The following is a 72089-nucleotide window of genomic DNA, read 5'->3' on the forward strand; positions in this document are numbered from 1 at the left end:
AGTCGTATGGTTGAATACGACCAGCATGAAGTTGCTCACCATGGTGACTAGTCCGTCTCACGTGATGATCGGACACGGGTTAGTCAACATGGATCATGTATCACTTAGATGACTAGAGGGATGTTGATTTAAGTGGGAGTTCATACTTAATTTGATTAAATGAACTTAATTGTCATGAACTTAGTCTAAAAGTTGTCTTTATATATATTGTAGATGGCCAACGTCAACCTCAATTTCAACGCATTCCTAGAGAAAAACAAGCTGAAAGATGATGGTAGCAACTATGCGGACTCGGTTCGCAACTTGAAGCTCATCCTTGAAGCAGCTAAAAAAGCTTATGTCCTTGATGCGCCGCTAGGTGAGCCTCCCACTCCCGCAGCAGCCCAGGAAATTCTGAACGTCTGGCAAACGCGGAGTGATGACTACTCTCTGGTTAGGTGTGGCATGTTATACAGTTTAGAAACGGGGCTCCAAAGGCGTTTTGAGCAACACGGAGCATATGAGATGTTCCAGGAGCTGAAGCTAATTTTTCAAGCTCATGCCCCTGTCGAGAGATATGAAGTCTCCGACAAGTTCTTTAGCTATAAGATGGAGGAGAACAGTTCTGTCAGTGAGCACATACTCAAAATGTCTGGGTTACACGGTCGTTTGACTTCACTTGGAGTCGAACTTCCAGATGATGCTATAATCGACAGAATCCTCCAGTCTCTCCCACCAAGCCACAAAGGCTTTGTGCTTAACTACAACATGCAAGGGATGGAAAAGACCATTCCCGAGTTGTACTCGATGCTCAAGTCTGCAGAAGTAGAAATCAAGAAAGAGCATCAAGTGTTGATGGTCAACAAGACCACTATTTCAAGAAAGGCAAGGGTAAGAAGAACTTCAAGAAAGACGGCAAAGTTGTTGCCGTGCTCAGTAAGCCACATGCCGGGAAGAAGAAAAAGAATAGACCCAAGCCTGAGACTGAGTGCTTCTATTGCAAGGGAAAAGGTCACTGGAACTAGAACTGCCCCCAAATACTTAGCGGACAAGAAGGCCGGCAACGTTAAAGGTATATGTGATATACATTATATTGATGTGTACCTTACCAGCGCTCGTAGTAGCTCCTGGGTATTTGATACCGGTGTTGTTGCTCACATTTGCAACTCAAAGCACGAACTGCGGAATAAGCGGAGACTGGCCAAGGACGAGGTGACGATGCGCGTGGGGAATGGTTCCAAAGTCGATGTGATCGCCGTCGGCACGCTACCTCTACATCTACCGTCGGGATTAGTTTTAAACCTTAATAATTGTTATTTAGTACCAGCTTTGAGCATGAATATTGTATCAGGGTCTTGCTTAATGCGAGACGTTTAAGTCAGAGAATAATGGTTGTCCTATTTATATGGGTGATATGTTTTATGGTCATGCTCCGCTGGTGAATGGTTTATTCTTGATGAATCTCGATCCTGATGTTACGCATATTCATAGTGTGAGTACCAAAAGATGTAAAGTTGATAATGATAGTCCCACATACTTGTGGCACTGCCGCCTTGGTCATATCGGCGTTAAGCGCATGAGAAGCTCCACACCGATGGACTATTAGAGTCTCTTGACTTTGAATCATTTGACGCATGCGAACCGTGCCTCATGGGCAATATGACTAAGACTCCATTCTCAGGAATAATGGAGAGAGCAACCGACTTATTGGAAATAATACATACTGATGTGTGTGGTCCAATGAACGTTGAAGCTCGCGGTGGCTATCGTTATGTTCTCACTCTCACCGATGATTTGAGTAGGTATGGGTATATCTACTTAATGAAGCACAAATCTGAGACGTTCGAAAAGTTCAAGGAATTTCAGAGTGAGGTTGAGAATCAACGTGACAGAAAAATTAAATGTGCGATCTGATCGTGGAGGGGAATATTTGAGTCACGAGTTTGGCACACACCTAAGGAAGTGTGGAATCGTTTCACAACTGACGCCGCCTGGCACACCGCAACGCAACGGAGTGTCTGAACGTCGTAACCGCACTTTATTAGATATGGTACGATCTATGATGTCTCTTACCGACCTACCGCTATCATTTTGGGGATACGCATTAGAAACTACAGCATTCACTTTAAATAGGGCACCGTCTAAATCCGTTGAGACGACACCGTATGAACTATGGTTTGGCAAGAAACCTAAGTTGTCGTTTCTTAAAGTTTGGGCCTGCGATGCTTATGTGAAGAAACTTCAACCAGAAAAGCTCGAACCCAAAGCGGAGAAATGCGTGTTCATAGGATACCCTAAGGAAACTATTGGGTATACCTTCTATCTTAGATCCGAAGGTAAAACCTTTGTTGCCAAGAACGGATCCTTTCTAGAGAAAGAGTTCCTCTCGAAAGAAGTGAGTGGGAGGAAGGTAGAACTTGATGAGGTAATTACCCCCCCTCTCGAACAGGATAGTAGCGCAGCGCGGGAAGTTGTTCCTGTGGCGCCTACACCAACTGAAGAGGAAGTTAATGATGATGATCATGAAGCTTCGGATCAAGTTACTACTGAACCGCGAAGATCCGCAAGGGCACGCTCCGCACCAGAGTGGTACGGCAACCCTGTGATGGAAATCATGTTGTTAGACAACGGTGAACCTTCGAACTATGAAGAAGCGATGGCGGGCCCGGATTCCAACAAATGGCTTGAGGCTACGAAATCCGAGATAGGATCCATGTATTAGAACAAAGTATGGACTTTGGTGGACTTACGCGATGATCGGCGAGGCATAGAAAATAAATGGATCTTCAAGAAGAAGACTGATGTAAACGGTAATGTAACCATTTACAAAGCTCGACTTGTCGCAAAGGGTTTTCGACAAATTCAAGGAGTTGACTACGAAGAGACTTTCTCTCCCGTAGCGAAGCTGAAATAAGTCTGAATCATGTTAGCAATTGCCGTCTTTTATGATTATGAAATTTGGCAAATGGACATCAAAACAGCGTTCCTGAACGGGAACCTTAAGGAAGAGTTGTATATGATGCAACCAGAAGGTTTTGTCGACCCTAAGGGTGCTAACAAAGTGTGCAAGCTCCAGCGCTCCATCTATGGGCTCGTGCAAGCATCTCGGAGTTGGAACATTCACTTTAATGAGGTGATTAAAATGTTTGGGTTCATACAAGTTTACGGAGAAGCCTGTCTGTACAAGAAAGTGAGTGGGAGCTCTGTAGCTTTCCTCATACTGTATGTGGATGACATATTATTGATGGGGAATAATATAGAGATGTTGGAGAGCATAAAGGCCTATTTGAACAAAAGTTTTTCAATGAAGGACGTTGGAGAAGCTGCATACATATTAGGCATCAAGATCTATAGAGATAGATCAAGACGCCTCATAGGTCTTTCGCAAAGTACATACCTTGACAAGATATTGAAGAAGTTCAATATGGAAAACTCAAAGAAAGGGTTCTTGCCAGTTTTGCAAGGTGTGAGGTTGAGTAAGACTCAGTCGCCGACCACGGCAGCAGATAGAGAGAAGATGAGTCATGTCCCCTACGCATGAGCCGTGGGCTCTCTAATGTATGCCATGCTGTGTACCAGACCTGATATAAAACTTGCCATGAGCTTGGTAGGGAGGTACCAAAGTGATCCCGGTATGGAACACTGGACAGCGGTCAAGAATATCCTTAAGTACCTGAAAAGGACTAAGGAAAGGTTTCTCGTTTATGGAGGTGACGAAGAGCTCGTCGTAAAGGGTTACGTCGACGCTAGCTTCAACACAGATCCGGATGACTCTAAGTCACAGACCGGATACGTATATGTGTTGAATGGTGGGGCAGTGAGTTGGTGCAGCAGCAAGCAAGAAGTCGTGGCAGCATCTACATGTGAAGCGGAGTACATAGCTGCTTCAGAAGCAGCTCATGAAGGAATTTGGATGAAGGAGCTGATCACCGACCTTGGAGTGGTTCCAAGCGCGCCGGGTCCAATGACCCTCTTCTGTGATAACACTGGGGCCATTGCCATAGCCAAGGAGCCCAGGTTTCACCGGAAGATGAAGCACATCAAACGCCGCTACAACTCCATCCAGGACCATGCCCAGAGTGGAGTGATAGATATTTGTAAAGTACACACGGATCTGAATATTGCAGACCCGTTGACTAAACCTCTTCCACGAGCAAAACATGATCAATAGCATAATGTTATGGGTGTTCGATACATCACAATGTAACTAGATTATTCACTCTAGTGCAAATGGGAGACTGTTGGAAATATGCCCTAGAGGCAATAATAAAATGGTTATTATCATATTTCCTTGTTCTTGATGATCGTCTATTGTTCATGCTATAATTGTATTAACAGGAAACAGTAATACATGTGTGAATAAATAGATCACAATGTGTCCCTAGCAATCCTCTAGTTGGCTAGCTCGTTAGTCAATAGATGATCATGGTTTCCTGATCATGGGCATTAGATGTCATTGATAACGGGATCACATCATTGGGAGAATGATGTGATGGACAAGACCCAATCCTAAGCATAGCACTAGATCGTATTGTTCGTATGCTAAAGCTTTTCTAATGTCAAGTATATTTTCCTTCGACCGTGAGATTGTGCAACTCCCGGATACCTTAGGAGTGCTTTGGGTGTATCAAACGTCACAACGTAACTGGGTGACTATAAAGGTGCACTACGGGTACCTCCGAAAGTGTGTGTTGGGTTGGTACGAATCGAGATCGGGATTTGTCACTCCGTGTGACGGAGAGGTATCTCTGGGCCCACTCGGTAGAACATCATCATGAGCTCAATGTGACTAAGGAGTTAGTCACACGATGACGTGCTACGGAACGAGTAAAGAGACTTACCGGTAACGAGATTGAACAAGGTATAGGTATACCGACGATCGAATCTCGGGGAAGTTCTATACCGACAGACAAAGGGAATCGTATACGGGATTAATTGAATCCTTGACATCGTGGTTCATCCGATGAGATCATCGTGGAGCAAGTGGGAGCCACCATGGGTATCCATACCCCGCTGATGGTTATTGGCCGGAGAGGCGTCTCGGTCATTTCTGCCTGTCTCCCGAACCCGTAGGGTCTACACACTTAAGATTCGATGACGCTAGGGTTATAGGGAATTGTTATGCGAGGTTACCGAAAGTTGTTCGGAGTCCCGGATGAGATCCTGGACGTCATGAGGAGCTCCGGAATGGTCCGGAGGTAAAGATTGATATATAGTACGGATGGTTTCGGATACCGGAAGTGTTTCGGGCATCACCGGTAACGTACCGGGACCACCACAGGTGGCCCGGGGGGTCCACCGAAGGGCGGCAACGACCCGGGAGGTAAGGTGGGCCAAGTGGGGAAGGGAACCAGCCGCTAGGTGGGCTGGTGTGCCTCCCCACTCAGCCCAATGCGTGGGGGAGAGAAAAGGGGGGCAAACCCTAAGCCAGGTGGGCCTAAGGCCCACCAGGTGGTGCGCCACCCCCTCCCCACCCTAGCCGCCCCCCCCCCCCTTTCCCATCTGGTGGCCGCCGGCCCCTAGGGAGGGAACCCTAGGGGTGACGCATCCCCTCCCCCTCCTCCTATAAATAGAGAGGGGTTTTAGCCCTTGAGAGACAGACTTTTGCCTCTCTCTCGGCGCAGCCCTGCCCTTCTTCCTCGTCTTGTGTGCCGGTGCTTGGCGAAGCCGTGCCGAGAGACCTCGTCTCTCCATCGATACCACGCCGTCGTGCTGCTGGAGTTCTTCCCCAACCTCTCCCTCCTCCTTGCTGGATCAAGGTGCGGGAGACGTCACCGGGCTGCACGTGTGTTGAACGCGGAGGTGCCGTAGTTCGGCAGTAGATCGGAATCGCTGCGAGTACGACTCCATCAACCGTGTTCTAGCAACGCTTCCGCTTAGCAATCTTCAAAGGTATAAAGATGCTCTTATCCCTCTCTCGTTGCTGGTCTCTCCATAGGAAGATCTGAATATGCGTAGAAAATTTTGAATTTATGCTACGTTAACCAACACTTTTGACCATTGGAGATCAGACTTTTGCATCTCTCTCGGCGCAGCTCTGCCCTTCTTCCTCCTCCTCTCTGCCGGTGCTTGGCGAAGCCCTGCCGGGAGACCTCGTCTCTCCATTGACACCACGCCGGCGTGCTTCTGGAGTTCTTCACCAACCTCTCCCTCCTCCTTGCTGGATCAAGGTGCGGGAGACGTCACCGGGCCGCACGTGTGTTGATCGCAGAGGTGCCGTAGTTCGGCACTAGATCGGAATCGCTGCGAGTATGACTCCATCAACCGCGTTCTAGCAACACTTCTGCTTAGCGCTCTTAAAAGGTATGAAGATGCCCTTACCCCTCTCTCGTTGCTCGTCTCTCCATAGGAAGATCTGAATATGTGTAGGAAAATTTTGAATTTATGCTGCGTTTCCCAACAGTGGTATCAGAGCCAGGTTTTCTATGCGTAGGTTCTATGCACGAGTAGAACACAAAAGTTGGGGGTGATGATTTGTCAATTTTCTTGCCGCTGCTAGTATTATTCTTTTCCGGCGGTATTGTGGGATGAAGCGGCCCGGACCGACTTTACACGTACGCTTACGTGAGACTGGTTCCACCGACAGACATGCACACCGTGCATAAAGGTGGCTAGCGGGTGTCTGTCTCTCCTACTCTAGTCGGATTGGATTTGATGAAAAGGGTCCTTATGAAGGGTAAATAGCTTTGGCATATCATCGTTGTGGCTGTCACGTAGGTAAGAAGGCGTTCTTGATAGAAACCCAAATCAGCCACGTAAAACTTGCAAAAACAATTAGAGGACGTCTAACTTGTTTTTGCAGGGTTTGACATGTGATGTGATATGGCCAAAGTTGTGATGTTGCATGTATGATGTATGAGATGATCATGTTATTGTAATAGGTTTCACGACTTGCATGTCGATGAGTATGACAACCGGCAGGAGCCATAGGAGTTGTCTTAATTTATTGTATGAGATGCAATGCCATGTGCTTACTACTTTTACTTCATTGCTAACGGTTAGCTATAGTAGTAGTGATAATAGTAGTTGGCGTGACGACTTCACGGAGACACGATGATGGAGATCATGGTGTCACGTCGGTGACGTTGATGATCATGCGATGCCTGAAGATGGAGATCGAAAGGGCGAAGATGATAATGGCCATATCATGTCACTATATGATTGCATTGTGATGTTTATCATGTTTTTCATCTTATTGCTTAGAATGGCGGTAGCATAATAAGATGATCCCTCTTAAAATTTCGAGAACGTATTCCCCTAAGTGTGCACCGTTGCGAAGGTTCGTTGTCTCGAAGCACCACGTGATGATCGGGTGTGATAGATTCTAACGTTCGCATGCAACGGGTGTAAGCTAGAATTACACACGCGAAACACCTAGGTTGACTCGACGAGCTTAGCATGTATAGACATGACCTCGAATACAAGAGACTGAAAGGTTGAACATGAGTCATATGGTTGAATACGATCAGCATGAAGTTGCTCACCATGGTGACTAGTCCGTCTCACGTGATGATCGGACACGGGTTAGTCAACATGGATCATGTATCACTTAGATGACTAGAGGGATGTCGATTTAAGTGGGAGTTCATACTTAATTTGATTAAATGAACTTAATTTTCATGAACTTAGTCTAAAAGTTGTCTTTATAAATATTGTAGATGGCCAACGTTAACCTCAATTTCAACGCATTCCTAGAGAAAAACAAGCTGAAAGATGATGGTAGCAACTATGCGGACTGAGTTCGCAACTTGAAGCTTATCCTTGAAGCAGCTAAAAAGGCTTATGTCCTTGATGCACCGCTAGGTGACCCTCCCGCTCCCGCAGCAGCCCAGGACATTCTGAACGTCTGGAAACGCGGAGTGATGACTACTCTCTGGTTAGGTGTGGCATGTTATACAGTTTAGAAACGGGGCTCCAAAGGCGTTTTGAGCAATACGGAGCATATGAGATGTTCCAGGAGCTGAAGCTAGTTTTTCAAGGTCATGCCCGTGTCGAGAGATATGAAGTCTCCGACAAGTTCTTTAGCTGTAAGATGGAGGAAAACAGTTCTGTCAGTGAGCACATACTCAAAATGTCTAGGTTACACGGTCGTCTGACTTCACTTGGAGTCGAACTTCCGGATGACGCTATAATTGATAGAATCCTCCAGTCTCTCCCACCAAGCTACAAAGGCTTTGTGCTTAACTACAACATGCAAGGGATGGAGAAGACCATTCCCGAGTTGTACTCAATGCTCAAGTCTGCAGAAGTAGAAATCAAGAAAGAGCATCAAGTGTTGATGGTCAACAAGACCACTAGTTTCAAGAAAGGCAAGGGTAAGAAGAACTTCAAGAAAGACGGCAAAGTTGTTGCCGCGCCCGGTAAGCCAGATGCCGGGAAGAAGAAAAAGAATGCACCGAAGCCTGAGACTGAGTGCTTCTATTGCAAGGGAAAAGGTCACTGGAAGCGGAACTGCCCCAAATACTTAGCGGACAAGAAGGCCGGCAACGTTAAAGGTATATGTGATATACATGTTATTGATGTGTACCTTACCATCGCTCGTAGTAGCTCCTGGGTATTTGATACCGGTGTTGTTGCTCACATTTGCAACTCAAAGCAGGAACTGCGGAATAAGCGGAGACTGGCCAAGGACGAGGTGACGATGCGCGTGGGGAATGGTTCCAAAGTCAATGTGATCGCCGTCGGCACGCTACCTCTACATCTACCGTCGGGATTAGTTTTAAACCTTAATAATTGTTATTTAGTACCATCTTTGAGCATGAACATTGTATCAGGGTCTTCCTTAATGCGAGACGGCTACTCATTTAAGTCAGAGAATAATGGTTGTTCTATTTATATGGGTGATATGTTTTATGGTCATGCTCCGCTGGTGAATGGTTTATTCTTGATGAATCTCGATCGTGATGTTACGCATATTCATAGTGTGAGTACCAAAAGATGTAAAGTTGATAATGATAGTCCCACATACTTGTGGCACTGCCGCCTTGGTCATATCGGCGTTAAGCGCATGAAGAAGCTCCACACTGATGGACTATTAGAGTCTCTTGACTTTGAATCATTTGACACATGTGAACCGTGCCTCATGGGAAATATGACTAAGACTCCATTCTCAGGAATAATTGAGAGAGCAACCGACTTATTGGAAATAATACATACTGATGTGTGTGGTCCAATGAACGTTGAAGCTCGTGGTGGCTATCGTTATGTTCTCACTCTCACCGATGATTTGAGTAGGTATGGGTATATCTACTTAATGAAGCACAAATCTGAGACGTTTGAAAAGTTCAAGGAATTTCAGAGTGAGGTTGAGAATCAACGTGACAGAAAAATTAAATGTCTGCGATCTCATCGTGGAGGAGAATATTTGAGTCACGAGTTTGGCACACACCTAAGGAAGTGTGGAATCGTTTCACAACTGACGTCGCCTGGCATACCGCAACGCAACGGAGTGTCTGAACATCGTACTCGCACTTTATTAGATATGGTACGATCTATGATGTCTCTTACCGACCTACCGCTATCATTTTGGGGATACGCATTAGAAACTGCAGCATTCACTTTAAATAGGGCACCGTCTAAATCCGTTGAGACGACACCGTATGAACTATGGTTTGGCAAGAAACCTAAGTTGTCGTTTCTTAAAGTTTGGGGCTGCGATGCTTATGTGAAGAAACTTCAACCAGAAAATCTCGAACCCAAAGCGGAGAAATGCGTATTCACAGGATACCCTAAGGAAACTATTGGGTATACTTCTATCTTAGATCCGAAGGTAAGACCTTTGTTGCCAAGAACGGATCCTTTCTAGAGGAAGAGTTTCTCTCAAAAGAAGTAAGTGGGAGGAAGGTAGAACTTGATGAGGTAATTACACCCCCTCTCGAACAGGATAGTAGCGCAGCGCGGGAAGTTGTTCCTGTGGCGCCTACTCCAACTGTAGAGGAAGTTAATGATGATGATCATGAAGCTTCAGATCAAGTTACTACTGAACCCCGAAGGTCCACAAGGGCACGCTCCGCACCAGAGTGGTACGGCAACCCTGTGATGGAAATCATGTTGTTAGACAACGGTGAACCTTCGAACTATGAAGAAGCGATGGCGGCCCGGATTCCAACAAATGGCTTGAGGCTATGAAATCCGAGATAGAATCCATGTATGAGAACAAGGTATGGACTTTGGTGGACTTGCCCAATGACCGGCGAGCCATAGAAAATAAATGGATCTTCAAGAAAAAGACTGATGCAAACAGTAATGTAACCGTTTACAAAGCTCGTCTTGTCGCAAAGGGTTTTCGACAAATTCAAGGAGTTGACTACGAAGAGACTTTCTCTCCCGTAGCGAAGCTGAAATCAGTCTGAATCATGTTAGCAATTGCCGTCTTTTATGATTATGAAATTTGGCAAATGGACATCAAAACAGCGTTCCTAAACGGGAACCTTAAGGAAGAGTTGTATATGATGCAACCAGAAGGTTTTGTCGACCCTAAGGGTGCTAACAAAGTGTGCAAGCTCCAGCGCTCCATCTATGGGCTGGTGCAAGCATCTCAAAGTTGGAACATTCGCTTTAATGAGGTGATTAAAGCGTTTGGGTACATACAGGTTTACGGAGAAGCATGTCTGTACAAGAAAGTGAGTGGGAGCTCTGTAGCTTTCCTCATACTGTATGTGGATGACATATTATTGATGGGGAATAATACAGAGATGTTGAGAGCATAAAGGCCTATTTGAACAAAAGTTTTTCAATGAAGGACGTTGGAGAAGCTGCATACATATTAGGCATCAAGATCTATAGAGATAGATCAAGACGCCTCATAGGTCTTTCGCAAAGTACATACCTTGACAAGATATTGAAGAAGTTCAATATGGAAACTCAAAGAAAGGGTTCTTGCCAGTTTTGCAAGGACTGAGATTGAGTAAGACTCAGTCGCCGACCACGGCAGCAGACAGAGAGAAGATGAGTTATGTCCCCTACGCATCAGCCATGGGCTCTCTAATGTATGCCATGTTGTGTACCAGACCTGATGTAAACCTTGCCATAAGATTGGTAGGGAGGTACCAAAGTGATCCCGGTATGGAACACTGGACAGCGGTCAAGAATCCTTAAGTACCTGAAAAGGACTAAGGAAATGTTTCTCGTTTATGGAGGTGACAAAGAGCTCGTCGTAAAGGGTTACATCGATGCTAGCTTCGACACAGATCCGGATGACTCTAAGTCACAGACCGGATACGTGTATGTGTTGAATGGTGGGGCAGTGAGCTGGTGCAGCAGCAAGCAAGAAGTCGTGGCAGCATCTACATGTGAAGCGGAGTACATAGCTGCTTCAGAAGCGGCTCATGAAGGAATTTGGATGAAGGAGCTCATCACCGACCTTGGAGTGGTTCCAAGCACGTCGGGTCCAATGACGCTCTTGTGTGATAACACTGGGGCCATTGCCATAGCCAAGGAGCCCAGGTTTCACCGGAAGACGAAGCACATCAAACGCCGCTACAACTCCATCCAGGACCAGGTCCAGAGTGGAGTGATAGATATTTGTAAAGTACACACAGATCTGAATATTGCAGACCCGTTGACTAAACCTCTTCCACGAGCAAAACATGATCAACACCATAATGCTATGGGTGTTCGATACATCACAATGTAACTAGATTATTGACTCTAGTGCAAGTGGGAGACTGTTGGAAATATGCCCTAGAGGCAGTAATAAAATGGTTATTATCATATTTCCTTGTTCATGATAATCGTCTATTGTTCATGCTATAATTTTATTAACAGGAAACAGTAATACATGTGTGAATAAATAGATCACAATGTGTCCCTAGCAAGCCTCTAGTTGGCTAGCTCGTTAGTCAATTGTCATGCCCAAGATGCGACCCTATCCTCAATTTGGCACGAAGGCCTCGTCAGGGATAGAAGCGCATCTCGTCGTGTCGCAAGAATGGATATCGTTACAAGTACATGTACTGAAAAGAAGAGATATACATAGAGAGTTGGCTTACACTCGCGACAAGCTACATCAAAGTCACATCAGTACATTACATATTCATCAAGAGTAAGAGCAGGGTCCGACTACGGACGAAAACAAACGAGAAAAGAAAGAACGACGTCCATCCTTGCTATCCCAGGCTGCTGGCCTGGAACCCATCCTAGATCGATGAAGAAGAAGAAGAGGCAACTCCAAGTGAACAATCAACGCGCTCGCGTCAAGTAACCTTTACTTGTACCTGCAACTGGTGTTGTAGTAATCTGTGAGCCGCAGGGGACTCAGCAATCTCATTTCCAAAGGTATCAAGACTAGCAAAGCTTAATGGGTGAGGTATGTTAAGTGGTGAGGTTGCAGCAGGGGCTAAGCATATATATGGTGGCTAACTTACGAGTACCAGAAATAAGAGGGGGGAGATCTACGCATAGCGGACGTGAACTACTGATGATCAATTGAATGATCCTGAACACCTACCTATGTCAGACATAACCCCACCATGTCCTCGATCGGAGAAGGAACTCACGAAAGAGACAGTCACGGTTACGCACACAGTTGGCAAGTTTTAATTAAGTTAACTTCAAGTTATCTAGAATCAGTGTTAAACAAAGTTTCCACGTTGCCACATAACCGCGGGCACGACTTTCCGAAAGATTTAACCCTGCAGGGGTGCTCCAACTAGTCCATCACAAATTACCACAAGCCGCATAGAAATCCTCAATCACGAAGCTCGCGATCTCGTCGGATTCCCTAGTGGAAAACCTCAACTTTGAGATTACCCAAAGCCTCACCGGAATCCCGATGCACAAGATATCTGGTCAAAGGTAAAACTAATCCAGCAAGGCCGCCCGACGTGTCGACGATCCCGATAGGAGTCGCATACCTCGTTCTCAGGACACGGCGGATGAGCTAGACGTCGGGATCGCTAAACCTCCGGGTGACCGGAGGGGCGCCGGACATCGCTCAGGTGGGACCAACACTCATGAGGAGCACTGGCCCGGGGGTTGATTAAATTAGTCTGCGGGTGCCGGCGGGTCCCTATGCATTATTATTAGGTTATTAGGCAAATGTAGTACCAAAGTTGGGCCTTGCCAGACCAGCTTTAATCTAAAACGAATTATCAAGGGGGTCCCCATAACAACCCCGATCGTGTTAGGAGCGCTCATTTATGGAACATAACACCGGTAGCCGAAACTAAGGGGGCAAAGGTGGAACAAAACACCAGGCTAGAAAGGCCGAGCCTTCCACCTTTTACCAAGTATATAGGTGCATTAAATTAAATAGAATTTAAATATGGTGATATAACAAGGAACCCATGTTTTCACATGGAAGCAACTGCACCTGCAACTAGCAACGCTAACACAGGGTTAAGCAAGCGGTAACATAGCCAATCAGTGGTTTGCTAGGTTGAACAGGTTGATGGTTTTCATGGCATTGTTGGGAGGCTGATATTCAACATGTGGTAGGCAACGAGACATAAACGACAGCATCGAAATAACTAGCATGGCAATGATAGTAATGGTATCTGGGGAAATGATCATCTTGCCTGAGATCCCGCTTGGAAGAAGAATGACTCCGTGAAGCAGACGAACCGATGTAGTCGAACGGTCCTCACATCTGGCACGCTTGCGGAACTCTATCGAGACAGAGGAAACCGGAAACAAGCATCAACACACGATATACACCACACAATGCAAGACACATATGATGCATGAACGGTCTAATGCAAGGCATGACAATCACAACAATCAAACACTACACATTAAGTGAAGCTCGACATGCAACGAGTTGCATATCGACGAAACTCCACGTTTAATTGTTTAGTTCACTCCCGTTTAGGAACACGGCTATATTAAATGTTGTTAACATGGCACGGGGTGAAGCACAAGCTAAACTACCTATGTAGGCATTTCAAATGAGGCCGGAAACAACTTATAGCATCTCCGAGATGACCCCACGCGTTAAATTTTAATTCTGTCCAGATTTGTCCTAACCACATTTTAAGTTTGTTAAACAGAAAAACAAAGTGGAGCACGTGATTCTTCTCGTCGTACTGGACCATTTACATATATGGCACATCTCCAACAGAGCTACGGACAAATAGTTACGACCTAAACCGTTTTCAACACGTCGACACGCAAACCAATGCAAACATGACACTAATCAGTTCTAATTATGCATGAGAGTTGGAAATTCTTGTTCTACGCGAAATCCTAGGTAAGTTACTTATTTATATCACTCCGATCCGATGCACGGTTTGAAATCTACGGGGGTTTGAAAACAATATGCAATTTCTCTGAAATCTAGCAAAATCCTAATGCAGCAAAAAAAATGACAGGGGAAACAATTATGAGGCAAAGCTCCGCGGGGACTTAAACCCACAATCTCCTGGTCGGTTAGAGCAGCGCTAGCCAACTCGGCTGTGCATGTGCGGGTGACATGAGTGCAGGGGAGAACAACATATACTAAAGAGGCAGCGGGACTCCTTCTACATGAACACACATGGCCAGGCACACGCGGACAGGACGGATCTGGTGAGTACTTACCTGCGGCTTCGATGCTGAACCTGGCGAGGCTTGATGGGACTCCGGCGAGCATCCAGTACGAGGGGGAAAGAGGGGATCTGAGCATGGGAATCCATCCCGATGACGAGGCAGCCTGGTGCGATCTGGAGCTTGTGGTGGCCATGGCGTGTTGCTACTGCACAGAGAGAACAAAAAGGAGGAAGAGAGAGATTTGAGAGAGGGAATATGTGAAACCGGATGAGGAGGAGAGAGCGATAGCTTGACCTTGGGCTCGGTGGTCAGCAACTTGAGATCGGGGGTGGCTGGCTGCTCGAGATTGAGTCCATCCACGGGCTGGCTGCTTGAGAGCGCACTGGATTGGACCAGCTACGGGCGCGCGTCTCCGCGGTCGCCAGACGCCTCCTTTGCTGTCTGGGGAGGATCTAGATCAAGCAGGGGTTGGTCAAGGAGGAAAAACAAGGAAGGAGATGGAACACGGGTGGCGGCGGCTGGGTGGTTAGATGGGACAATCCTCCTAGATTTTAGGGTTGGTTCTCTATTTATATAACTAGGTTAGGGCTAGGTTCATCTGGACCCTCCGATTTAGATCGGATGGTCGAGATAATTAGGTTAGGGAGTCCTATGGACAAACCGATGACGTTTTGCGGTAAAACGGGGTTGATCCGGACCCAACGGTCACGATCGCCCGGTTCGGGTTTCGGGAGGTTTTCGGACTGGGACGCGCGTAGGGTCGACGCACTGTGCAGAGGGGCTAGGCGAAGATGAGAGGGAAAACGGGCGACCCGACAACGTATTTGAAAACATCGACACACGACCGACGGTAGACCGAATACGGTGCCGCTACGGACGACCGTTCGGGTACCAGACGAACTCCGATCGCGACGAAATTCGACAGGCGGCCTAGCTATAACTGATCACGACCGCGTGCCAAGTTTCACCTCGATCAGAGAAATTTTTACACACACTTTTAAAACAGGGTTTCGACGGTGCCGCGGGCGCGTGCGTGTGCGGCCAGGCTCGGAACGAACAACGATGAACGCGAAGAGAAGCGACAACTAATAACGGATGCAAGTTTTGAAAACTGGCGGCAACGGAGATGCCGATGCAATGCAGATGATGCGCATGATGCGATGATGACACGACAAATAAAATAAGCCACACGACGAAAACAGAAAGAGAGGGGAATCTTCTGGAACGTCGGCATCGGGCTGTCACATCAATAGATGATCATGGTTTCCTGATCATGGGCATTAGATGTCATTGATAACGGGATCACATCATTGGGAGAATGATGTGATGGACAAGACCCAATCCTAAGCATAGCACTAGATCGTATTGTTCGTATGGTAAAGCTTTTCTAATGTCAAGTATCTTTTCCTTCGACCGTGAGATTGTGCAACTCCCGGATACCGTAGGAGTGCTTTGGGTGTATCAAACGTCACAACGTAACTGCGTGACTATAAAGGTGCACTACGGGTACCTCCGAAAGTGTGTGTTGGGTTGGTACGAATCAAGATCGGGATTTGTCACTTCGTGTGACGGAGAGGTATCTCTGGGCCCACTCGGTAGAACATCATCATGAGCTCAATGTGACTAAGGAGTTAGTCACACGATGACGTGCTACGGAACGAGTAAAGAGACTTACCGGTAACGAGATTGAACAAGGTATTGGTATACCGACGATCGAATCTCAGGCAAGTTCTATACCGACAGACAAAGGGAATTGTATACGGGATTGATTGAATCCTTGACATCGTGGTTCATCCAATGAGATCATCGTGGAGCAAGTGGGATCCACCATGGGCATCCAGACCCCGCTGATGGTTATTGGCCAAAGAGGCGTCTCGGTCATGACTGCCTGTCTCCCGAACCCGTAGGGTCTACACACTTAAGGTTCGGTGACGCTAGGGTTATAGGGAATTTTTATACGAGGTTACCGAAAGTTGTTCGGAGTCCTGGATAAGATCCCGGACATCACGAGGAGCTCCGGAATGGTCCGGAGGTAAAGCTTGATATATAGGACGGATGGTTTTGGACACCGAAAGTGTTTCGGGCATCACCAGTAACGTACCGGGACCACCGGGACCACCGGAGTTGGCCCCGGGGGTCCACCGAAGGGGGGCAACGACCCCGGGAGGTAAGGTGGGCCAAGCGGGGAAGGGAACCAGCCCCTAGGCGGGCTGGTACGCCTCCCCACTCAGCCCAATGCGTGGAGGAGAGAAAAGGGGGGGGGCAAACCCTAAGCCAGGTGAGCCTAAGGACCACCAGGGGTGCGCCACACCCCTTCCCCCCCCCCCCTTGGCCGCCGCACCAGCCCCATCTAGGGCTGCCCCCCCCCCAGGAGTGGGAAACCCTCAAGGGGGCGCAGCCCCTCCCTTCCCCTATATATATTAGGCACTTTTGGCCATTGGAGATCAGACTTTTGCCTCTCTCTCGGTGCAGCCCTGCCCTTCTTCCTCCTCCTCTTTGTCGATGCTTGGCGAAGCCCTGCCGGGAGACCTCGTCTCTCCACTGAAACCACGCCGTCGTGCTGCTGGAGTTCTTCCCCAACCTCTCCCTCCTCCTTGCTGGATCAAGGTGCGGGAGACGTCACCGGGCTGCACGTGTGTTGAACGCGGAGGTGCCGTAGTTCGGCACTAGATCGGAATCGCTGCGAGTACGACTCCATCAACCGCATTCTAGCACCACTTCCGCTTAGCGATCTTCAAAGGTATGAAGATGCTCTTACCCCTCTCTCGTTGCTGGTCTCTCCATAGGAAGATCTGAATATGCGTAGGAAAATTTTGAATTTATGCTGCGTTTCCCAACAAAGTGTGTATCACTTTCCACTGCCGAAGCTGAGTACATTGCTACTGGCTCTTGTTGTGCTCAACTGTTGTGGATGAAGCAAACCCTCAAGGACTACGACATCAACATGAAGAATGTGCCCCTCTACTACGACAATGAGAGTGAAATCAAGATAGCATACAACCCAGTACAACACTCGAAGACCAGGCACATCCAAATTCGTCATCATTTTCTTCGTGATCATGTACTCAAGGGCAACATCGTCATCAACCACGTGAAGACTGAAGGACAGCTAGCGGATATCTTCACTAAGTCCTTGGATGAGAAGAGATTTTGCAAGTTGCAGTGTGAGCTAAATATCTTAGAATCTTTGAATGTTCTGTGAAAAAGGCACACATCCTAACACTTATGCAAAATTGATAACTTAGATGTGCAACACACGAAGAAAGGTTTTTCTTCAATCAATGAAGAATAACACTCTAAGTGTGAAGAAATTAATAAATAATTTGATTTTCACGGCCCTACGACAATTATACACGGTGCCTGAAATCATCATTCTTATACGGTGGGTCACGCCACCACCCAAGTTGAAAATCTTCAAAGTTGAAATTCTTCAAAAATGAGACTTTTTGCAAAATCCTCAAAATTGCAAATTCCTCAAAAAATTCAAATTCTTCAAAAAAATTTGTGATGATCTTCAATGACTATATATTAAGTAATGAGCTTTCAATGTCCTCAACAGCATTCACTTATTGCTAAGTCTTCAAGCTGGTTTTTCTTCTAAGTGAATGTGATTGGACCCGTCTCCCCTCTATGCTAAGCCCAACCCAAACTATTCTCAATTCTTCATATGTGTTCTATTCGACACTTGTTGAAAGTCTTCACTGAGTTCTCGTCAGTTGAATACTTCGCGAACAAAATCCTCATAATTTCAAAAACGCAAATTTTTCGGGCGCTACCGCTCTAACCACACCCACTACCCATGATAGGATAAGCACGATCTCCACTAAATCCACCGCTTCGTATGTGGGTGATGCGTGTCAAGCGGAGAGGAAGAGTCATGGGTGTGTGTGTCCAAAATTCTCGCTCCGGACCGTTCTCACCTGAGCTATAAATAGCCCCCTTACCCCTTTAGTAAAAACTCTTCTCTCGCTCTCGTCTTCTCAACTCGAGCTCCAACCTAGCGCTGCCGCTAGAAATCTTCGTCGTCGTACTCCCATCGACCGCGGATCATCTTCCTTCGCTGTCGCCATAGTTATCTTCAGTCGCAAGGTTAGGGCACTGGAGGTCTGAACCGACAAGCTTCAGCCCTACACTTCTCAGTTCGTCGTGTTCTTCACACAAGGTAATTAAAATTGAATTTTACTGCCCCTATTGATCTTCATATTTACATTGGAGCAGTGAAAACTGTTATTCCTCAGAAAACTCTTCAAATGAGCACATCCATGTCCAGAACACTTTATGAATTTCCCTAAGTCACTACATTCTTCACTAGATTCCTTAATTGTGCAAATTTTGGAATCTACACAACTCTGGAACCCAAGACCAGAATGATTAGCGAAATTCTTCAGACACAATATTGGTCAAAATCCTCAACTTGAGTCATTTTAAAAATTCCTCAACTCTGAGAACGCATATGACCTCTCCGAATTCTTCGCACCTATACTCTGTTCACAGGTACAAAATGTCAGCTGATGAATCACTAGGTTCTCGTCAACTTAACTCATTTGCAGCGTTTCTTGAAGAAAATCTTCCCTTGTCATCAGATTCATCAAGAGTTCAAATTCCTCAACCGAAGAAAATGTGTGAGAAACAGAACAAAGGTGGCAAGAAGCCATAGACCAAGACGGCATTCGAAATACGTGAAGGAATATATGTTGACTATTGCACGCCTGATGAGGCAATTCATGGAAACCAAAGTGAAGCACAAGATTAGGCTTCGAAGAATTGAACGCTGATGGGAAAAGGAGTGGAAAGCATACAAATTCGTCACTCCTAAGTATGCCAGGAAGTTTGCCCTCAAGTCTCCTTGCAACAGACCCCCACTGGGAGATCAACAAAGTGCTCATCCCTCAAGCATGGTAACTATTGAATATTATCCTGAGGACAAAGCCAAGTATTTGGCAAAACTGAGGAAAGTCTCAAAACAAGCAGCAACGACCTCACACGAAGAATCTGTAAATGAAGCTGATGTTGCCTCCTCCTGTGCTCCTGAGGCTTCTGACACTGAATCTGCTCCACAAGAGGCTGAGATGACGACAAATGAGAAGTTAAAGTCCTCAAAACTCGGCCTGGGCATTCGGTATAAACCGAAAATTTGGTTAATAAATTTTGGTATTTTTTTAATTTCGGTTTGACAAAATGCTAACCGAATATGGCTGAAAAAATAGGAAACCGAAACTTCGGTGAACCGATAATTCGGTTCGCTGACCGGTTTCCACAGTATATACCGAGATATAGGTTTAATGACATGCACACCTGAGTTCTCTTGCAACCTAACGTTTTATATAACTGAGCGTCATGTGCTACTTCACATAGCCAGCCGAGGTGGGACTAAACCCACGACGGCAATCACGACACCACGTCCACGTCTTACTGGATTCCCAGCATACATGAAGATTAAGTGGGCCGGACAGTACCATCTATAAAGCCCAAAAAAGAGATGCGTGCATGCAGATTATTGCCGAGGCCCACCCTTGGCGTGCATTTGTTGGTACGCAATCGTGGTCGTGACTCACAACGATGTTTGTTGTGCGGAGGACTCGTGTTCTTCCTTACGTATTTAGGTTGACTCGTCTTATTTGGTAGTTGTTCGGTTAACCGAGATGGAAATCGAACCAACCCAATTCTGTTCGGTTAATTAACGTGAAACCCGATTTTTCCTGTGGCACTAGATAAAACTAAAAATTCGGTTTCGGCATTGGTTCGGTTTTTGGTTCGTTGGTTTTTATGCCCACCCCTACTCAAAACAACAAAATTCTTATCCAGCACCAAGTGTTGCAGGAAAATCTTCAATTCCTGCAAAGTCCTCAACCGCAACAAAGTCTTCACCACGAACACAATCCCAGTCAAGTCAGCAACCAACAAGGACCCCAATTCCCTCAAAACCATCTGCCTCTGGTTCTGCACACAATTCTTGAGGAGGGATTCTGAAGATAAAGAAGACTGCTGGGAGAGGGACAAGGCCAAGCCCAAATAAAGTTGTCCTGAATGTTCCTTCTTCATCAGAAGAAGATGAAGAATATGATGATGATGCACTTGCAACCATCATCAGAAACAAACAAGAAAAGGGTTGCACAAGCAAAAGGTACAACCATTCCCCTCGCACTTGATCCAAAGGTGGTACTGGATTTCATTGACCTCTGGTATGAAGATCCAAACACACCAATTGATGACTTGAAGCTTCCACCTGGACCTAGTCACACGGTGGCCACTTTCATCAATGAAGAAAAATGGAAGGCTCGGCAAGCCAAATAAGAAAAAAGAGCAAAGTCTCAAAGGAGAAGTATTTGCAACAAAATCTTCTGACTATGACGCCAGAGCAACTTGTCTCCACTCAAGCTGAGATTAAATTCCTCGGTGAGAAACTCACAAGCTACAGTGCTGAAAGGAAAGGAGCAAAAATGTGATTCGTCACACAAGCTACTGAAGTCATATCAGATTACAACGAAAGGGTTTCAGTCCCACCGCAACCATCAATTCCTTAGACCAGCACGACTGAATTGCCTCAAGACTCTACTAATGACCCTAATGCTGATGAACCTATCGGTCCAGCTAACGCATATGCTATGCCTGAGGAAAATGCTCCTTCACCAAAGTCTTCAAAGGTGAAGAAAATCACTCTTCCTTCTGCATCAGAAGCAAAGAAACCAAAGCTGCTGAAAAAGAAGCTAAAAAGAGAAAGGCATCAATTGCTTCAGAGTCCTCAGCAGCAAAACGCATGAGGACTTTGGAGAGTTCCTCAACAGCTCCAATTGATGCCACACCAATCAACACCGCACCATCATATGTGATTGTGCCATATGGTGAGAAATATACCATCCCAGAAGGGGATCAAGAAATTAAAGAAAATAACTCTGCTGCTTCAACACCCATGGATGAGGAAATTCAAGCTGATCAAATTCCTTAAGATCAAATTCCTCAAGCCTCAACTCCTCCTCCTGAGAACACAGAGGTGTCTACTAAAGAAAAAGCTGGAGATATGGACATTGGCTTCACCACACCAGTGATGCATGATGAATTTTGGGCAAAAGCTCACCCAAATTCGCCATTGGCCACTCCAATTCCTCAAATGCATGTATACCCAGCAGCCACTGAAGTTCTGACTGGATCTGAGGCAAAGAGCACTTCGACGAAGTCTGTCTCGGCACAAGCATCAGCTGCATCAGCTGATGAACCTGAAAAGGTTGAAGAAACTGATGTGCCAGAAACTGATACATCGGCTCAGCTGTGAGAGCCCGATGCCGACGCCCCAGAAGATTCCCCTTTATTTCCGTTTCCATCGTGTGGTTATTTTATTTTGTGGCATCATCATGTAGTTTGCATCATCGCATCATGCATGGCATCATGTCAACTGTGTTTTGTCGGTGTTGTTGTTGCTCCTTGTTGTGGGTGCTAGTGCCTTGTTTGTGGCGTTGTTCGTTGGCGTGATGAGAGTGGGTGCAACAGAGCCGCTTCAAACCCTCTTGCACCACGGACCTAAAACCTTCTCTCCCCTCTTATTTCATTTTTGTGGTTTTGCTAAAGTTCAGTTTTAACCCCCTTCAAAAGATTCGTCTTCTTTTGAAAGGTCTTTTTATTAAATGTGGGGGCAACCCCTTGGTTTTTTCTTTTTTTTCTCCTCTTGTTTTATTTTAAAACCGTCTCATTTTATTTTCTCCTTTAAAGAGCTTTTATTTTATTCTTTAAATAAAAGAGGTTTTATTTATTCTTAAAAAAAGGTTTCATTTTTATTTCTTTAAAAAAAATCCCAAACTATTTCTTATAGTTGGGTTTTGTTTGAAATGAGTCAAAAGTGTTTCTTTTATTTTGTTAGTTCCTTTTTTTGTGAGTGGTGTTTTCTGTTCTTTTTTTAAAGAAAATAAAGGCAAATAGGGGGAGGGAGCAGGCCCAGCCGAGCTGGCCCGAGGCCCAAGCCCCTGCCTGCCCTAGCGCCATCATCCTCGTCCCTGCGCTCCCCACCCCTCGTCCCTCAGCCCGTCTCCCCATCCCCTCGTGCAGCCCCCTCGATCCCCCGATCCCCTCTCGTCCCATCTCCCTCCGCCATCCCGAGTTCGTGCGCCGCCTCCGCCAAGGTCCCGTGCTGCGCCCCACCGGCTTGCTGCGCCTCTCCTGCGCCCATGTTCTCCGAGCTCGCCTGCGCCGCCATGGCCTTGCCGCCGGTGTCCCTCGTCCCTCGCGCTCAGCCCGCGTCGGCTTGCCGAGCCGCCGGCGTCACCCGTGCTGCTCCGCCTCGCCGCCTCCCCGCGCCTGCCGTGCTGGCTCGCCGTTCCCTGCGCGCCGCCGCTGGCCTCGGCCCCAGCTCTCTTGCTCCTGCCCCGCCGCCGCCTGTAGGCCGCTTGCCTGCCTTGCCGCCCGTGCCGGTCGCCGCCTCCATGCCCGAGCTGCTCGCAGCGCCGCCTCGCGAGCCGCAGTTCCCCGCGCTGCTCGCGGTGCATCGCCATGCTGAGCCCGATGTGTGCCTGCCTATAGATGCGGTTGCGTTTTGTTGCCTTAGTTGCTGCTGCTGCCGGCATGCCGTTGCCTGCTAGCCGAGGCTGCTACTGGCCGTGCTTGCTAGCTTGTGTTAGTGCTAGGCTGCTTGCCTTGCCTGCTTGCCTGCCTAGCTGCTTGTGCTGATGTAGTTTGCTAGTTAGTTTGCTGCTTGCTGCTATGTTGTAGCTTGCTGCTAGTTAGTAGATGTTGCTGCTGTAGATGCTTGTTGTTAGATGCCTGCTAGCTGCTGCCTTGCTTGCTTTGCTAGAAGCTAGTTGTTGTAGTTGATGCAGGCTGCTGCTTGCCGTTGATGCCGCTAGGTTGCTGTCGCAGTTGTCTGATGTTGCTGTTGTGTCGCCTGCCGTCATCGCGTGCACCATCCCCGCTGTCGTGGAATCGACAAGTTCGCCGCGTGTACAACTACGTCCTCGACGACCCCCGAAACGTGTTCGACTACCGACGCCAAAGACCCGTGAACCACAACGCTGAGAAAACGACTCCCGTCGACGAGACCATGTACCACGACTTCCACGACGACATATGTTCACACCGCGACGAACCGATCCGCTCCGATATGCACGCTTCGAAGGTATACCGGTGAGACGTTGTCATGACCATGTGCATGTGATGTATGAGATGTAACCGCATGTTTGCGCCTATAGTTGTTGTCCGTTGCATGTGTTCTTCTTTTGTTGTGCCCCCGACACATGGGAACCCAGTAGCGGGATCACCCCATCTTTATTTAACGTTCCCGCACACGCTTCCTATACGTTGGCACGATATCTCGACGAGTTATCGGGTTAGGAACGTTGCCGTGGCTTCGTTTCCGTCTTGTCGCCATGGTTCCCTCTCGCTCGCCGTGGCGACACATGTTTCTTTCCCTTCTTGCCTGTGGTGTTGTAACTTGCATGCATGACGCATTCATGGCATGAAATCCTGTGTTGTTTGTCTCTTGTGCCGTAGCGTCCGTTCTATGTTCCGCGTGTTAACCGTCTAGGATGACATGTAGGATCATCGCTTCACCCCTTGCCATGTTAACAACAATTTAATATTGACGTGTAAGTAATCAGGAGTGAATTAAATAATTAAACGTGGAGTTTCGTCGATATGTAACTCGTTGCATATCGAGCTTCACTTAATGTGTAGTGTTTGCGTGAGGTGAATTGCCATGCCATGCCGTGCATCCTTGAACTGATCATGCATCATAGTAGGTTGTGCATCATGTGGTGAATATTTGTGTTGATGTTTGTTTTCGGTTTGCTCCGTCTAGATAGAGTTCCGCAAGCGTGTCGGAAAGTGAGGACCCGTTCGACTACGTTGGTTCGCCGACTTCACGGAGTCATTCTTCTTCCAAGCGGGATCTCACGCAAGATGACCATTTCCCCAGATACCATTACTATCATTGCCATGCTAGTTATTTCGATGCTATCGATTATGTCTCGTTGCCTACCACATGTTAAATATTAGTCTCTCAACAATGCCATGAAAACCCTCAACATGTTCAACCTAGCAAACCACTGATTGGCTATGTTACTGCTTGCTTAACCTTGTGTTAGCGTTGCTAGTTGCAGGTGCAGTTGCTTCCATGTCATTACATGGGTTCCTTGTCATATCACCCTGTTAAGTGCTATTTAATTTAATGCACCTATATACTTGGTAAAAGGTGGAAGGCTCGACCTTTCTAGCCTGGTGTTTTGTTCCACCTTTGCCCCCTTAGTTTCGGCTACCGGTGTTATGTTCCATAATTGAGCGCTCCTAACACGATCGGGGTTGTTATGGGGACCCCCTTGATAACTCGTTTTAGATTAAAGCTGGTCTGGCAAGGCCCAACATTGGTACTATTTGCCCAACATAATAATTCTGTTAAACTGAAATGCATAGGGAGTTAGCGCTACCCGACGAGTAATTCTACATAATATAGGGGGGGCAGTGCTGGTCCAAAACTAGAGCCGTTTGCGGGGCCAACCCAGGGCAACTTGGGAGATTTCTATCAGGCTACCGTACGCTCTGCTTATCCGTCGTGTCCTGAGAACCAGATACGCGGCTCCTATCGGGATCGTCGACACGTCGGGCGGCCTTGCTGGATTAGTTTTACCTTTGACGAGATATCTTGTGCATCGGGATTCCGGTGATGCTTTGGGTAACCTCAGAGTTGAGGTTTTCCACTAAGGAATCCGACGAGATCGCGAGTGTCGTGATAGAGGATTTCTATGCGGCTTGTGGTAATTTGTGATGGACTAGTTGGAGCACCCCTGCAGGGTTAAATCTTTCGGAAAGTTGTGCTCGCGGTTATGTGGCACCGTGGAAACTTTGTTTAACACTGGTTCTAGATAACTTGAAGTTAACTTAATTAAAATATGCCAACTGTGTGCGTAATCGTGACTGTCGCTTTCGTGAGTTCCTTCTCCGATCGAGGACACGGTGGGGTTATGTCTGACGTAGGTAGGTGTTCAGGATCATTCATTTGATCATCAGTAGTCACGTCCGTTATGCGTAGATCTTCCCCCTCTTATTTCTTGTACTCGTAAGTTTAGCCACCAAATATATGCTTAGTCCCTGCTGCAACCTCACCACTTAACCATACCTCACCCATTAAGCTTTGCTAGTCTTGATACCTTTGGAAATGAGATTGCTGAGTCCCCTGTGGCTCACGGATTACTACAACACCAGTTGCAGGTACATGTAAAGGTTACTTGATGCGAGCGCGTTGATTGTTCATTTGGAGTTGCTTCGTCTTCTTCTTCTTCATCGATCTAGGATGGGTTCCAGGCCGACAGCCTGGGATAGCAAGGATGGACGTCGTTCTTCTTTTCTCGTTTGTTTTCGTCCGTAGTCGGACCCTGCTCTTCTTCATGATGATTATGTATTGTACTGTTGTGACTCTGATGTAGCTTGTGGCGAGTGTAAGCCAATTCTATATATATATATATATATATATATATATATATATATATATATATATATATATATATCTTCTTTTCAGTACATGTACTTGTAACGATATCCATTCTTGTGACACGACGAGATGCGCTTCTATCCCTGACGAGGCCCTCGTGCCAAATTGAGGATAGGGTCGCATCTTGGGCATGACATTAGCATACGCCTCAGATTGAAGAACATGTGCCTGAAGAGACTGCACCTGTCCAAAATGAAGAAACTACTAAAGAACTAGTTGTTGAAAATCCTGAAACAACAGTCGTGGTGGCTAAAATTCCTCAGCTAAATCTTCAACCAAAGCCTCGTCAGCCTTACTCAAAGAGGCCAAAGTTTCAAAAAGAATATTTCTATGATGAACATCATTTCTTCGCTGGTGCAAATCCATATGAAAAACTTCGTATCAAGCACAAGACGTTATGGACCCGAACACAACTCAACTACTATGCTGCTGTGCTAGTAGACAAGAATAAGATCTTCCACCACACACATATTCCTCATGGAGCTATGGAAGAAATTCCTTGTTTTACCCCAGTACTGAGTGTTCTTCAAGATGCAGGGCTACTACAATTCTGCACATATATCTGTGACTGGAATACATAGATTATTCTTCAGTTCTATGCCACTTTGCACATCTCTGGTGACCCCAAAAACATCAACTCTTGGGTCTTGGATTGGATGACTCGCGATACTCACTATACCGCTCCAGCCACTGAATTGCTTCGAGCTCTGCCAGTCCCAATTCCTTTAGATGAAGCAGTATGTCTATACGATGAAAAAGAGCTGCCAAATCATCTGATGGAAGTTCTCATGAAGCCTTTAGCTCCGAATAAGCCTCCAAGGACTCAATTTCTTGTGAAGGAATTGAAATATGTGCCTAGAATAGTCTACAAGATCTTGGCCTATTCCTTCGCTCCTATCAAAGGCCATGACACTAAAGAAGATGTTCTCGGGATCATGAAGAACATGATGTTCAACATCATTCATGGAATCCAAATGAATCTTCACGATTTCTTCTTGAGGACTTTGGCCAACAAAGCCTTGTCACCATTCGAGCTGAAGATATATGCACCCTGGATTATGAGATTCATCAGAACTAGATCCTCAATCCACTATCAGGCTGATTTTTTGAATCACCTCAGTTACCTGCCTCCTCTTCAAGTCATCAAGAAATCTTTTGAACCAGTTGAGGGCAAAGGTAAGTCTGTGATTGATGAAGGAAATCGACCACTGGATGGTCAATTTTGCAAGTCTGCATCCTATTCTACCTATGATGATACTGCCTCCCAAAAATCTGATGGCAGGGCAAAACCTCCAAGTCCAACTATCCCACGGGTGACGACTAACCAAGAGCTTCTCCTCAATCTTCATCAGAAAATTGATCGAAACCATGAGCGGGTTAAGCGTCAATTTGGCTCCATTGTGCAAACCCTCAATGATACTCAGAACGATGTGAAGAAAAACCACTACTATCTTCATGGAGTATTTGATCGCACCTGGGCCATACTGTCACACCTCAAGACTCCCGAGGAACTAAAGGAAACGGAATTCACTCAAGACTTCGACTGGTCATGGCCACCAAAGAAGAAATTCAAGAAGATTCCACTTCCTGACTTGGTGGACAACTCATTTTCTTCATTCCGCTCTGCCGATGAAGATGAAGAATCTGCTCACACTGCAAGAGGCCTAACGAGGCAGAATGACCCAAAGAATGTTGGCACTACTCCTCCAACAAAGAAGTAATAGTCTTCAAGGGCGTTAGTCCTCAGCTTCATCCCTTTTCGTCACTTGATGAAAAAAGGGGAGAAATCTGAGTTAGTATTTAAGCGGCTCTACTTTATGGGCTTATAAACTTTATTAAGTTACAAACTCTCGTTCTTCTGAAGTTTTTGCTGTAATTAGTTGTAACTTAAGCCCGATGATGGTATGACACATCTGAACGTTTTTCCTCGCATGCTTATTCCTCAAGTTGATTAAATGCATGCATGTTGAAATTCGCGAGACACTATTTTTCATCATGCATTTCAAATTCCTCATACTATATGTCAAATTCATGCATGAATTACAAGATATAGTGGGAGATCTCCATGGTACAAATTCTCAATGTGCATTTGCAGTCCAAAACAAATTCCTCAAATATGCACATCTTTAGGGGAGTGTCTCCATATCTTGTTTTCAAATTCCTGAAACTATGTACTTACACTTCATATTTTTATCCCCGTTGAAAACTTAACCTATTTGTCATCAACCACCAAAAAGGGGGAGATTGTAAGAGCATCTAGTGCCCCTTAGTGATTTTGGTGGATTGAAGACTTATATGTTAAGAGACTAATATGTTTGTGAGTGTACACATGTCCTATAAGTCACTGAGGAGTTTGAGTTATTCGATGAATATCGCCCTAAAAATGTATGTCTTCGGGTGAATACTTTGGTCGTTCCTTGAATACTTTGATAGCGAAGAAATTTCTATTCCTCATGAAGACTTTGAAAATGAGGAATCGGCGTATCCCGAAGAAAATGCTCTGAAGACTTTGAAGCTTGAAGATTTACTCTTTCTGTTTCATTTTTTTCTTTGTTGAGTCATAGGAACACTGTACTGTTAAAGGGGGTCGAGGTAATACCAAGGAAAGATTTCCTCATGATTCTCAACTCAAAGCCTACAACACCAAATCCTTAGAGTGAAGCCTTTGAAAATCTCTCGGAGATTAGTCAAAGTCTTCAGTGACAGAGACAAAGTTCTTTTGCTCGCTGAAAAAATTGCACTAACTGAGGAGTTAGGATTTCGCCAGTGCGAACTGCCTATCAGTGAGGAACATGAGAGACATCAGGACTTTCACAGTTGAAAGATCCGACCATTGCCGTGCCGCGCGCCACCTGTCCCCAATCTTATCCACACAACGGTCATGTCATTAAGGGCATTATTGTCAAATCATGTCTGGATGTTCTCTTGCTATATATAGTCGTCCCCCACAACCACTAGTTGGTTGGCTGCTCCGAGAGAAACTGACACTTTTTATTTAGAGCAACCCATTCCTTGAGGACTTTGAGCGAAAATCATCAAGTGAGGAAAAAACCCAAACACACAAACCAAAACCAAACCCCGAAGTGATTGAGCACACTGAAGAGATTGTTCCTGTGTGGAACCGATGCTTGTTACCTTTAAGAACTGTGCATCCTCCAGACAGTTAGGCATCAATGGTCTAGAGCATCCAGCAATCAATTGTGGATCGTCGGGTGACCGAGTTTGTGAGGGTTTGGAAGTCTACCATGAAGACTTACCACGAGTGTTGGGCGAGGACTGTGTGTCCTTAGCTCAAGGAGAATACGGTAGGGACTGTGTGTCTCAGGACTGTGTGTCCTTTAGTTTGAATACCAAGCCGCTCCAAACCCGATGTACAACTGTCATAACAGTTGGAACTGGATCATCAAATCATTGTCTTCATTGAGCTACGGGGTCTATTTCTTCAACTCTTTCATTTCCTCAATTACATGTTGATGACTTTGATCTGTACTGTTTGAAGAATTTGACTGAAGACTTTCTCTGAATTCCTCACCTCAAAATCTTTACTTAAGTTTTTCATCACCTGCTTATCTTGTTCACGCGAACTGTGCAAACCGAACACTACAACTCACTGTGAGGACTGAGCTATAGTCGTTGTTACATATCCGGTTGAGTACTTATTCCACTGCACTCGGAACCTCTGATTTCAAGCTAATATAATACTTAAAACAACGAGCCATCGGATAATTGAACATAAATTGCACAAAAACATCGAGCATGAACTACAAGAAACCACTACAATCTTGATTTGAAAGCAAATAATATTTGAAAACAGAGAATGAATCGCACCGAACGAGCGATTCCTCGTCGACGAGACTTCCATCGCCGCGTACTAAAGCTGGCCTAACTACACGTTGGCGACTCTTTGTTGACGGGGATAAAGAGTACTCCTGCAACACATTAGAATCGTCATGGATTCAAAGCACAGAAATCGGGAAAAGGAGAAGCAAAATGAAAGGAATCGATGACGATACCTATGCACGGTGTAGGCTCCGACGACAATGGACCGACTACGTGAGTTTCGACAATGGCCACGAGTCCGTGTGAGATTTCCGTCGTCGCCTCGCCTCTGCTCCGTCATGGAACCATCTTTGCTCTGTGCACTACGGATGAGGAATGAGGAGTGGAAATGGGAAGAGGCAACGAGAGGGGAGTGGAATGATCAGGTAAAAACTGCAACATGTCGTGGGAAGCTCGCGAGGTGGCGATCATGCGAGCGTGCAGGCGAGCGACAGTTCCACCACATGACGGAGATGGCAACTGCATGCTGCGGGGTCGTGCAAGTCCGTTCACACAAGCTTCTACCCCATACCGTCCGGTATGCCTACGTGTCACTTTAATTTCGTTAGAAATCACTAAAATTCGTATAAATCAGAACAGACAAAAATTAAGGCGTGTGAAAGAAGTATAAAAATGCCGTGGGCGTTATCATTTGTGTTCCACAAGTCATGCCTTCGTCGCAATTTGAGTTCAGTCCAGCTCAAAAGAAAAGAAAAGATCGAAGAGTTCATTCGATTCGCCTCCTGCGTCGCGTCGCCTCACGCCTCCGAACACGCTGCAGCCTGCAGCCGGAGTGGCAGCTAGGGTTGAGTGTGGAGCTCTACCAAAGATCCGAACCCCCTCGCACGCGGCACGACCAAACCCTAACCGCCTGACCCCAATGCGTAGGTGAGCCGCCTGATCCCAGCGGCGATCCGCCCCCAATTCCTTTCCCGTGTTTTTTCCCCACTACTTTGTGCTGCTGATTTGATTGGCTCGCAGGGGCCTCGGCAGCGAGACGTTGCTGCGCCGGCACCGCGCACCGGCGCGGCTGTGGGTCGCCGTAGCGGCGCTGGTCACGGGCACCATCTGGCTCTGGTCCTCCTCCTCCGTTGTCCTCTTCGGCGCCTACAGGGTCCAGGTGTGCGCGCCTCTCCCTCGCCTGTTTCTATCGTGATTTAGCTGCGCTGTTTGTTTGTTCTGCTTGGCGTCGTAGGGAAGGCCGATAGCAATCTCATGAGAGTTATTGAAGTGAAACGTGAGAGGCTATGTGCCTACGGCTATGCAGGTGCCAGTGCTAACCAGGGCGCTTTGCAAAGCAAATCTCTGATGGAACATTTAAAACAAATGATTCTAGCGTACATGCCGGCCAGAGCATAAATCATGTTGCTGTTTGAAACGGATGGGAAAAATGCTATAATATTTAACAAACACATACTTCCTTGTTAAAGAGATCGTAAGCAAGATGGTAAACTGTATCCAATGCAGAAGCACCTAATATGGGTACAGAGTATTACTACTGATGGGCTTATTACCTGCTGACTGCAGTAAGTTCTGGTAGTTCTTTCCAAATTGTGTAATATCCAACTTCTCCATAACTATTAGTTTGCTTGTTAACCAGCATCCAAGGATGTAGATTAATGTTCATTGGAAATTTGAGAAATGTAAACAATCAGTTTACTGCATTATAGTAGGGCTGTAAACATTGAAATCAAGCCGGCAGATTACTACATAAATATAAGGACATTTATAAAATTGACAGTTGACACATGATGTTTCGTAACCTCAGTGTTGCCAGCTTGTAGGCTGTTAGGGAAGTGATGCATCACTACTCCTTATTAATCCTGATGAAATGGCTAGAGTAAGGAATTGATACATAACTATTAAAGTCAATTCAGCACAAAGCATGGTTCTATCCATCATGTTCTGTCACATAATATTTAATGGATAAGGAATAATGTTAAAAAGAATTGACCCAGTTTTCTTGGAAAGTTTTGTGCATCACTTATATTTTCAGTTTCAATTCATTTGACCTATAGATTAAGTTATTCTAAATATAATTGTATTATATATACACTGCCTATTTGAATTTTTACCAAATTATATCTTGTACTGACATCAGTGCTACTACTCAAGGATTTTGTTGTGAATGAGTTGTGGAGGACTGCAGATTCAAATGGCTGGAGAGCATCTTCTGCACCACGCACCTATTGGCCTCGTAAGTTTCTCTCTGTATCCTCCTAGAACTAGAAGTTACTGGTCCAGTCTTATGCCATTCTGTGTGATGGCAAAATGAAATTTTGAAATGTGATCTCTCTACTTGCAGCCCCACCAACTGAATCTGAGAGCAATGGGTACTTGCGTGTCCGGTGCAATGGCGGCTTGTCCCAACAACGAAGTGCAGTATGATTAATATAAGAAACTTTGTCTCTAAAGTAGCATTGTTCATCATGCAAGTTTTATGTATTCATTTAAGGTTACTCCTGCTTTGAATTTGCAGATATGTAATGCTGTTGTTGCAGCACGAATCATGAATGCTACACTAGTGCTGCCAGAGTTAGATACAAATTCATTCTGGCATGACGAGAGGTACATAAGTAAATTTTTATCATGCACAAAGTATTGCATGCAAAGTTAGCACAAACCCTGTGTTCTTTATGATTTTCTATCCGAGCAGAACTTTCCTTATCAAAGTTGCGTGGTGCTATTTGTGCCTAATGTACATGGTATTACCAATAAGATATTGGCATAATCAAAGTGATTTATGTAGTCATGTTGATTAACTTCATGGAAGTATTTGAGTCCAGGTGATAGTAGATAATTAGCACTTCGTAACCAGTAATCAAGTTATTAAAAAATAGCATACTTCTAGAATGCTGAAATCATGTCTACATAAATTAATCTATTAAAAATTTACAATGTTAGAATTTGTTTGGAAAGATTAGTTTCTTGCGGAAGGACTCTAAGAGGAACTTCTGCAGTTAAGAATCTTAAGATGAGTTCATCCTAATAGGACTCTAGGAGGAACTTTTACGGTCAGTCTACAAACCCTTATGTAAGACATTACAGTCTGTAACCTTTTCAGCATCCTGCCTGAAAGTTTGTTCAGAGTATACTGGATAATGAATTGTGAGCTAATTTGTAAAACTGTAACTTTCCTGTTAAAGATTGTAACAATGCAGATATTATCGATTCTCATTGAAATCCTTATTTGTGTTTTTTGGTAATGCTGCCATCATGAAGATGTTAGAATTATGGTGAAAAATTAGTTGGACAAACCCAAAACTAAGTGTTAATATGATTTTCAAATAATAAGGTGGCCACTGCATGTTAGTATGCTGCACTCCTTGCAAAATAATTTATTTGGTAATTATAATGACATCCATTTTCTACATTTACATTGAGTTCACTTCTCTGGCTTTGTAGTTACCTTCTTGTTCAACTTGTTTTACGTTGAATGATCCATTGTCGTTGTATTTATGTATGGAACCAGTGGTTTTGTAGATACATATGATGTTCCCCACTTCATCAAGACATTGAAATATGATGTTCGAATTGTTATGAGCGTTCCAAAAATCACCACACATGGAAAGACCAAGAAGCTCAGAGCATATAAGGTGAATATATATTTGGAGCACAATAGCACTCTAAATTTAGCTATACTAAAAAGTCACTTTTTCTATCTTTGCAAGGTCATTTTTTTTGGATATTCTATACTTATGGAACACTTTTGTCCTTACAGATTGAACCACCTAGAGATGCACCAGTTACCTGGTACAGAACAACTGCTCTGGAGAAGTTGAGGAAGTATGGTGCGATATATTTAACTCCATTTTCACACCGTTTGGCAGAAGAAATTGATGATCCAGAGCTTCAAAGATTGAGATGCAGGGTGAATTATCACGCTCTACAGTTTAAGCCAAATATCATGAAAACAAGCAGTGATATAGTGAATAAGCTCCGTTCAGAAGGCCATTTCATGTCAATTCATCTTCGGTTTGAGCTGGATATGCTTGCATATGCCGGGTAGGACTTTGATCAGACCAGTGTGTGATTGCTTTAGTCTGAGGTGTATCCAATGATGGACTTTGATCAGACCACAGTGCCAACCCCAACTCGTTCGGGACTAAAAGGCTTGTTGTTGTAGTAGGCTTAGGAAAGTTCTGACGAGGGCTAAACATGACACTTATGAGGAACTCACAACATTTATTCATTCATAGACATCAAATTATAAGATAAAGTCACAATGGCCATTTTCAGTCCTTGATACTAATATTTTAGAAAACTATTCTCTTATTTCATTCATTAATTTTGACTATTGTTGATAACCTAGTGGTTATTACTCCCTCTGTCCCAAAATAACTGTCTCAACTTTGTACTAGCTCTAATACAAAGTTGTACTAAGCTTAAGACACTTATTTTGGGACGGAGGGAGTACTTGCATGTCTTGCAATATAATTTCGTTTTTGTGTTGCTAGACATATGAACATACCTTACTTCCAAAATGAAAACTGCAGGTGCATTGACATATTCGCGCCTAAAGAACAGGAAATCCTGTTGAAGTATCGGGAAGAAAATTTTGCAAATAAGACCCTTGTTTACAGGAAAAGAAGGCTCATTGGAAAGTGCCCTTTAACTCCAGAAGAGGTACCGATTCTTCTTATAGACATTGTTCCTGATGTTTGTTGTGTACTAATATATAATCTAATTGTGTGCCGACACTAAAAGTCAATTACTCTGGATGGGGTTACAAATTTAGGCTCAGTACCTGATCAAGTAAGCGCATGCTACTTTTTTTTTTTGCGGTGTAGCTCCATGGGTACGTTTTTGTATTTATATAATATGTTCATTTCAAGTGACCAACAGTGGTCTACTAACTATAGGTAACATGGATTTCTTGCTGCGTACTTGCTATTGTCTGTACCTTCTCTTTGCGTATGGTGGACAATTTATCCTTCTACTAAAAGCAAGACCTACACAATCAGTGATCACTTGTTTATAAGGCGCCTTGGACGCTTAGGCGGCAAGACACCCTGGCAGCGCCTTATAATTATGCCTGCTTTAGGCTCTTAATGGTCCGCCTTAGGCGTCAGGGAGGTTGGTGCTCACCTTAGGCCTCCTTACCGCTGTATAAATAATGCTGTGATCTGCATCATATTGTTTTTGCTACTCATAATTTGTATGTATGCTGTTCTAATTTCCATGATTGCTTGAACGCCATATACCACTCCATGCTCTTGGAGTTAAATGAGGGTGCATCTTGGGTGAACACACCCTAAAACGCGGAAAATTGAAAATTCCATAAAAACATACCTAGTATGGAAGCTAAAAAAAAGGGTGATTTACATCCATACCACGAAACTAGATGCACTTTTCTTTTATACCACCAGTCAATGACATGTGGGGTCTGGGGTCTGGTCCTATATGTCATTGATATATGTTGATGATGGTATAAGGGAGAAGTGCACCTGACGTGGTGGTATGGTTGGAATATTTCAAACATAAACAAAAAAAATGCTTTAGCACAACCGTGCTTCATGTTATGACATATCACATATATGATGTCAAGTTTAAGTTCAAACTCAATCTGGATTTGTCATTTTTATATTCATTAATCCATATTGCGTTTGAACTTGACATGGATATACATATCAGTCTAAGTATGGATGTGCCAAAGTTTAATATCTTTTTAAGCATCTAAATATGCTTTTCTATTGGATTCCAACGTTCCAAGTTTAGGGTATTTTGACCCTAGATGCACCCATTAAATGAACCATTTTGATTGGTAAAGAATGATTGTAGAAATATTAAATATGGAGTTTCGGGCATGCCTGCTTTTTGGTCTTCTTTAACCACAAAACTAGAGCACCAGAGAACTTTGGCCCTCAGAATAAGCCGTACATTTTTGGCCCACACATGGTAATGGTTGTTGTGAGGTCTACAATAGACCTTGTTCCTTCAAGCACAATAATGTGGGACGACAGTGTATGAAAAATAAATATCATAGTCATCATAACCGCCATTTTCTGTTGATAATATTTTGCATAAATAACGGGAAAATGGCCTATTTATATTGTTTTGCAGGTGGGTCTTATCATACGTGCTATGGGATTTGATAACACAACACGGATTTACCTTGCTTCTGGCAAGCTCTTTGGTGGGGAACGCTTCATGAAGCCATTCAGGGCTATGTTTCCACGTCTAGAAAACAATAGTATGGTTGGGAGTGGAAAGCTGGAAGAAGACACCCGAGGGCTAGCAAGGGCAGCAGTTGATTACATGGTCTGTCTCCTGTCAGACATTTTTATACCCACATATGATGGCCCGAGCAACTTCGCAAACAACCTCATGGGTCATCGCCTATATTATGGTTTCCGAACCACAATCACGCCAAACAGGAAGGCCCTTGCTCCGATATTCATGGACATGGAGGAAGGGCATGCGTCTGGATATGAGGAGAGGATCAGGCTGGTCATGTTCAACACCCATTTTGGAGCCCCCCACAAGCGCATCCATCCAGAGTCTTTCTACACAAACTCATGGCCAGAGTGCTTCTGCCAGATGAATGCTAGGAATCAAGCTGACCGGTGCCCGCCCGACAATGTAAATGATGTCCTTGAAAGTCAGTTCCAGAATAAAGAAGATGTAGAAGCAGAAGCCACTGGTCGAACCGACTCCACTAGCCAAGTCAAATAGATGGCGGAACTGAGTCAGCTAAGGTTTATTGATTCAGAGCACAGATTGTTTCTCACTCAGACCTGGGTATGACAATTTTTGGAGGAAGGATTGATGGCTCCGGATCTCGGTAGGCAATTATGTTCAACTCGAGATTTAGTTGTTGAGATTGTTAGTCTGGGAGGGTCAGAACCAGATTTTGTATAAATTTCGTCATGTAGAGTTCCGGCGAAGAAAAACCATACGAACGTCAGGAGTTTTGTGGGTACTACGTACAATTGGAGGCCTTTGCCCCCCATGGTATAGCCGAGTGTTTGGTGTCTCCGGTTCTATTGGCTTTATTTGCTATGCCTAATTGCACACATATCCTGTTGAATTCATGCGTTTCTGGAGGAACTTCCTCAGTTTTGGTATTGCAACGTCCTGCAAAACACTTTGATTCCACTACTTAAACACGACCGTTATTGGTGACGTGTGAATAATGTAATCCCTAACCTATCACTAATGATAATTAAGGACTGCAATAACTAGCGAATGTTCTCTAGGGTGCATGGTGCGAACGTTTTTTATGGCAAGTTCTTGAAACACACATAGCAATTTCTTCAGAATTGCATGGCAAAGTTTGCAGACAAAGGGATTTTGCTGTGAAATTTGGCATGTTCGGGTGAAGAAATTGACATGTTCGTGCAACATAAAATGCCATAAAAAAACGTTCGTAAATGCCATCTTTGCAGATGCCTTCCCTGTATAGCACTACGGTTAATTAATAAATGGCGGGTGAACAATTTAACCGTCGCTGACGATATTCGGCCATGGGAAACAGATCATGGCTAATGCCTCTGTCATGGACGACATACCTCAGTATATCTCATCTCTCTCAGAAATTCAGGAGTACGTGATTCAGGGTAAGTTTCGTATACGACATACTCTCTGTTCGTAGCCGAATTTAGCTCAACTTTTATGAAATGTTTTAAGGAAAACTCTTGTATGCCGCCTGCTGCCCAACGCATCAGCCACCTCCTCGTCCAACCACGTGTCATGTGGGAGCGTATACTGTGTATTTTATTTTTTTTACTGTGGAAACGAGCGCACAACTCTACGTTTGTTGCAACAGGGCAAGGGCAAAGTTTTTTTTTTTTCTATAACAGAGATCTTGTTTTTTGAAACATAGGCCCCGTTTCAGAAAAAAGGAAGGCTTAGTGTTATAAAGCGCGAGTGTAACATAAGCTTTGTTGCAAAGGTTGATGCACGTTCATTGAAATAAGATCGGACGGTTGGTAAGCTCACAATCCTACGGCTACCAAGGTGGCAGATGTTTTCTAAACATCACCTGATGGTGGTTGGAGCCGGCGCCGCGTTGTGCGTAAGTCACTATGGATCGAAACAAGGCGGTTGTTTTTGCAACTGTGTTGTTGTTTCAGGAATTAATTCGTCGGAGGAGACGATCAAGGCGTGTCTTAGTAGTTAGATCGGACAGCTGTGAACGGCTCTGCGCACGGAGATCCGACGACTATTCTAATGACAGGTGTTTACTAAACATCGGAGGACCCGTAGCAGTGTTCATGTTTTAATTTTGACAGTTCATTTATCTTACAGAAAAAGCACTCATCTATACTACTAATAAAAGATCAAACGAAAACTTCTTTAAGTACACACAACTATTATCCCCACAAAAACAAACACCAATCACCACCACACAATTAGACAACAAATTACAATCTAACGGTCTTCCACCATCCATGCACCACCACGGTGTGCAGTTATCAAATTAACAAAGGCTGACCATGCTCCAGCTCCTCCTACAGCAAACAAAGGCTGACCGAGGCCTGACCCGGGGCGGCGCGATGGCGGCAACGGCGGGGGCGGCCGCGGAGATCGTGCGGGAGATCACGGCTGTGGGCGCCGCCGACCTGGCCGCCGCCGCGGAGCCGCTGTGGGCCTACTGCCTCCGCCTCGCGCGCAAGGTGTCCCTGCTCACGCACCTCGTCGCCGAGGTCGCCGAGGCGGCGGGGGAGGACGGCGCGGCCGAGCCCGAGGCGACGGCCTGGGTGGCCGACCTGCTCCGGGCGCTCCGGATTGAAGGAGGGCCACGGACGAACTAGGTGAGCAGCCGCATGGTAAGGTCCGTACGTGCAGGTCAGCCAGAGTCCATCAATCCAGATCCTGGTATTGAGCTCAACATGCAAGCCTTATCCATCCAAGATCCAAATGTCCTTCATATTCAAGCACAGCAAAAGGAGGAGAATCAAGACCAAGATGCTCAGTTTAATATTCTGATGAAGTTTGCAGCCACTGGATGATCTCCAAGAGTTCTTTCTCTCAATTCTGTGCAGCTCGCTATGGCACGGGTGTGGAGAGATAATTACCATGGGATTTCGCAGCTCTCCAGGTACATCTTTGTAGCCCGTTTCAACTCTTTGGAAGCTGTTATGTTTGTATTCACTCGCCAGCCTTAGGCCATGGGTTCAGATAATTTCTTAATTGAGTTGACCGATCCGGAGGATTTCAGTAGAGATTTTCAGGATTACAAATTTAAAACTGTCTTTGTTACTGTCCGAGTGTATGGTGTTCCCCTTGGATTTCGAACTCAGTAGCTTTTAACTAGGATTGTGCAGAGTGTTGGTCAAATTTATGAATTTCACCCTTTCAGTCAGCCTATGATCCATGCCAGATCTGAATATATGTGGGGTACAATTAAAGCTAAGGTGATGGTGCGAGTGAGAGATAAAATTTGGGTTTCCTTCACTAAAGATTTGGCTGCTTGGGCATACTTGTTTTATGAAAGAATTGGTTGAATCTGTACTTTATGTGGAGTCTTGTTCCATTCTGTTCAGCACTGTCCCAAAAGCTCATTTCTAGGCAAAGGTTGCAGATCTCTTTGGAGCAAATTCCTTCAGTTAAGTTTGGATCATGGATGACACATGTGGATCTCATTCCTAAGGAACCACACACTGGTAAAGTTAGGATTCATTCCAGCTTGCTGCAACCTTCAAGTGAGCCCAATGTTTCTTTTTGTCTTATGTTACTTCAAACATTTTTTTCATTATTTCACTGAATAAATTTGTTTTCAATTTTTAAATGAAGTGCAAGTAATGTGTATATTGTGTGTGTTTCAATACTTTTGCATCTATATATATATACTAAAATTTTAATATAAAAAGCAATTTATAAATTATTCGGTTAGTCGTGCATGCTAACTATGTTTACAAGGAAACAAAAGTGGCACGTGACGACGACACGGCGGCCCGGAGCTCGCCGTCCAGCTCGAGCGCCGCCATGTGCCCGGGGGACAGCGACACCTCGGCGTCCACGCTGCCTCCGCCCTCCCACCCGGGGTACAGCACCGTCCTCCCGTCATTCTTGTTCGCCCTCCCGCTCCGCACCGCCGCCGGCTTCCCCCACCCGAAGTCGCACCCGTACGCGTCGAACCACGGCGAGCCCCCCATCATCGTCAGCCGCACGGTCACCACGGGGTGCGCCGTCCACGCGGCCACGCGCGCCCGGATGGACGCGTCCGTGTTCGCCGCCACCGCGCGGCCCACGGCCGCCGCCGCCCGCCCGTGCCCGCCGTGCGCCAGCAGCTCCGACACGCGCACGGGCTCCGTGCTGACGGCGTAGAGGCTGTTGCCGAAGTACTCCGCCGGCAGCGCCGGCCGCAGCCGCCCGCGGTTGCTGGCCGCCCCGCGGAACGCCGTCTCGTCGTCCGGGGCCAGCCGCCGGGCGCGGGTGATGCACCGCCAGATCAGCGAGGTCAGAGCCTGGTACCGCGTCAGGGCGGCCGCGCCCGCTGCGTCCCCGGCCGCTAGGAGCTCTTCTCGGGCCTGTTCCTTGAGCGCCGCCATCGACTCCGCCGAGAAGTGCAGCACGCGCCCGCGGAGCGGCACCCGCGCCGGCCTCTCGATGAGCTCCGACAGGTCCTTGCACGGCAGCACGACCGGCGCCGCAGTGCCTCCGTCGGGCGACCAGCGCTCGAACAAGGGCCGGGGCGACGACGTCAGCGAGTGCGGCGCCCCCGGAGGCGCGAGCCTGGCGCGCGAGATCTCGGCCAGCGCCTTGAGGAAGATCCAGAAGGCCGTGCCGTCGGCCAGCGCGTGGTTGCAGACGAAGCCGACGAAGACGCTGCCGTCCGCGAGCTCGGTGACCTGGGCGGCGAAGAGGGGAAGCTCGTGGCCGTCGTAGTTGATCGCGTCGTTGAGCGGGAAAAAGTCCTCGACGACACTCGGAACGTCGGCGTCCGGAGGGACAACGTCTGCCCACGCGACGCCGTCGGCGACGGCGTGGACGACCTCGACGCCCTGGCCGTCGCAGTCAATAGAAACCGAGCACCCGACAACGGCCCCGCTGTGATCGCGGTGGCGGTCGGTGACGAAGCGGCCGGCGACGGGGTGGTAGCCGCCGCCGAGCGCTTGGGCGAGGGCGTCCGCGAGGTGGCTGGTGACGGCGGCGCCGGTGGAGAAGGGCGGCGGGGGAGCGGGGAACAGGAGGCCCTTCTGGATGTAGTTGGCGTTTATCATGGAGACGTCCCACGAGGCGAACGGGATGCGCTCGCGCGGCCGAGCCGGCGGCTTCACCGTGCGCGACGACACCACGCGCACGGGCGACGGCGGCGGCATTGCGCTATCTGCTTGCCGACTGGCTGGCTGGCTATGGAGATGGCCGAGCTCGTTCTCCGACTCTGTGATCGATCCAGGAGGGGCTGCACTGGATTTTATAGGCTCAGAACTGAATGCGCCGCGCGTGCGCTGCCTATGACTCTGTCTGAAGGGAATGTTGAAGGAAATTGCTCAAAACTGGTCTCACTCAGGAACGGCGTCACAGCTTACGTCAGGACGTGAGAGTTAACAAATACAGTACGGAGTATGCTGCTGCACTTGATCAAGTCAACGAAGCAGTGTGGCGCAGACCAGTGCAGCTTTGCATCTACTCCAGTAGCTGTTTGAACTTGACAATCTTCTATGGTGGCCAATATTATATCCCCATCCCAACGGTGGTATTAGAGCTGCTCCGATATCATTCTCTGAGTATTGTGAATACGTTCTTGCAGTCCCTGGTAACGTGATCGATTCTCCTCTCTTTGTATCTATACTGGGACGTACAGTAGATTTTTAGACCGGGCGGCAAACCAGAAATCTGTTAGATCCAAATTAAAGCAATGTTGAGGGGATAATTTCTGTAAATCATCCAATACCACACCCGCAATATGCACTACACTGAGCCCAGTTCTTAAAATATCTTACCCTACTAGTAGATGTTTGCAGGCGGGTAGATGATTAGTGGCAGACCTAGACAATATAACATCAATAAAACCATTCAAATATTTATAAAAGGTACACTCCAAATAGTATAATTTAGTATAATCATCATTACAAATCTGATAAATAATCCTAAGATAGCATTAAGCGAGTGGGAGGTTAGCTGGTTAAGGTGCGTGAGGTTGGTGTTTTTTTTTGAGAAGGAAGGCGCTGGTAAGCAGTTCACAAGCCTCAGACACACCAAGCTAAAAAGGATAGACACGGAGAAGCATAGCTCGGAGATGAAGAGGTCCTCAGCGCGAGCAGAACAACAAGGAAGGAGAATGTCAGCTCTGGATCAACACGTTCAATGACAAGGTAGAGCACGCCGTCGTCTAAACACTGAAAGCCCCGACACGACACATCCGCCCAGCTCCAATGTCAAAGAAGGCCCTTGCCTCCTCGTTTGGCTTGAAAGTCGTCGCACCGTTGACAAGAGAAGAAGTTCTCCATAGAACATGGGAGGTAGTCACCGGCAGGCTGCAGCTGGAAAGAAACGTAGCACACCCAACAAGCAACGTACATATCACCAAGAGCAGAGCATCGCCAAATCCCACGGCCCGGTCACGGAAAAGGAAGAGATGCCGAAACGGACAAAGACGAGCAACAGCTAGATCTCTCGGAGGACGAAGAGTACCAAAGTGCAGTCACCGAAAGAGGGGCTAATGCACTCGCGCGACGCTGAGAAGGGTCTCCATAGGAGGGGAACCCGATCCCCTCGTGCGTGGAGAATCCACAGTCCTTGCAGGACACCTCACAGCAGCCCGCAGAGCTCTTAAAAAGTGAGGGGTCACTTAGGAAGTCGCCATCATCGTGGGAGATAAGCTACCGCCGCCGCTGCACACAAAGCACATTGCCGAGCATCCCCATGCCCACCAAGCTCCCAAAAATGGCGCTTCAGGAAGGACGCGACGTCGAAGGCGCCGCCGCCGTCCAAACTGTGTTGAAGATTTTTCCGGGGAGGCAAGGAGGGAGGGTAGAGGAACAGACCAGAACGACGCCTCCAAGGAGGGGAGCGGCGCCCTCGGGCGTCACCACCGCCGTGACCGACGAGGTCAGCTGGGATTTCTCGCGGTCTTCACTTCCCCACTACCCACATCCCAACGACGCGAGAACCGGCGCCCCACGACAGAGCAGACCGGATCCGACCGGGGCAGGGCTCGCCCGACAACATAGGAGGCAGGGACAGTCAGATCTGGTGCCACCAACAACGAAGGCTACCGGTGCACCAAGGCTCACGTCCTTCGGTTCGCTTGCCGTCCACATGGCCGAGGTCGTCGGCTGATGCCCGCGCCATCGCCTACCTAGGGCCGATCACGCCACTCTGAACAGGGCCGCCGTCCCGGAGCACGCAGCCCCCTGCAGAAGAGGCAGAGCAACGAAGGCCCCGCCGCCACCTTCATCGACAGCGCTGAAAAGGATCAAGATGGACCTAGAGGGGGGGGGGGGGTGAATAGGTACAAATCCAAATTTTAATAATTACTTAGCAATTTTAGGCAAAAGTGCGGAATATTAGTGTAAGCCTAATAATTGCTATGACATGGAGTAAGCTATTTAGAGTGAAGTAAGACAAGCGGTAAACAATAATCAAATACAAGTACGTAATAAGGATTAACACAAGTAGAGAGTTAGGGTTAGGAATAACCGAAACTCCAAGAGAGACAAGGATGTATCCCGATGTTCACTTCCTTGGAGGGAAGCTACGTCACCGTTAGAGGGGCGGATGTTACCACGAAGGCACACCAATGCCACGAAGGCTCACCCTATTCTCCCTTTGAGATAACTCCACGAAGGCGTTTCTCAACCACTAGTGGTAAGCCTTGAGGTGGCTTCCAAACCTTCACAAACTTTCCGGGGGATATCACAATGGATTGATTCCTCTCCGAAGACTCCTACCGCCTAGGAGTCTCCAACCTCCAAGAGTAACAAGATCACAGGGATTGCTCAAAACTTGCTCAAATCACAAATCACTTTGGTGGGAAGGAGGAGAGGGAGACGATCTATCTTTTGATTGGAACAACACTCAAAGGAACTCACAAATTCTCTTGGGATCTAGGATTTGGTGTAGACAAGAGTGAGTGAGAGGAAAGGTGTTCTTGGGTGTATTCTAGCTGTGTTGAACACCCTTTCCCGAGGTGGGAGAAGAGTATATATAGTGGGGAGTGAAATCCAGCCGTTGGGGGCACTTTAAGTCACACAGGGTCCGGACGTCCGACAGTTGCCGGACGTCCGGGCGTCCGCGAGGGGTCGGACGTCCGACAGGGGTCGGTCGTCCGAGGCCTATAGATATGACTGAAAATATTGTGTATTGAACAGTGACCGGACGTCCGGAGAGGATCGGAATTCCGGGTTATTCGACTCAACTGCTACTGGTGGGTGGTTCCGGATTTCCGAAGAGGAACGGACGTCCGGCCCTCGGACGTCCGGAGGGAGCCGGAAATCCGAGTTATAGAACTCAACTTCTTCTGGTGGTAGGTTTCGGATTTCCGAAGGGTTCGGACGTCCGGCCCTCGGACGTCCGGAGGGAGCCGGAAATCCGAGTTATAGAACTCAACTTCTACTGGTGCAGGGCTCCGGATTTCCGGGGCTGGTCGGACTTCCGGCTCTCGGATGTCCGGAGGGAGCCGGATTTCCGAGTTATATGTCTCACAAACTTCTGGTGAAGGGCTGCGGATTTCCGAAGCCAGCCGGACGTCCGGAGGGAGCCGGATGTCCGAGGCAATAGACCTGTATTGATATAAGAACAGAGTGGAGAATATGTGGGATTGGGTATGACAGTAAAGATGTGGTATGGGCAAGTTCATCACAAAAACCTGTGATCTCCTCTTAATAGTGCGGGATCCCTATACTCAATATCAGTAAACTCAAAGGACTAGTCTACATCATCTTTTCTTAATCCCGAGCCTTCTCGAAATATAAATCCTCAATCTTCTCAGACAACCTTTGGCACATAATTCTCAATCTACTAAAGTACTTGCCATCCTGAGATACCCTCAACAAATAGGATTAGTTTCCTATGTATGTGTTGTCATTAACACCAAAAGACGATTAGGGGCATAGCATGCACTTTCAGTCTCCCCCTTTTTGGTAGTTGATGACAACATATACATAGGTCTCAAAAGGATTTAACATACATTATAGTCTAGGATATATTTAGTACGGAGCTCCCCCTTAGTATATGCATGATAACAAAAATCGAAGCTCCAATGGATCAACATGTAAAGATAATAGATCATCATAGAAGTAGTGGAGCAAAACATAATAGTCTATGATGATATCATAGCAATCCATAACAAATCACAATCATTCATAAGTAGCCATACATGAGTTTATCCATTACATTAAATCTCCAAAGACTAAAGACTACGATACATTACTCCCCCTTTGGCACCAAGTACCAAAAAGGAAGACATCAACAGCATCAAACACGCTCAGAGCTCATCACCATCATCATCAGCATCATCAGGCAAGCCACTGCCACCAGCCTCGTCAAAGAAATCAGACCACTCAGGACCAGATGGGAAGCCAAAATCAGTAGGAGGAGCAGCAGGAGGGGCCTCATCATCACTCACATCAAGAGCGCCCGAGGCTCTCAGACGAGCCTTGAGGACATTCTTGGAGGAGACTAAGCGAGAAACCACATCATGGGTTTGACCACACTGGAAAGAGAAGGCCTTCATCAAAGCAGAATGTGCCTTGCCAAGGAATTTGGCAATGCGATCGAGAGGAGCGGAGCTAGATGAGGGGGTGGCGGCCCGTGCAGCAGTGCGGCGAGTGGATGTGGAGGATGATGGGGTTTTCTTGGGAGCATAGTCATCCGTTATGTGAGCGGGAATGACCCACTTGCGATGTGTGTGAGTGATAGCCACAGAGAAATCAGCAACATGGTTAATAAGAGCCTGGATGAAGGGGGCGTGAGGAAAGGCTCGTTTGTACTGAAAGCTAGCAAGCCGAATCTCATGCCATAGAAAATGAGGCACATTGATTTTGCCCTTGGGATGCTCGAACAAGTGAGACATGATGTCGATACAATAGCCACTTCAAGAACCCTTATCACCCATCTTGGGATAGATGGTGCGGATGAGACACTGAAAAATGATGAAGTAAGGTGACCGCCAGATGGACACCTGGTTAAGGTCCTTCATGCGTTCATCCGCATCAAGCTCACTTAGTGGCTTGAGAAGATACCCACACACGTCAATGGACTTAGGCGCATGGTTAGGATCATCCTTATGTATTTTGAAACCGGAATTGGGGAAACCAAGTGCGGCAACAAATGTATCATAAGAAGCTGTGAAGCGAACGTCAGAGGTGATCCAACTGACAGTGTGGTTTTGACCAAAGTGGCATGTGGCATAGAACTGGTGAATGGCAGCAACATTAAAGTCGCAATGAAAAGCAAACGGGGCGGCAAGCCCCGATGCCTCAATAAGCTCAATGGCCGGGTGCATGCGAATATGCTCAACATCAATATAGAGATGAACAGATAAACCCTTAGGTACTATGACTGTGGTAAAGATGTTCGCCTGGACGTTTGTGCGGAAACGTGAGTCCATAGAGTCACGTACGACAACGTATGGATCAAGGTCGCGGCGGAAAGTGAGGTATGAAGCCGCGCCAAGTGTGGTGAAATTCGTGATTGCGCGACCTAAAGTAGCAGGAGGTTCTAGTGATATGCGTCGAGCTTCACCTGCGGGCTGGGCAGGAGGAGGTGGTGGCATGTAGGACGCCCTGCGAGTCCCGGGCTTTGGCTTGGACCTCCGTTCGGCGGGCTGGTCAGCAAAGGCCTCGGCGGCAAGCTCCTCCTCGAAGTCGGGGTCATCACCATCAGACGACGAGGGGAGTTGTGGAGACAGAGAACGCCGGGCCGGAGAACGCCGGGCAGTCCGTTTGAAGGGACGACGTGGCTCATCCGAGTCCGACCCCGTGGTAGGGGCGCGAGATGAGGAGCCACCCACGGTCTTCCGAGCGCTGTGCTTGGTCTTGCCCATGGAGCACAAAAACCTACGCGGATGAAAAATCCCCAAATGAGGAACGAATCATGGAGATACATGGGAGACAGGGAGAGCCAAAACAAACACGAAGGGAGGGGAGGAGCAACCTGCAGATGGATCCCGCGAAGGAATAGGAGGAGGATCCGCGGAGGGGATCAGCCGGATCTGAGGTCTGGCGGCGCAGGCGGGGGCTCCTCGAGCTGGCGGCGGCGACGCTAGGGAGGAAAGGGGCGCTGAGGGTTAGGGCAAGAGCCCAGCCCCGCGCCCAGCTATTTATAGGCCCGAGGCGTCGGACGTCCGACACGCGTCGGACGTCCGGATGTGATTGAGGCCTCGGACGACCGGAAGGGGTTTTGCCGCCGGACGTCCGGGACATGTCGGACGTCCGAGAAGGAGGAGGAGGCAGAGGCTGGTTCTGGTTTTGTGTTTTGATGATGATGACTTGCATGGTTTCGCACATAAAAAAATACGAACAGAGTTTCCTACAAGCATTACATGTACTACGTGGAGACAGAAATTGATTTATGCGTACGTTGTAAGCTCAAAAACAGAAAATTAAGACTCACTCCCCCTAAATACATGCCCACATCAAGACACAAACATGATGTGAGTGTGTGTATGTGTGCAAGGTTTCAAGATATGTTGTCAAGCTCCAAGATACCAAGTTCATGCCTAAGTTGACAGAACCTAGCAACGCTAAGTGGCTTGGTGAAAATGTCGGCTAACTGCATGTCGGTACCCACATGGGTAATATCAATGTCACCCTTTTGCACATGATCTCTCAAGAAATGATACCTAATATCAATATGTTTTGTGCGAGGGTGATCAATGGGGTTCTCGGAGATCTTTATGGCACTTTCATTATCACAGAGAAGAGGAACGTGTCGATACGTGATACCATAATCCTTTAGTGTTTGTCTCATCCATAGTAGTTGAGTTGCACAGCTTGCGGCTGCAATATATTCGGCCTCGGCCGTGGAGAGAGAAACACAGTTCTGCTTTTTCGAGGACCAACTTACCAAGGAGCGTCCAAGAAACTGACATGCACCGGAAGTGGATTTCCGTCCCACTTTATCACCGGCCCAATCCGCATCGGAATACCCAATAATATCAAACTTTGCATCCTTAGGGTACCATAAGCCTAACTTTGGGGTGTGAACAAGGTATCTAAGAATATGCTTAACCGCCGTGTGATGGCTTTCCCTAGGGGAAGCTTGAAATCTAGCACATATGCCTACACTTAACATGATGTCCGGTCTAGATGCGCAAAGATAAAGTAGCGAACCAATCATGGAGCGGTAAGTAGATGGGTCAAAAGGAATACCGTTTGTGTCTTCATTTAGAACTACATCGGTGGCCATGGGAGTCTTCATTGGTTTAGCATTTGTCATATCAATTTTTTCAAGAATGTCCTTGAGGTACTTAGTTTGAGACAAGAAAATCCCTTCTTGAAATTGTTGTATTTGAAAACCAAGAAAGAACTTTAAGTCCGTGTTAAGTGACATCTCAAAGGTCTTGGTCATGGAAGCCGCAAACTTCTTGCATAAATGGATGTTAGGAGAACCAAAAATGATGTCATCTACATAGATTTGGCATAAGATCAAATCACAATTTTCCCTCTTAGTAAAAAGAGTGGGATCGATCACCCCCACCACAAAGCCATCATCGAGTAGGAACTTCTTAAGATGATCGTACCAAGCACGGGGTGCTTGTTTGAGGCCATACAGAGCCTTGTGAAGTTTATATACATGGTCTTTGTGGTGAGGGTCAACAAACCCTGGTGGTTGTGATACATATACCTCTTCTTGTAGAGGACCGTTAAGAAAATCACTTTTCACATCCATTTGATGCAAAGTAAAACCATTGAAAGCAGCATAGGCCAATAAAATGCGAATGGACTCAAGACGAGCAACAGGGGCGAAGGTTTCACCAAAGTCCAAACCTTCAACTTGGGAGTACCCCTGTGCTACTAACCTTGCCTTGTTGCGTAGGACGGTCCCATTTTCATCTTCCTTGTTCTTGAAAATCCATTTAGTTCCAATGACATTATGTTCCTCAGTTGGTCGTTCTACCAATGACCATACTTCGTTGCGTGTAAAACTGTTTAGCTCCTCTTGCATAGCAAGAAGCCAGTCATTGTCACACAATGCATCCTGAACCCTGTGTGGGACAGTACTAGAGACAAACGAAAAGTGAGCACAAAAGTTTGTTAATTGTTTACGAGTCACTCTACCTTCCGACACGCCGGTGAGGATTTGATCAATATCAACACGACCGGCCACACGTGGCATGATGGAGGTCAAGGTTTCACGAGGTTCAACTTCGTTTCCATCATCAATGTCCTCAACATATGGATCATTTATGTGCGGAGGAAGATATTCCTTTTCGCGCTGCACTTGTTGAGGTTCATCATCAAACATATCCATACTTTGGTCTACCTCTTGAAGATCAGTTTGTTCTTGAGTGTGATCAGGGTGAGAGACATGTTCTCCCACTTGATCCTAAACAACTAGTATGATGTGTGTGCTAGTATCTTGTGGAGGTACGGGCAGTGAACTGTCTTGAGGATGAGAAATACTCTCATCATCTTCATCATCATCATCATGGGGTCTTTGTTCCATGGGAAGAAGTGTACCTACACCCATGTTTAAGATATCTTGTGGGGAGTCTTCTTCTCCTGCATCATTTAGATCAACTTGCTCCCCATGGGAGCAGTTAAATTCATCAAACGTCACGTCACAGGTTTCTATAACACATCCAGTGGATTTGTTGTAGACTCTGTAGGCGTGAGAGTTTGACCCATAGCCAACAAAAATCCCTTCAGTTGTTTTGGATTGAAATTTTCCTAACCGTTCCCGTTTGTTGAGGATGAAACACTTGCATCCAAACACACGAAAATACTTAACATTGGGCTTGTTCCCAGTTAGGAGCTCATATGGAGTCTTCTCCAATATTGATCGAAGGAAGAGCCGGTTTGATGCATGACATGCTATGTTGACAGCCTCAGCCCAAAAACTATGTGGTGACTTGTATTCGTCTAACATGGACCTTGCCATCTCCACAATGTCCGGTTCTTCCTCTCTGCCACACCATTTTGTTGAGGGGTGTAAGATGCGGAGTACTGATGTTCAATTCCCTCATCACTAAGAAATTCTTCTAGGTTGTAGTTCTTGAACTCAGAGCCATTATCACTTCTTACTGCCTTGATGTCCTTGTCAAACTTCCGCTGGGCTTGTTTGGCAAAGTCAATGAAGGTGATCTTCGTCTCGTCCTTAGACTTGAGAAAGAACACCCATGTATATCTTGAGTAATCATCAACAATGACTAGGCCATACTTTTTTCCTCCAAGACTTGCCCATGAAGGAGGCCCAAACAGATCCACATGAAGGAGCTCTAACGGCCTCGAAGTGGATACAATGTTCTTGGGTGGATGTCTTGATTGATGTTGTTTCCCAACTATGCATGCACTGCACACGCGATCTTTCTTAAAAGATACATTTGTTAGTCCAAGGATGTGATTGCCGTTTAAGAGATTTTGAAGATTTTTCATGCCAACATGGGCGAGCCGGCGATGCCACAACCATCCCATGTCGGCCTTGGCCATTAGACAAGTTGTATGGAAGGTGCTCTCTTTCGAGAAGTCAACCGTGTAAAGGTTGCCATCCAACTCTCCAACAAAGGCCACTTCAAGTGTGTCTCTCTTAAAGACTTTCACATCCGTTAGTCCAAATAATGTGTCATAACCGACGGAAGCCAATTGGCGAACTGAAAGTAAATGATATTGAAGAGATTGGACAAGCATGACATTTGCAATAGACATGTCATTTTTGATTGCCACCTTGCCCAACCCAATTACCCGCCCTTTCGACCCTCCACCAAATACAATGCTCATGTATGGTCGAATGGCTTGCATGAAGTCATAGAGCAAGTTACTATCTCCGGTCATATGATTGGTGCATCCACTGTCGATCACCCATTTGGCTCCTCCGGAGAAAACAGCCTGTAACGAATTAAGACTTGGTTTGAGGTACCCATTTTGTCATGGGGCCTTTCACATTAGTTACAAGAGTCTTAGGGACCCAAATAGCATAGAATCAAAATGCATTACGAGGACCGACGAATTTAGCATAGACCTCTCCTTCCTTTGATTTGCGTAGTACATAGGATGGAGGCATGAATTTAGTTGTCTTGTTGTAAGTAGACGAACCCCTAGTGGCCGATCCACTCACAACCTTACCTTTCTCCGTGTGTCCCTCTCGTACAAATATTTCTTTAAGCGGAGTGGTACACTTGAGAGGAGATGGACTTTTCTTGGCAGAGCTTGGGTCCCAAGCCCTTCTTTGGCGAAGCCTCCATTGTGTCGACTTAAGATCTCATTGAGAGTCTTTTGTCCTTGTGCACATGTCATGAGACCTCTGTCTAGCTGTGCCTTTAGCGAACAGTTTTCCTCAAGGATAGATGTCAGTTCACTACTAGAATTAGTAGTGCAGGTATCAACATTAATAATAGGTGAGGAGTAGGCCTTAGCTAGAGTGTCAAGATAAGTGACCTTAAGTGCCTCAAAGCTCTTTGTAAGAACAGTGAGTTTCTCTTCCTTGTCTTTGAGAGACAAGGATAGACGCTCACAGTCCTTAGAAAGGGAAGCATGATAGTTCACAAGTCGGTCTTTATCATTTAGTAATTCTTTGCACACAGATTCAGCCTTTTTCAAGGAGGCAAGATCATTAGCATGTTTATCAAGGTTTTCACCTACTTTTGAACATAGTGCATCATTTTGTGCTTCCTCATACAGGACTTTCTGCTCAAGGATTTCATTTCTTTCCTTCTCCTCAGTGACGAGGGTTTCGAGTTCCTTGATGGTATTGGTGTGCTTACTCACCATTTCCATAAGTATGCGAAACATAGTGAGCTTCTTTCCTTTAAGAGAGCACATAAATTTGTTTATTTTAGCAAACATGGGATGATCTACGTCATTATCCTCATAGTGATGTTCCGCATCAAGATACTCATCAGATGGAGTAGAAGCTAGACTGAAAGAGTTTAACCGTGGGGTTACCTTGACCTTATCATGGGAGTTTTGGTCTTCCTCATCTCCCATGGCAGTCTTTGCCATCAAACACTTGTGGGCGTTGCCCTTGTAGTCCTTCATATAGTTGTAGTGAACAACATCACCACTTTTGTTGACTAGCCTCAAGGTGTTTTGTGTATCCTGAGCTACTCTGGCAACTCCACCAACATCTTCTGGATCTGATTCTTCTTGTGCAACGATTGCTCTTCCATCTGTCCTCTTGAACTTGGAGTTCATAGGGTTTGGCAACTTCTTCTTTACAAAGGTCTTTGGAAACCTTGGTTTGTCTTCTCTCTTCTCATAAGGGCAGTCATTTGAGAAGTGGTTGGTTTCCTCACAGTTATAGCATTTCCTTACCTTCTTCTTTGGGAATCTTTCCTTGAACTTTCCTGCACTGAACTTCTTTACAAAGAGAGCAATGTCCTCAAAAGACGGGCTTTCATCAGAGTCAACATCATCACCATCTTCGCAGTCATCATCACCCTCTTCTTCTTCACTTTCTTCTTCGTCATATTCATGCATGGCTTTCAAAGCAAGATTGATCTTTGATGTTGAAGTGCCATGCATGGCAAGGTGCTTTGTTGTATTTGCCTTTGACTCTTCAAATAATTGGAAAGTGGATATGATGTCATCCGGAGTCATTTCTTTGAACCCATGGTGCTGCCTCATGTCCATACCATTTGATGGTGTTACGGAACAAGAGCATAAAGTAACTTGTCCACAAGAAATCTCTTGGTCAGATTGAAACCATCTTGCATCTTGTCACAGTCACATGACTCAATGTCTGCGGCGAGAGTCATGAGCCGTTCTAGTAGTTGCTTGGGAGATTCACCCTTTTTCATACAGAAATTCTGTAATTGCCCCCTGGCAATTACATATTGAGCAAGCCGAAGAGTGGAGGTACCGGGTCTTGGTCCTTATAATGCTATCCCACAGTTCCTTGGCAGTTGTGATGTGAATGTAAGGTCTTCGTTGCTTGTCATTCATTCCTTTTCTTATGCACATGATCGCAGTGTCATTGAGATGCTTGTCATAAGTTTCTCTGGGAGTGAGGCACCTTGGATCTACAGGATTGTACCCATGCTCGAGGATGTCCAACATCTCATCATTGGTGTACCTAAGATGATCCTGCATACCAACTCTCCACAAAGCAAAATCGGAATTGTCATCAAGCAAGGAAGGTTTTCCTCCAGGATTGTACTTAGGTTTCTCAATTTGGGATCTAGCATAAAGCCAGGGAACACTGGTTTGGTTCCTTTCTGGAGGTTGTTGGCCAAATGAAGTATCGCGCACATGTGGCCCTGAGGCCCTCGGAGACGTGGTTGTCCCCGTGGTTAGTGATGCTAGTCTCATTTGGACCATGGCCTCAAGAGAAGCATCATGCTCCTCTTTTTGCTTGGCAAGGGCCCGTTTCAGGTCCTCAGAGGTGAAAGACTTGACTTCCGAGGAAGTCCCGTCCCTCTGCACTGGAGCTACCGTAGCTGGTTCCCCGTCCATCTCGCTCTAGGGCGGTTAAGCCACACGAATAGAGTACGAGGCTCTGATACCAATTGAAAAGGATCGAGATGGACCTAGAGGGGGGTGAATAGGTACAAATCCAAATTTTAATAATTACTTGCCGGTGCACCAAGGCTCACGTCCTTCGGTTCGCTTGCTGTCCACATGGCCGAGGTCGCCGGCTGATGCCCGCGCCATCGCCTACCTAGGGCCGATCACGCCACTCTGAACAGGGCCGCCGTCCCGGAGCACGCAGCCCCCTGCAGCAGAGGCAGAGCAACAAAGGCCCCGCCGCCACCTTCATCGACATCGCTGAAAAGGATCGAGATGGACCTAGAGGGGGGGGGGGGGTGAATAGGTACAAATCCAAATTTTAATAATTACTTAGCAATTTTAGGCAAAAGTGCGGAATATAAGTGTAAGCCTAATAATTGCTATGACAGGGAGTAAGCTATTTAGAGTGAAGTAAGACAAGCGGTAAACAATAATCAAATACAAGTACGTAATAAGGATTAACACAAGTAGAGAGTTAGGGTTAGGAATAACCGAAACTCCAAGAGAGACAAGGATGTATCCCGATGTTCACTTCCTTGGAGGGAAGCTACGTCACCGTTAGAGGGGCGGATGTTACCACGAAGGCACACCAATGCCACGAAGGCTCACCCTATTCTCCCTTTGAGATAACTCCACGAAGGCGTTTCTCAACCACTAGTGGTAAGCCTTGAGGTGGCTTCCAAACCTTCACAAACTTTCCGGGGGATATCACAATGGATTGATTCCTCTCCGAAGACTCCTACCGCCTAGGAGTCTCCAACCTCCAAGAGTAACAAGATCACGGGGATTGCTCAAAACTTGCTCAAATCACAAATCACTTTGGTGGGAAGGAGGAGAGGGAGACGATCTATCTTTTGATTGGAACAACACTCAAAGGAACTCACAAACTCTCTTGGGATCTAGGATTTGGTGTAGACAAGAGTGAGTGAGAGGAAAGGTGTTCTTGGATGTATTCTAGCTATGTTGAACACCCTTTCCCGAGGTGGGAGAAGAGTATATATAGTGGGGAGTGAAATCCAGCCGTTGGGGGCACTTTAAGTCACACAGGGTCCGGACGTCCGGGCGTCCGCGAGGGGTCGGACGTCCGACAGGGGTCGGTCGTCCGAGGCCTGTAGATATGACTGAAAATATTGTGTATTGAACAGTGACCGGACGTCCGGAGAGGACCGGAATTCCGGGTTATTCGACTCAACTGCTACTGGTGGGTGGTTCCGGATTTCCGAAGAGGAACGGACGTCCGGCCCTCGGACGTCCGGAGGGAGCCGGAAATCCGAGTTATAGAACTCAACTTCTTCTGGTGGTAGGTTCCGGATTTCCGAAGGGTTCGGACGTCCGGCCCTCGGACGTCCGGAGGGAGCCGGAAATCCGAGTTATAGAACTCAACTTCTACTGGTGCAGGGCTCCGGATTTCCGGGGCTGGTCGGACTTCCGGCTCTCGGATGTCCGAAGGGAGCCGGATTTCCGAGTTATATGTCTCACAAACTTCTGGTGAAGGGCTGGGGATTTCCGAAGGCAGCCGGACGTCCGGAGGGAGCCGGATGTCCGAGGCAATAGACCTGTATTGATATAAGAACAGAGTGGAGAATATGTGGGATTGGGTATGACAGTAAAGATGTGGTATGAGCAAGTTCATCGCAAAAACCTGTGATCCCCTCTTAATAGTGCGGGATCCCTATACTCAATATCAGTAAACTCAAAGGACTAGTCTACATCATCTTTTCTTAATCCCGAGCCTTCTCGAAATATAAATCCTCAATCTTCTCAGACAACCTTTGGCACATAATTCTCAATGTACTAAAGTACTTGCCATCCTGAGATACACTCAACAAATAGGATTAGTTTCCTATGTATGTGTTGTCATTAACACCAAAAGACGATTAGGGGCATAGCATGCACTTTCAAGCGCCCCGGGCTTGCCCGACGGCAACCTCAGGTGGCGGTGAGGAGGATGAGGTGGGAGGGGGCAACGGCAGGGCTAGGGTTTGGAGCCCCCGAGTCGCCCAGGAGGGGGCGACGCGAGGGGAGGGAAGGGAGGGGAGAAAATTACTCTCTCATGACTGCGTGCGTGGGCACTTCTCCCACGAGTGTCGAAAACCAAAAAATGCGGAGGAGGAGAAGGAGCTCCTCACCGGCGTAGACAACAAGCCGACCCAACGTGAGGTTGGTGGTGATGCAACACACATTAACGCCCACCGACCATGAGGGGTTGTGTGAGATGGAGAGGCTCGTGCGAAACCCAACCATTGCTGCACGTGTGTTGATTGTTGGTTTTGCTCGCGGAGTCGCAGTGCAATGGACAAACAATTGTTTGTTAAATGTGTACTCCGTAGGTGGGATTGGAAGAATCATTTTAAATAGTTTTACTTAGGCCCTATTTGGAACCATAATAGATTACGATAACATGGATTATGAAGATAGATTATATAATCTGGTTTATAAAAATAATCTAGGTGGGCATGTTTGGAGGCCAGATTATATAAACTGTAATCCAGGTTTTACATTGCATAATGACCTGTCTACCCTCTGTTTCTTTAAAGAGGAGGGTGGCGGTGGCAGGAATGTAATTATCTCCAACTTTACAAGGATAATGGGTCATTAGCAATCCATAATCTGATTTTAGCTGGGGTAGAGTAGATTGTGAGTTTTTAATAATCTGTCCATCTAGTTTTTATAATTTATACCATAATTTGTCCTGTTTGAAGATAGAATAAATTATAAAAACTAGATTATATAATCTGAGTGGTTCCAAATAAGGCCTTAATGTGTGTGAATCTTTTGCTTTACTTATTGTGTGTTTAGTCAATGTTTTACTTATCACATCCAAATTATACCCCCTGAATGTTGCATCGACAATGAGGGGTATGTGATTACACAGAGACGAATATTTCATCACCACTTTAACGTGGTCGTGCCCATTTACCATTCATAATAGGGTTGACCAATACATGTCAACACTTACATTTAAGAGAAAACGCGTTGCAATGTGCATTACTAGTAAATATAAAACGTTAACACAATAAGATAACCTAATGGGAAACACTTATAATCAGTAGTCTGATTGGAAGCAAATCTGCAGACGGGCCGATTGCCGTTGACTTTTGTTGAATCTCACGGCAAATATAATGCTTATCACATTCCTTTGCAGTAAAACAATACCCCGTCAAACCCATCTCAGAAAAACAAAATCCCATCAAACTGCCCGCATGTGCCACGCTTACCCATCCCTAATTAATCGCCTCAATCCCCCTCCTCTCGCCTAGGATGCACCGCCACTGTGCTCGCCATCAACGGCACCGCCATTGGTCTCCGACTATGCATCGCCCCCGAGCTCGCAGCACATCGCCTGCTTACCTCATTGTCGAGGGCCACGGCTGCCCCACCATCTGGATCCATTCCTCTCCTACGAGAAGCTCCATCTCTCCATCGATGTGACCCCCCGGGGTCCGGGGACATCGCAGGGTATGAGATGTCTCTCTTGTTTGATTGGTGCTTCACTAGGTCACCCTCCGGCTGAATCAGCCACCGTAGCAGCATTGGCCTGCCAATAAATGTGCAGTGCCCCCCACTCTCACCTATTTCGAAGTCCCAATGCACCTGTCAACCGCCCCTATTTTTTGTAATGCACTCTCTGCATTGTTATCTCCTCTGAAACATGCCATGCTTCGATATTGTACCCAACATGTTTTTGAGTTCTAGTTGCTTTGCATTAGTATTTTGATATTATTTCCTATTATTTAATTATCCAATTTTTAGTAGACCATTGCTTACATCTTATTCTTGCTTACATTTCCCAGCTTCAATAATCAATTCGTGCCAGTTATTTTTACATGGTTCCTATATATGAAGCTTCCAAAGTGCACTATGCTTCTACATTGTAAGTACATTTTGCTAAAGTTATTCATGTGCCTTATGTTACAATTTAGTTAGTTATTGTCCTTGTTGTCGCCATTGGAACATAACATGCCCCACATGATACTACGTTTTTTGCTTCTTTGTTTTAGTAGTTGCTTCCAGAGTTCTACCTTCCAAATTATATTTATAATTTGCATGTGTCGCTCGAATGTAAACATTCTCTTCTTCAGTACTGCAATGTACATGTAGTAAAATTGTTGCTTCTTATCTTTGATACTAATGCATCATGCTTAACTGGTCTATGCTTCAAGCATATGTGTGCATGTTTCAGGGTTGATCAGTGCCGACCAGAAAGGAATATCAGGAGGCAACTAGTACATGCACTAACAAGCGTAGCGATACGTCGCTCTAGTTCACAATGAAGACAGACAAATGCCAGATGAAGGGAAGCAAGTCAATAGTATTTAAGAAACATACAATGTGACCTTACAAAGCACGGTAGTACTTCAACCTTAAGAAGAAAATTTGTAGCATATCCGAAACAAGTTGTATGAGCGGATTTAGCATGGTGAAAACTTATGTCCGGATAGAAGCAAATTATATTTGGAGTGGAAACACTTCTGTAGTAGGTGGAAGCAAAGTTATGTTTGTTGGAAACATAGTAAAAAGATAGGTGGGACTCAAAATTTCCTTGTGAAAACAAAAACTCGGATGTAAATTTTTGTTACATGGAAGCAACAAAAGAAATGGTTTTTTCCAGCCAAATTTCATTTGCAATTTAAGCAAATTGTGTCCAGGGTGGAACCAAAATATTATTCTGTTGGAAACATAGAAAAGTGATATACCGCACATAATTTTTTTTACATCAAAGGAATTAAAGTAAATTTCCTTAACATCGAAAAAAATAGTTGAATAATGTTTCTCCCAAATAAGCATGTACAGTACAAAAGTTTACGTATCAGATGGTAGCTGACCGATGGAAGTAGAAGCAACATGGGCACGATACAAGAAAGGGGGATGGAAGGAGAAACAACATGCATGGGCACGCTACTAGAATTAATTAATCAGTTATAACAGCCGCATAATCAAAGCAGGACGTTATTTGAAAGAGATCTGACGACCACTGTGATACTAATCCTACGGCCTAATTTAGTGTCGTGGCTTCATCAACATTATCATCCATCGGCCTAGGTGGGTGGGTTGCATAGCGCATTGCTACTAAATATAAGAATGAGAGCAAACTATGACAAGCTAATTAAGTGGTGTTACTTCGTCAACATTAGCAATTTAGCATCAATGGATTCAGACAGTATCACAGTCTTCAGTTGAGGTGTATTTGTCGTGGGTATAAGTCTGACAGTAGAAGTACGGGGTACGAAAGTATATGGGCAGAGCCTTAGCTACGACGATGATGTATGAGTTCAGACCCCTCTACGGTGGAGGTAAAAGCCCTACGTCTCAGTGCTCTTCAGAGCTTTGTGTCGAGTGTATTAAGGGATTACAGCCAGTGCCAACCCCTATACCAGTGGTGAAGGGCGGCTTATATAGAGTGCGCTGTCCTTCATAATGGTCTGGTGGACAGGGGTGGAGTAGTGGCGAGTAAACGCTGGCGTTACTGGTAACGTAAGCCTTAAATGCTAGTTATGGTGTATGAAAACGTATGACCGTTGCCCTCCTCGGAGGTTACGATGTACAGAGTGGATTTCAGTCGGTACGTTAGATATGCTCCGAGTGGATCGTCGCCGACTGGATGATGGGGGCGTCCTTAGTTCAGTCAGAACTGTCTAAGGGCCTTGTCCCCTATGAAGGGTAGTCCTTGGGTAGGACCTATAGGGCAGACCTATGACCCTACCCTGAGACTATAACCCCATCATTAGTCCCCGAATGGGTCGGGGCTGGAACGATGAAGTGATGTCCGGAGTTTGGAGCCGACTGGTATTGAGGTGATCTTAGCGTTGTCTGCCTCGATCCATTTTATCTTTGCGGCTAGTGATGCGAGTGAATATGCAAGCGAAACGAACTGTGAGGGACCGATTGCTTCCGCGGAATCTTTCGACGTGTCCGGTCATACTGACAGCGCCGGATTTTCCGGGATTCTCAAATTTCGGTTGCCGCGCGCTCAGCGGGGATGACGACATCGCCATCGAGTAGATTTCTCCTCCTCGATTACCGCACCACGATCTTCTCCACTAATCTTGCAGCAGCCAGTTGGGAGGATAAGATCTTTGGCCCACCTGTAGGTGACTCAGTCGGAGGCCTTTTAAAGCCTTTTCGGCAGACCTTCCTGTTGTGCTGCTCGTCTTCCTCCCATCGATCTCGCCTCCCGGCAACTCCCTGCACACCTCTAGCCACCTCCTTCCCCTCCTCCTCTACGGATCCGTCGCCCTCGCCATGATGAAGGGGCAAACGAGCAAGCTTGAGGCGAAGAAGAAGAAGAAGGGGGCGGCCTCCACTCAGCAGCGGAGGCGGGCATTGCCGGCGGGCTGGATCCAGGGGGACTTCCTCCCCTCCACGGTGAGGGAGACCGACGTGCTGGAGCTGGTGGAGCACAACATGGTCGTCAATAAGTCTTGGAGGCTGCCGGAAGGCGAGATGGAGCCGACGCCGAGGGAGGGGGAGCGCGTCCTGCTGCTCAGCCACGTGGCCAGAGGTTTCTCCCTGCCTCCCCATCCTTTCTTCCGAGGTATCATGAACTACTTCGGGGCGCAGCTCCATCACTTTCCGCCGAATGCGATAGCTCATCTTTCCGCATTCATCACCATCTGCGAGTGTTTCATAGGATGTCCTCCCCACTGGGGGCTCTTCAAATATGTTTTCTCTCCTAGATCTCAAACGGTTAAGAAACTTAACCAGTCTGATGATAAGACACACATGCTCCAGCTCTGCGGGGGTTTAGGATTTCAGAAGAAAACGAAAAGTAGTTATCCCTCCCTTCAGCTATCCGAGTCGGTTAGGAATTGGCAATCATCCTGGTTCTATTGCCAGGAGATTGCCTGCCCGAATGCTCCGAGTGGGTTACCACCCTTTAGTTTAGACCGTCCGGGCCCTCCCAGGAAGCTAGCGCTCTTTAAGGGAGAAAAAACCCAGATCCAGCCTTTGATCGATGCGCTGGTAACCGTCGTCCGGAACGGACTCACAGGCATGGACCTGTTGGAGACTTTTCTGGGTCGACGCATCCAGCCGCTCCAGGCCCGAGACCATGCAATGTGGCATTACACGGGGCCTTCGGATACCACTCGGTCCCATCCTGAAGACGTGAGCGAGGAGACCGTGGGTGCATGGGTCCACAGCATCACGGGCACATGTGATAACCCCGTGGGAGCTCAGCGGGTGAAGGCCTTCCGCGCCCAAAATCCTCCTCCGAATGAGGTGAGTACATGTTGTCGAGTGCTTTTAACCTTCTCAGTTTTGTTGCTTTTCTTGTCTCGCCGACTGACGTTGCCGACTGTGTTTTGTGCAGGAGTGGACGAACTGGCATTCTGCAGTCTCAAATGGGAATCCGGTCGAGGAAGAAGAAGGCAGCATGGAGGGTAGCGCGGGTAGTGCCGAGTACGTCTCTGACAGTAGGGAGACGAAGGAGGAAATAGAAGAGGAGGAGGAGGAGAGTGAAGAGCAGAGCTCGTCACCCTCACCACCAGAATGCCGAACCAAGCACCGTCATGACCCCGCTGTTCCGCCGGCTCCTCCCGTGGCCCCGAGTGCTCGGAGTGTGAAGAGAACCAGGGGTTCTTCTGCCGAGCCCGTGGATCAGCCGTCCAAGGTGGCTAAACCCAGCGGATCTAAACCTCGGAAAGCTTTGCCCCGGATGAGGATCGCTGTTCCGGTCGCCTCAGCGTAAGTATCTTTGCTCTTCCATCTTCCTTCAGTATCCGATTGGACTGTTCTTTTTGGGAATTCATGTTTACCCGTCGAATGGATTTCACTCAACAGAGCTGCTACCTCCGCTACCTCTCTGCCATGTTAGGGTGACGATCCCATGGACACTGATAACACCGCCACGTCCCAGCAAGGTACGTTGTCACGACTCCGAGAGCTGTATTACCGTTTCATGAGTGCTGTCTTTGATCTTGATCTTTTTCTGTATTTTTATTTTGTTCAGTCGGGCTTCCTTCGGAGGTGATCCATCTGGACGACGACGACCAAAGGAGGTCGGAACCAGCTTTGGCACCTGTCCTTGGGGTTATCCAACCTACTGCCAACCCCGCCATGAGCGTGCTGCCGACTGAGACGGTGGTCTTCACGGCGGAACCGACTGGAGCAGAGCTCGGGATGCCCAGGGAGCTCGGGATACCTAGGGCGCCTTCTGCCATGCCGGGTCCGTCGACTGTTCAATATGATGCCCGACGCCTCCCGGAAGATCAAGTAGGAGCCGCCAAGGACGCCATAGTACAAGTGGAGCTGATGGTGGGCGAAGCCAAGGGAGCATATGACTCCGTTGCGTCCCTGTACAAGAAGAGCTTGGAGCTTCGGGATGATATCCGAGTAAGTGCGCTAGTAAGTGTTTACATTCCTCTTGGTGCCCACTGGGGGTTTTGGCGAGATACTCGGATACAGTAGGTTAATTTTCCAGTGGGTTCACTCCGAGTGAACCCAGTGGGTGTAGTCCCCGAGACTTCTGCCGAGTGCTTGCACCGACAGTTGTCTTTATATGTATTTTCCATAATCTCTACAGATCAGAACTGATCTGCCCGAATGGTACTAGCGGGGGCACGCCGAGTGCACCCACTGGGTGTAGTCCCCGAGAGTAGTGTTACTCGGGTCGAGTAATAGTAATCTCATAGTGTTGTTGGTTTGCTATGGAGCTCAATGGGACCGACCTGTTCGAGCTTCATACCAGTGGGGTCACTCTCAGTGAACCCACTGGGTGTAGTCCCACAGACCACTGTCGATTGCTTGCATCGGCAGGGGTCTGAAGAATCTTGAGTTTTGATTGTTTTGTCGTATCTGTCGAGACTTTTTCCTTGTTGAATCTGGCTGATCCTCCCTTTGTGTCTCTTTGACAAAAGACTTGTGAAATGGGATCGGCCTATAATGCTCTGAAGGCTGAGAAGACTCAACTTGCTGCCGACTTGCAGGTAGCTGCGAATGATCTGGCTGGCATGAAGAAGGCTTTCGCTGAACGAGAAATATCTTTGGAGGAATCTCGGGGGACTAACAAGGCACTGCTAGCCGAGTTAGAAAAAATGAAGAAGGAGAGATCTGAATGGGTGGGCCAGCTGAAGTCAATGAACGCTCGGTGCAAAGCACAGGAGAACTACGTCGGCGACTGGGCGAAGAAGATGGTCGCACTGCTTGGTGGTAAGTTGCTTGCCGAGTGCTCTTTGACTTTGGAGTTCACTCCGTGCTTATTTTCTCCCTGTCTTTTCTTTGCAGATTTCTGTCGGGACGTTGAAGACGAGACCGCCGAAATTGAACTGGCGCTTGGGGAATCGAATGTTCCACTCGGTGATGAAGCTAACCGGGACATGTTCTGACTGAATTCCCGCCTTAACAAGGTGGGTCCTTTCATTGGTCGCCTGAGAGAAGTTGTCAGCCGAATTGACTAAGAGCTGTGGCCTGAAGATGACTCCCGGAATGAAATAGAGGGGTTGATGACTCGACTGGAGGATGTTCCAAGCAGAGTGCAGGCATGGAAGAAGTCTGCCGCTCGGTGTGCCGCGGACGTGGCGCTGTCTCTGGTTCGAGTGCATTGTAAGGAAGCCCGTGAAGACAAGCTGAAGACGTTGCAGGTCGCCAACACCAAGAAGCTTTGATTTGAAGACTTCATGGAGACCTTCCTTGACACGGCCACTCGGATTGCAGATGGAATCGACCTCGACACCTTCGTGGAGCCTGCCAGCCCCGGCGATGCTTGATTGACTTTATGCTGAACGCGCATTTACCTCGGTATGCCGAGTGGAGTTTGTATTAAACTTTGGCCACTGCTGTTGGCCGGTACATTCGGGGCTCAGTGTGGATAAACTTGATTCACACCGAGCCGACTGATCGTTGAACTCAATTTGAATCCGAACTGGATCTTTTGCTCTTCTTTTGCTGAGTTTTTTTTGACACGAGTTTTGCTCGTGGTTTTTGTTTAGGCGACTCAGCTAAGCCTCCGAGTGTAACTTGTGTGCCCACTCGGAGGAAGCTCTTTACTTAGGCAACTCTGATTCGCAGCTAAGTCCTCGAGTGTGACTTGAAATGCACACTCAGAGCAAGTTGTTTACTTAGGCGACTCTGAGTCGCAGCTAAGTCCCCGAGTGTGACTTTTGGTGCACACTCGGAGTTAGTTTTTACTTAAGCGACTCTGGATCGCAGCTAAGTCCCCGAGTGTGACTTTTGGTGCACACTCGGAGCAAGTTGTTTACTTAGGCGACTCTGAGTCACAGCTAAGTCCCCGAGTGTGACTTTTGGTGCACACTCGGAGCGAGTTGTTTACTTAGGCGACTCTGAGTCGTAGCTAAGTCCCCGAGTGTGAATTTTGGTGCACACTCGGAGTTAGTTTTTACTTAGGCGACTCTGGATCGCAGCTAAGTCCCCGAGTGTGAATTTTGGTGCACACTCGGAGCAAGTTGTTTACTTAGGCGACCCTGAGTCGCAGCTAAGTCCCCGAGTGTGACTTTTGGTGCACACTCGGAGCGAGTTGTTTACTTAGGCGACTCTGGGTCGCAGCTAAGTCTCCGAGTGTGACTTTTAGTGCACACTTGGAGCGAGTTGTTTACTTAGGCGACTCTGGGTCGCAGCTAAGTCCCCGAGTGTGACTTTTGGTGCACACTCGAAGCGAGTTTTTACTTAGGCAACTCTGGATCGCAGCTAAGTCCCCTAGTGTGAATTTTGGTGCACACTCGGAGCAAGTTGTTTACTTAGGCGACTCTGGGTCGCAGCTAAGTCCCTGAGTGTGACTTTTGGTGCACACTCAGAGCGAGTTGTTTACTTAGGCGACTCTGGGTCGCAGCTAAGTCCCCGAGTGTGACTTTTGGTGCACACTCGGAGCGAGTTGTTTACTTAGGCGACTCTGGATCGCAGCTAAGTCCCCGAGTGTGAATTTTGGTGCACACTCGGAGCAAGTTGTTTACTTAGGTGACTCTGAGTCGCAGCTAAGTCCCCGAGTGTGACTTTTGGTGCACACTCACAGCGAGTTGTTTACTTAGGCGACTCTGGGTCGCAGCTAAGTCTCCGAGTGTGACTTTTGGTGCACACTCGGAGTGAGTTGTTTACTTAGGCGACTCTGGGTCGCAGCTAAGTCTTCGAGTGTGCCTTTTAGTACACACTCGGAGTTAGTTTTTTAGATCGGAGTCTGCAAACGCGGAAGAATTTTGAATCGGCAAGAAATTAATCCGCTTTGTATTACTTCGGTGACATTTGTTCTTTACATTGTCTCTGTCGGCGGTTATGTGTAGAAGCGCTTCAGTAGATCTCCATTCCATGCTCGCGGCTCGTCTGTCTCCCTGTCGAGGTTGTAGAGTCGATACGCTCCATTGTTCAGCACCTTAGAAATGATGAACGGTCCTTCCCAGGCGGGAGCCAACTTGTGTGGTCTCTGTTGATCCACTCGGAGCACCAGGTCGCCTGCTTGGAACGTGCGGCTCCTGACGTGCCGCGCATGAAATCGCCGCAGATCTTGTTGATAAATGGTTGAACGGATCAATGCCATCTCGCGCTCCTCTTCTAAAAGGTCTACTCCGTCTTGCCTGGCTTGCTCTGCTTCGGCTTCGGAGAAGAGTTCGACTCGTGGAGAGTTGTGAAGCAAGTCACTTGGAAGGACTGCCTCTGCTCCATAAACGAGGAAAAACGGGGATCGTCCTATCGATCTATTCAGAGTTGTTCGGAGGCCCCAAAGCACCGAAGGCAGCTCGGTGACCCATGCGCCGGCGGCATGCCCAACTTCCCGCAGGAGTCGAGGCTTCAACCCTTGAAGAATGAGTCCATTCGCCTGCTCCGCTTGTCCATTTGTTTGGGGGTGCGCAACGGATGCAAAATCCACTCGGATACCCTGGCCTGCGCAAAAACCTTTGAACTCGTCCGAGTTAAAGTTTGTGCCATTGTCGGTGATTATGCTGTGTGGAACCCCGTATCTGGCAATGATGTATGTGATAAATTTGATGGCCGTAAGGGCATCAAGCTTCTTGATTGGCTTGGCTTCAATCCACTTGGTAAACTTATCGACTGCTACCAGCAGATGGGTGAATCCTCCTTAGCCTGTTCTGAATGGTCCGACTGTATCTAATCCCCACACGGCGAATGGCCAAGAAAGGGGAATTGTCTTCAGCGCGGACGTTGGCTTGTGGGACTTGTTTGAATAGAACTGACAACCTTCGCAATGGTCGACTATATCTTTTGCCATTTCATTCGCCTGCAACCAGAAGAAACCAGCTCTGAATGCTTTGGCGACGATTGCCCTTGAGGAGGCATGATGGCCGCAGGTTCCCGAGTGAATTTCTTCCAAAATTAACTGACCCTCCTCAGGAGAGATACAACGCTGAAGGACGCGTGAAACAATTTCTCTGTATAACTGGTCATCAATGATGGTGAAGGACTTCGACCTGCGAATGATCTGCCTAGCTTGGACCTCGTCTTCCGGTAACTCTTGCCTCAGGATGTACGCAAGAATGGCACAGTCCATTCGGGAATGACAGCTAGAATCTCCATGACCAGGTCAACCACAGCGGGAACCTCGACTTCAGTATGATCTGTTGAGCTCTTCGGTTGCACATGTTCCTCTGTAAAAGGATCTTCTTTTACCGAGGGGAGGTGTAAGTGCTCGAGGCAGACATCACTCGGGACAGGTCTCCATGTGGATCCAAGTTTTGCCAATTCATCTGCTGCTTGGTTTTTCAGTTGGGGAACATGGTGAAGTTCCAGACCTTCGAACTTCTTTTCGAGCTTTCTTATTGCGTTGCAGTATGCAGTCATGGTGGGGTTCCTTACATCCCACTCCTTCATTACTTGATTAACTACTAGATCTGAGTCGCCATAGACCATCAGGCGACGGACGCCGAGTGTGATGGCCATGCGCAACCCGTAAAGGAGAGCTTCGTACTCTGCTTCGTTGTTGGAAGAATCAAAATGGATCTGCAACACATACTTGAGTTTATCACCTTTCGGGGATATGAGCACTACGCCGGCGCCGGAGCCATTCAACATCTTGGACCCATCGAAGAACATGGTCCAATGAGCCGAGTAGATGTGTGTCGGTTGCTGTTGTTCTACCCATTCTGCTATGAAGTCAGCAAGAGCTTGAGACTTTATAGCTTTCTTGGCTTCGAACTTGATGTCGCAGTATAGCATCTCCATTGCCCACTTTGCCACTCGGCCTGATGCGTCCCGATTGTGGAGAATTTCCGACAACGGAGCATCAGATATGACAGATACCGAGTGGTCTTGGAAATAATGAGCTACCTTGTTTGCAGTCATGTAGATCCCATAAATAAGCTTCTGATAATGGGGATACCTCTGCTTGGAAGGAGTCAGGACTTCGGAAACATAATATACTGGCCGCTGAACCTTGTACGCTTTGCCTTCTTCTTCGCGTTCGACTGTCAGAACGGTGTTGACGACTTGATTTGTAGCCGCGATGTACAGAAGAAGGGGTTCTTTACTGAGCGGGGCAGTAAGAACCAGCTGGGTGGAAAGCAGGGCTTTGAGGTCGTCGAATGCGTTTGGGCTTCGTGTGTCCACTCGAAGGTATCCGACTTCTTCATGAGTCAGTACAGAGGTAACGCCTTCTCGCCGAGTCGAGCGATAAACCTGCTCAAAGCCGCTAGGCAACCTGTGAGCTTTTGTATGTCATGTACTCTTATCGGTCGCTCCATTCGAACAATGGTCCCGATCTTTTCGGGGTTGACATCGATCCCTCGTTCGGAAACGAAGAAACCGAGTAACTTCCCGCTGGGAACGCCGAATGAACGCTTGGCTGGGTTGAGCTTGATATCGTACCTACGTAGGTTGGCGAATGTTTCTGCCAAGTCAGTCAGCAGGTCGGAACCTTTGCGTGACTTGACTACGATATCGTCCATATATGCCTCCACATTTCGACCAATCTGGTCTAGGAGGCATTTTTGGATCATTCGCATAAAAGTTGCTCCTGCATTTTTCAAACCGAATGGCATAGTGATGTAGCAGAAGCACCCGAATGGGGTGATGAAAGATGTTTTTAATTCATCTGCACCATACAGACGGATCTGATGATAGCACGAATAGGCATCAAGGAAGGATAAGCGCTCGCAACCCGCAGTCGAATCAACAATTTGATCAATGTGGGGGAGCGGGAAGTGGTCTTTTGGACAAACCTTATTAAGGTGCTTGAAATCGATGCACATACGGAGAGACTTGTCCTTCTTGGGCACCATGACAACATTAGCGAGCCACTCGGAGTGGTGTACCTCGCGAATGAAGTTGGCTGCCAGAAGTTTAGCTACCTCCTCTCCGATTGCTTTTCTCTTATGTGCGGCGGACCGACGCATGCGTTCTCGGACGGGCAGAGCGGCAGGATCCACATGCAGTCGGTGCTCAGCCAACTCCCTGGGTACACCTGGCATGTCAGCATGCTTCCATGCAAAAATGTCCCAGTTCTCACGGAGGAATTGGATGAGCTCGGCTTCCTATTTTGGATCAAGGGTGGTGGAGATGTTTGTTGGGGCGCCGGTGGCATCTGCCGGGTGGATGCTTACTTTTTTCGTGTCTCCCGCCGACTGGAATGCGGACTCGGAAGCTGGCTTATTTGAACGCATCAGGTCGGCCGGGTCGACAATCTTCTTGTACTCATCCAACTCGAGTACAACCATCTGATGGTGTGCAATTTTCAACCCCTGCTGCAGATACTCCTCGGCCCGCTGCCGATTGCCTATGACAGTAATCACGCCTTTGGGACCAGGCATCTTCAGCTTCAAATATACGTAACATGGACGGGCCATGAAACGTACGTATGCCGGACGACCCAGAATGGCATGGTATGCACTCTGGAAGTCTACCACCTCGAATGTTAACTTCTCTTTGCGGAAGCTTGTCAGAGTCGAAAACGACATCCAATGCAATCTGGCCGAGTGATTTGGCCTTTCTTCCTGGGACGACTCCATGGAATGGCATACTGCTCTCGCTAAGTGTGGACATCGGAATGCCCATTCCCTTGAGAGTATCGGCGTACATGATATTCAAGCCGCTGCCGCCATCCATGAGAACTTTGCGCAGCCTAACTCCTTCCACCACCGGGTCGACGACCAGAGCTTGCTTCCCTGGGGTGGGTACGTGTGCTGGGTGGTCTGACTGATCAAAAGTGATTGCAGTCTGTGACCACTTGAGGAACGTGGGAGTGGATGGGGTTGCCATGTTTGTTGGGGAACGTCGCATGGGAAACAAAAATTTTCCTACGCACACGAAAACCTATCATGGTGATGTCCATCTACGAGAGGGGATCTCAGATCTACGTACCCTTGTAGATCGCACAACAGAAGCGTTAAGAAATGCGGTTGATGTAGTGGAACGTCCTCACGTCCCTCGATCCGCCCCGCGAACCGTCCCACGAACCGTCCCGCGATCCATCCCACGATCCGCTCCGATCTAGTGCCGAACGGACGTCACCTCTGCGTTCAGCACACGTACAGCTCGACGATGATCTCAGCCTTCTTGATCCAGCAAGAGAGACGAAGAGGTAGATGAGTTCTCCGGCAGCGTGATGGTGCTCCAGAGGTTGGTGGTGATCTAATCTCAGCAGGGCTCCGCCCGAGGTCCACAGAAATGCGATCTAGAGGTAAAACCGTGGAGGTATGTGGTCGGGCTGCCGTGGCAAAAGTCGTCTCAAATCAGCCCTAATAGCTCCATATATATAGGAGGAGGGGAGGGGAGGCTTGCCTTGAGGCTCAAGGAGCCCCAAGGGCTGCGCCACCAAGGGAGGAGTCCTCCACCAATCCTAGTCCAACTAGGATTGGATGGTGGAGTCCTTCTCTTCTTTCCCACCTCCTTTTTTTTCTTTTCTCTTTGATTTTCTATCTATGGCGCATAGGGCCTTCTTGGGCTATCCCACCAGCCCACCAAGGGCTGGTGCGCCACCCCCAAGGCCTATGGGTTCCCCGGGGTGGGCTGCCCCCCGGTGAACACCCGGAACCCATTCGTCATTCCCGGTACATTCCCGGTAACTCCGAAAACCTTCCGGTAATCAAATGAGGTCATCCTATATATCAATCTTCGTTTCCGGACCATTCCGGAAACCCTCGTGACGTGTGTGATCTCATCCGGGACTCCGAACAACATTCGGTAACCAACCATATAACTCAAATACGCATAAAACAACGTCGAACCTTAAGTGTGCAGACCCTGCGAGTTCGAGAACTATGTAGACATGACCCGAGTGACTCCTCGGTAAATATCCAATAGCGGGACCTGGATGCCCATATTGGATCCTACATATTCTACGAAGATCTTATCATTTGAACCTCAGTGCCAAGGATTCATATAATCCCGTATGTCATTCCCTTTGTCCTTCGGTATGTTACTTGCCCGAGATTCGGTCGTTAGTATCCGCATACCTATTTCAATCTCGTTTACCGGCAAGTCTCTTTACTCGTTCCGTAATACAAGATCCCACAACTTACACTAAGTCATAATGCTTGCAAGGCTTGTGTGTGATGTTGTATTACCGAGTGGGCCCCAAGATACCTCTCCGTCACACGGAGTGACAAATCCCACCCTCGATCCATACTAACTCAACGAACACCTTCGGAGACACCTGTAGAGCATCTTTAGAGTCACCCAGTTACGTTGCGACGTTTGATACACACAAAGCATTCCTCCGGTGTCAGTGAGTTATATGATCTCATGGTCATAGGAACAAATACTTGACACGCAGAAAACAGTAGCAACAAAATGACACGATCAACATGCTATGTCTATTAGTTTGGGTCTAGTCCATGACATGATTCTCCTAATGATGTGATCCCGTTATCAAGTGACAACACTTGCCTATGGTTAGGAAACCTTGACCATCTTTGATCAACGAGCTAGTCAACTAGAGGCTTACTAGGGACAGTGTTTTGTCTATGTATCCACACATGCACCGTGTTTCCAATCCATACAATTATAGCATGGATAATAAACGATTATCATGAACTAAGAAATATAATAATAACTAATTTATTATTGCCTCTAGGGCATATTTCCAACAATGTTTACCTCCGTGTTGACCAGCTTCAGTCGACTTTTGCTTTCTACATCAGCAAAAATCATTAACGTTGTATGGACTTGAGGGAACGGATCCTCCTTGTCCTCATCATCTTGCTCGGTGTCTTTCTCACTCGGCTGTCCTTCACCAAATCCTTGGATCAGGAGGCGACACCACCGAGTGGTATGTTTCGGCAATATGACATTGCCTTCTTCATCCGTCTTCGTGTGGATTGGACACCGTTGATCTAGGATGGAACTTCCTGACTGTTTCTTCTTGGGGGTGTACTGTGGTTTCCCCTTGCCTTTGAACTTAGCGTTTGTAACGACTGCCGCCTCTGCTTGCGGAGTGGATTGGGCTTTATGTTTCTGCTTCCGACTGCTGCTCCCATCTCCGTCGGCGACTGACTTATGCTTGCCGCTACGTATGCGGTCCTCCTCTTCGCCATTTGCATAGCGCGCGGCTATATCCATCATCTTGCTCATGGAGATGTCGCGTGTCCGACCAAACTTCAGGTATAGATCTTTGTACCGAACTCCTGCCTTGAAGGCGCAGACTGCTTGGTGTTCTGTAACATTCTCCACCGTGTGGTAGAGGGTTTTCCATCGCTGGATGAAATCGCGCAGGGGCTCGTTTTGCTTCTGGACACAGTGCTGAAGCTCTGTGAGACCAGCAGGGCGTTTGCACATACCCTCGAAGGTCCTGATGAAGACTCGGGACATATCTGCCCAACTGTAAATGCTTGATGGAGCTAACTGCTTTAGCCAAGCTCGAGCCGAACCATCGAGCATCAGTGGGAGATGTTTCATGGCGACATGGTCATCTCCGCCACCGATCTGGACTGCCACTCTGTAGTCATCTAACCAAGTTTCTGGTTTGGACTCTCGTGTGAATTTGCTGATTCCCGTCGCCAATCGGAAATTGGGAGGGATGTCAGCCGAGCGAATGGCCCGACTGAAGCACTCGGGACCAGAAACAACGGTCCTGCTTCCACTCGGATGATCTCTATCGTGACCATCACGGTGGGCTCGGCTTCTATCAACCTTCTTCTGAGTGATATACCCTCTTGCATCAGGCCTTTGATCATGCGCGCCACCGCCCGAACGATGATCATCGTAATGCCGGGATCCGTAAGGCCCACTCCGCGGAGGAGTACGCGAACGACGATGATCTTCGGGATGAGACCGAATGGAAAACGGATTCCGACTCGGGTCCCTGGAACGGCTGCCCCCTCTGCGTCGCTGTTGAGAGACGGGACTGAAAACCGACCGATGTGTGTTCGCTTGAACGGAACTGTTGTGGATCTTGTTGTGCGACTGGGAGACCGCCGAGTTTTGCTGCTGCGCCGTATGTAACAAGGCACGATCTGCTCGATTCCTCTACCAGCCTCCGAATCAGTCGGCTGGAGAGAATCAGCGATCCTGGCGGCTGCAGCCAAGTTGAGGATGGGTGTGCGGAACACCTCGACGTTGCCCTGGCGAGTGCGTCGACTGGAAGAACGAAGGTGCTAACGACGAGCGCCGGATGATTCTCCGATCTCACGCTCGTTCCGACCAGTCCCGGAGGGATTTTCGTGGGAATCGGCCATGAGTACTTCGGCTGCAGGCCCGTGACCCTGCTACTTGGAAGGTAGTTCAGTCGGAATTGACCCCAAGCACTGGGATGACCGTGGGACCACAACCGATTTGAGCACCGCCACTTGAGAGGACATGTTTTGTCGCGCTAGGGCGTGTCCACTCAACGCTGGAGCCGCGAACGACTGGATCGCTTGTTGCGGCGCGTGACGGGGGCGAAGATCGAGACTGGGGTCGATGGC

The 72089-nt window shown here is 47.2% G+C and overlaps 3 protein-coding genes across 6 annotated transcripts; 2 read left to right on the top strand and 1 right to left on the bottom strand.

Annotated features, from left to right (window-relative positions):
• The first annotated feature begins 30397 nt into the window (after positions 1-30397).
• LOC123443028 (O-fucosyltransferase 1-like) lies at positions 30398-36715 on the top strand. Of its 2 annotated transcripts, none has more exons than XM_045119248.1 (9): positions 30398-30619; positions 30713-30851; positions 31847-31928; positions 32037-32113; positions 32211-32299; positions 33204-33327; positions 33453-33736; positions 34228-34357; positions 35795-36715. In XM_045119248.1, the coding sequence occupies exons 1-9, from the start codon at positions 30612-30614 to the stop codon at positions 36404-36406; spliced, it is 1545 nt and encodes a 514-aa protein (XP_044975183.1). In that variant the 5' UTR covers positions 30398-30611; the 3' UTR covers positions 36407-36715. The 2 variants fall into 2 exon arrangements, with proteins under 2 accessions (XP_044975183.1, XP_044975184.1); XM_045119249.1 differs by having other exon boundaries at positions 30407-30619; positions 30725-30851.
• A 1217-nt stretch (positions 36716-37932) lies between these two features.
• LOC123443030 lies at positions 37933-57918 on the top strand. 3 transcript variants are annotated; one of them, XM_045119253.1, is made up of 4 exons: positions 37933-38774; positions 39251-39378; positions 57084-57163; positions 57453-57918. In XM_045119253.1, exon 1 carries the CDS (start codon positions 38170-38172, stop codon positions 38485-38487), a length of 318 nt encoding a protein of 105 aa, XP_044975188.1. In that variant the 5' UTR covers positions 37933-38169; the 3' UTR covers positions 38488-38774; positions 39251-39378; positions 57084-57163; positions 57453-57918. The 3 variants fall into 3 exon arrangements, with proteins under 3 accessions (XP_044975188.1, XP_044975187.1, XP_044975189.1); XM_045119252.1 differs by having other exon boundaries at positions 39258-39378; XM_045119254.1 differs by having other exon boundaries at positions 39258-39378; positions 57473-57918.
• LOC123443029 (uncharacterized acetyltransferase At3g50280-like) lies at positions 39532-43154 on the bottom strand. Its single transcript, XM_045119251.1, has one exon. It carries the CDS (start codon positions 40996-40998, stop codon positions 39589-39591), a length of 1410 nt encoding a protein of 469 aa, XP_044975186.1. The 5' UTR covers positions 40999-43154; the 3' UTR covers positions 39532-39588.
• Positions 57919-72089: the final 14171 nt, after the last annotated feature.

This window comes from Hordeum vulgare, chromosome 3H (assembly GCF_904849725.1).
Source record: "Hordeum vulgare subsp. vulgare chromosome 3H, MorexV3_pseudomolecules_assembly, whole genome shotgun sequence".
NCBI lineage: Eukaryota > Viridiplantae > Streptophyta > Magnoliopsida > Poales > Poaceae > Hordeum > Hordeum vulgare.

Bases quoted from the DNA above. Each gene is read 5' to 3' on its own strand.
- LOC123443028 (XM_045119248.1), top strand. The intron at 30,852-31,846 runs GTGTGCGCGCCT...CTACTACTCAAG, and splicing joins TCGGCGCCTACAGGGTCCAG to GATTTTGTTGTGAATGAGTT. The intron at 31,929-32,036 runs GTAAGTTTCTCT...CTCTACTTGCAG, and splicing joins ACCACGCACCTATTGGCCTC to CCCCACCAACTGAATCTGAG.
- LOC123443030 (XM_045119253.1), top strand. From the start codon at position 38,170: ATGCTCCAGCTCCTCCTACAGCAAACAAAGGCTGACCGAGGCCTGACC.
- LOC123443029 (XM_045119251.1), bottom strand. From the start codon at position 40,998: ATGCCGCCGCCGTCGCCCGTGCGCGTGGTGTCGTCGCGCACGGTGAAG.